We start from the raw sequence: 70,671 nt of genomic DNA, 5'->3' as shown, positions 1-70,671 counted from the left end.
AGATGTTATCATTCTAAACTGTCATATCTCCTAAAATTAGGCTTTAAATATGTTATTTATATCAACTTTATTATTTTTTTTATTGTATTAATTTTCATTATGCTTTCAAATTCTAATTTATTTTTTTTAGTAGAGATAAGTGTCCTAACTTATTTAAAATTCTTGTAAATCTTTTAAACTAACAAACATTATTGGACTTATTTTCTTATAAAATAAAACTATGAATACATATGGTTTACATTTGTAACTCTTTTCACTCATTAAAATTCTATCTTTATATGATTGTTGTTGTCTTTCTAGCTCTTTTCTATATCAAAGACCATATCTCACCCATAATGAATTTAACTTTCAGGTCTACATGCTTACACCTATACTTTACATTCTAGTAACTAGTTAATTCAACTTCTCGGTTGTCATAGAGACACAACTAATTTTCATTTTAGAATTTAGTAATTAAACTTAATTACTTGATAAAGGTACGGTGCACCTATTTAATATCTGTGTTAGAACAAAAACTCTTTGTTGCACAAACCCCATGGATTTTCTTAGGAGTAACTCAACATGTACGAAATCTTATTCAAATTCTCATTACAATTTAAATTCTGAATCCATGGTTATAAAACATGGCATTTTTCTTTTGATGTTCAATCATCTTTCATTACCTATCCTTCAACACATACACATCTTCCTTAATTCATCTTAGACACATTCAACAACACATTTTCCTATCCGAGACCACACACCAATTTGAATTTGGTCTCCCTCCTCCTTTTGATACTCATTTAGCCAAACCTAGGAATACAAAAAGGAGGGTGTCCATTTTGTATCATTTAATTACTTGTCCATCATTATATTTACACAAAAACATATGTTTACTAATTTAACCAATCAAATCTTCTTAAAATCCGTATTGATTATAATTTCCATTTTGATCACAACACCATTTATGTCATGCATGCCTACCAAAATCATAAATCTCATCATCCTTGACAATATTTTGGCCGACACTTGCCTAGGGTAAAATGCTAAAAATTCTTAAATCTCTTTAATTTATTCATTAGTAAATAATTCTACGCACTTCCAAACCTATATAATTTTACATATGTATATTTACATGATTGCTTATTCCATGTTAAAAAATGTAGTAATATTTCTACTTGAAAGACAATATCAGTAATTGTTCTTCCATCATCATTGTAACATTTCCATACCATTTCTTTTCATTCTACAAGAGCTACTTAATCAATCAAGCAAGTTTCCATTGAATTCTTACCATATGGCCGAACCTACCAAGATCAATTCTTCAAGTTCTTTCATTTCAATCACTTCACTTTCCTCACATTAATCCCATGTTTAAAACTTACAAGTTATGTTTTAATCTTTAAGCAAGTTGTATAACATAAACCATGTTCTTTCCTTACACTAATACAAGAGCACATAATACATTAAAATTCTCAGATTTGAACTAGCTAGTTTCTTCTCTTGAAATTGCTTGTTCAAACTCATAATATTATAATTTACAATTCAATTTTTATCCCTCCTTCATGCTCAAATGTGGTCGGCCCTAATGTTTGGGTTTTCTCTTGATGTACTTGAAATTAATTTCCTTGTTAATTCCTTTAAGTTTTTCTTTCTTTCTTTGCTAACTTAACATATTTGTTTCACTAGGCTTCCAAATCAAACATGTACAAGAACCCTAATCCACCACATTTTGGGTTTTCATCTCCTCCAATATATTTACTCATAACATAATGGAAATATGAAGAACTGTACTTAACACACAAATTTGAACAATGTTTCAAGGATGTTATAGATAATTTCTTCCTCCTCCTCCTCCTCTTAACTTGTTTCTCCTTCAATTTGTTCTTCTCTAGTCGTCCCCTCTCTCTTTCAATATTTCCTAATAATAGTTTTTTTTTCACACACACACACTCTTTTAAACCAATATTGTAAGGCATGCAAATGATTTTGATGAAGGAAACACAAGAAAAAAGGAGTGGTTTAGGGCTATCTGGCCGGCACTACTAGGGAGAGGAAGCGTCGTTCTCTTTTGACTCAATGTATTTATAAACCCCCCCTTGTTTTTTCCCTTGACAGCACCAACTATTCTTGAATAGTCGATTAGTTATAGCAGTAGTCGCAGGGCGTATGTATTATACTATTTTTAACAGCAATTATTACTTGGGCATAGTTAGTTTTTTATATAAATAACAAAAAAATAAAAACATCAAATTAATTATATTATATCTTTGTCGAAACACTTTTTTTTTTTGCTTTGGTAGAAGTACATGCAATGCTTACCAAAGTTCTGTACTCTAGAAATCAAGAGGGGATTTGGGTTGACTTCTGCTTCTTATTCATTGGTGGTTGCTGCTTATTTGTACTAAGCTTTTTCAAAACATCTAGCATAATAAAAAAAAAAACCTGGATGAGATTATCTACTAGCTGCTAGTCAAAAGGCAAAGCATTAAATTAATATCGGCATGCATTTCCAATTACTAGCTAGCTTGACAGAGAGACCTCGTGATACACTAGATGAAGAAGTTGTTTACATTAGATTGTTACTTAATCACTATCTACATTATCCTAATTATAGTAATATCAGTTAGCTAGCTAGCCAGTTACATATACAGATTAATCCATTCCATGCCAGGAATGTAATTGTTTTCTGGTGGCATGTAGAAAGCATCTCCATATCCTTCCATTGCAAACTCTCCAAGAAATGGGGGGTCCATAGCCATCGACAAGGATGAACTAGGACTATTGGTGGAAACCCCATCAATACGGTCTGACAGCCTTTGGATCTCCTTTTCTGCTTCAGAGAGTTGTTCCTTGAGCTTTAAAACCTGCAATGAATGAACCCACGATTTAGTAATTATACATGTGGAGAAAACAAGAAGAAAGGTGATATATGTGAGAAATATTGACAGAGGAATATTTGTTTAATCAATCTTTATAGGACAATGGCGTGCCATTTCCAAAGTGCGAGAGTGCCACGTGCTGGTGTTCTAGTGGCTTTGAAGGGCCCGATATAACAGTTAACCTTAAACAATGCTGTACGGACACATGCTGACTAGTGGATTGAAACACATAGTAGTAGAGCAGTGTTTTGTTGTTAAATAGAGTGGCATCATGCTGTTCCTTGTCCAAATTTTGGTTCACTTTGAGGATGATATTTTTCCTTTGTAGCCTTATCGAACAGCTAGCTAGCTGGCATGGCTTTTTTCTTCGAACCTTGAGCTCATGTACGTTCAAGAATATGGTAGGTCACCATGTCTTATTGCAGTTTAAGAGATTAGGCACGATATAATCTTATTTTATTGCTTTTCTTCCAAGAAAGTCAGTAATGGAAGTCATAAATTTCGGAATTGAGCAGCACTATCTTATCGTTAAAGATAAAACAAAGTAGCAGTAGTAGTAGCAGTTACATGTTGAGTAAGGAAGTAAAAGTATGTTTGCAATCACTAGAGAATACTATTCCAAATTGTCATTCTTAACTTTCTGTTTGGTTGCTCGAAATAGGAAAATCTTGCCTTGCTTTTGTCCTAGAATCTAATCAACACAGAAGACAAAAAAGTATGCCAAAGAGAAGACATTCAAGAAACCAATTAATGAGTGGCTAGACTAGTCGAGTCTTGCGTTTGCAGGGAGAGCATGCACATAGAAGTCAAATTGGAGTCCTGAATTTATCATTGTGCATGAAAAAAATCAACCACGTGAGTCTACTTTTATTTTCCAGGGTAATACAACTAAGATAAGTCTACTTTTACCATAAATCAACTCAGCTCCATCATGTAAATAGTTACACTAAGTTGAGTGTTTCTTCATGTAAATTTACGACTTGATCAAGCAATTAGCTAGATATATATATACACACACTCAATTACTTCTTCGGTGCAATAAAAAGAAAACAAATTTCGAGGCCTTTCTAAACTAATAAAGAACTTGAGAGACAATTCTAAAAAACACAGAGAGAAAGAGAGAGAGAGAGAGAGAGAGAGAGAGAGAGAGAGAGAGAGAGAGAGAGAGAGACATGGACCTCGGATTCAAGGTGGCATTTCTCGACAACTATGTTTTCATGGGATGTCTTCAACTTTGTGTACTCCTCCTCTAGCTTCTTGTTCTTCCACCTTGCCCTCCGGTTTTGAAACCAAACGGCAACTTGGCGAGGATCGAGTCCCAACTCTAAAGCAAGCTTGTCTTTCCTCTCAGATTCCAACTTATGTTCATTACCAAAATTCATTTCAAGGAGATTAACTTGCTCCTCATTAAGTTTCCTCTTCCTTGCCCCATTAAGGCCGGCGTCTTTGTTCTTCTTTCGCCTTCGTCGTGGTTTAGATTCACCTAAGCATGATCAAAAACTCATGTTAAGTAAACATCATGAATCACTTATTTACAAAGCTGATGATCAACACAAAAAGAAATCATGATTGTTAGTTTCTTTTCTTTTTAGCTGTACTGTTTTTTCGTATCTCTAACCTTGTTGTGGAACCATTTGAGTGAATACACCTGGGTACAATTGAGAGGTGAGTGCCATGTGATCTTCAACCTTGTAACTCATGGCAGTTGTCTTCCTATTGGTTCTCACGCTCCCTCTCTCTCTCTTTTCTTTTCTTTTCTTTTTTTCTCTTGTCTCACTCAAGATAATTAAGATGGTGTTCTAGGCGTTGAAGGAGTGGACAACCTAGAGAAACATGAGGGTTCATTTTATAAGGGTTGAGTAGGACTTAAGTGGTTGTTTGTCAAAACGGACTTTTTTGAAACTTGGGCAGTGAGGACTTTATTTCTCTCGTAATATCAACAATGCCATTCATGTACCTTGACCAATATGTGGGGGTGAGAAGGAAAGTGTCAACATCCCTCTGAATGCCCTCCCTTTCCTTCACCGGTTTTTGCTTGTTGTAAAAGCAATTGATGAAAGTGAATAAAGATACTAAAAGTGTGCTTCACATCCTTACATGCTGCCCCAATGGCATTCTTTTTTTGTTACAGATTAACTTCCATAATAACATGAAAAGAGAGGGTGCAGGTGGAATCAAAGGAAGTGATCACAACACGACGACGACCACATGTCCCTTCGGTAAGCTTAAGGTGCGCACCGATTGATAGTCGAGACATGCATTTAATTGTGCTTTAAATTGAGGAGAGAGTGATTAATCAGACCAAATTCCATGATTACTCGTTAGGGTAAGAGACAAGTGGAGCTGTAGGTGAGTACTGAGGCACAATACTTCAAAGATATAAATATACATGAGAATACGAAAGCTGATGAGGGTTTTGATGAATATTCAACCATTAATCATTGATTATGCATTATCCACAGTACTTTCTAGGGCATGGAATAGGTTTGGTTTAGGCTTTCCTAATCAGGTAATTAGTGAAGGAAGAAAGGGTGATTATGGTGTGAACAAAGAGCTCACACAATCTTGTAATTTCATATGGGTTGAGATCCCAAACCTGACTACTAGTGACCAACTTGAAGTTAATAAACAATTTGATACGGTTGGCCTCTGGATTTGGAGATGCAAGTCACTTTTGTTGTCTAATTAGGTGGTATTCTCCTCTTTCCATGTCCAGCCTCACTAGCCAAGCCGCCCTCTCTTAGCTTGGCTCTATATCGCTTAATTTTTTAAGACTACTGAGCCATGAGTGGCTCGAGATGAGTGAAAATGTAAGAATTTCACCATTACTCTACAAGTTCATACTGTGACGGTGTTTGGGAGTAAGAAACGCACAAGAAAAGGGCGCCTCGTAACCTTTATCTTGGATTAGTTTTGATTGAGAGAGACAGGAATACAATTAAAATAAATATAAATTAAACAGAGAGACAAATAAAATACTAGGCTGATTGGAGCAATCTGAGGCCACCAGAGATGTCGTCACTGTTGACGTCCTGTTAATTAATCCTAGCTATCTCGACACAAAGTAATTATAGCCTTCTCATACATGATGCCCTCCATTTTTTACTACTAATATCCAAGATAATTCTGCATTGATGGAAGGGATCTTTGCCGAGGACCACATGAACTTACTGCAACAGATTTAGAAAGGAAAAAAAAAATAGAATAGCAAATCATTCTCCAAACAAAACCAGGGAGATATTGGGTTGTTCTCCTTGTATTTTCATTTGTCTTAACCACGTTTTATCCTCTAATGATCTCTATAAATTGCTCTTTATTCTTCTAGCTACTCATCGAGATCCTTGATAGAGAAATGAACAGCAAATTAATCAAGAATCTTACAACATTTCCTTTAATTTCTGCCTAATCAAGAAACATAGGTCGCCTTCACATACAAATCATGATTCTTTTTACCCTCTTGTTTTTGTAGCTAATATATTATAATAGGTGACAAGATGGTCTAAAAATGTGAGTGGACAAAATGGAAATGAAATAAGTGGCACTAACTTGACCAAGTTTTAGAAATTTTTCAAGCCTGTGAGCGGACATGAAATGCATCGTGGCCACTTTGTCTGTGCTTTGAAACATACGTTCAAGCTTCTGGCCAGCCAAAGTATCTAAAACAGGCTACAGTTCATAAAGGAAAACAAAAGGGATCAAATCAAATTCTCCATGTGTTTCCTTGCCTGCCAATCCCTGGAACCATCGTTTTCTTCTTTTTCTCTTCTCTACATGGATGGTCAGGGATAGCCATGGGCTAGCTATTCAAGGGCACGGACCCAATCAACCGGTTAGTCTAAAGACTCTGCGGAAGGTTCAACTCATTCGACAACCAACAGACACAGCCTGCCACGAGGAACATGATAATGCAGATATTTATGGCTCTATCATTTTGCCCCGTCCAGGACACTGGAAAGCTAAACCTATAACAAGATAGTACACTCACTTTCTAGTGCTTAATGATTCTTTTTGGATAATTGATCACAAGTGGAGTTGTTCTTTCATGAAACTTGGTTCGCTCGTGTCATATACTTCTATTGCCTTTCTAATCACTTGTAGCTTGTTCCCTGTAACTCATTATATAACAGTAATTAATTAATCCCTATATATTGTTTCAAAGATTATTAGAATTATTTTTTTTTACCATTTCTGATCTATGCATTTTCAATTTCGTAGTTTTTTTTTCTTTTTAATGTGCTTCCTTCTTCTTCAGATTTTTTTACAAAACATTAAGATTTTAAAACATTGCATTAAGAACTCGATAAAATAGCTTGTGTAAACCTAAACCAAGAAAAAATAAGCACTAGATTAATCGAATTCCTACATCAAAAATATCAAGATTGGCCCATCGTCATCCCAAAACAATATGTAGCATACAAAATATGGAACATTCCAAAGCATCCATGCAAAAATAGGGACTGGGAGACCTCCATCCACGACTAATTCATTGAAAATGAATATGAAACTAGTGAAAGGACCAAGTTATAAGGAGATTTAAAAATATAGGGATTATATATATATATATATATAGCTTTTAAAATTGTGAGTAATTATTAATTTTTTAACTATCAATTCTTTCTTTCTTTTTTCAATAACAATTTGCTACAATCTATTACTCAAACAACTTTATTAAAATTTTATGAATGTAATAGGTTAACATGATGAGGGGTACTACGCTTTTAAAATTATTCAGAAATGAAATTGATTTTATTAAAAAATCACTTTTCCAAGTTTTATTGTTATTTAGGTGATAAGTTTATATAATAACTTGAATATTACTCTACTATACTAAAAAAAAATTGAAAAAGTTAATGGAGCTTGTGAATAATAAAGCTCGTTTTCTTTTTAATTTAGACTTTTTTTATCTATTCCCCTTCTCTCTCTTTTTTTCTTTTAATTTTCTACTTTTTTATTCTTAATTCCATCATCAAACTGTTTTTTAACAATCATTATTTGGACTTGCAATTTTCACACAGTTTAATTTTAAACCTTGTCTAGATAAAAAGTTGGGTTGAGAGGTTCACTTTTGTCAATCTCATTCTTTTTTTTTTTTTTCAATTATGTCATTAGACTTTTTTTATTGCCAGGTCGAGTTACTTTTGAACTAGCCAGGTCAACTCTGTCATGCTGGGGTAATTCTCACACAGTTTAATTTTAAATTTGGGTTAGGCAAGAAGTTGGGTGTAAGGTTTTCTTTTTCTGTCAGTTTTTTTTTTTAAATTTCATCATCATATTTTTTTTACAAGTTGATCCAGTTGTTTTTTTATTGGCTAAGCCAATTGAATCATATCAGCTCAACTCCCATACAATTTAATTTTAAACAAGATTTAAGTATGGAATAAAATGAAGAATTTTTATGGTTAACATAAGAGATAAAATTTAATAACAATATCAAATAGTAATTTATCGGTGTAATTATTTAATTTGTTCTAAAATAATAAAGGTGCACCCTAATATGAGATGAGTTAATTATAACCTTGATGAAAAAAAGTAAATGGATAATTATTCTATTAGCCGAGTTGGCGGTGACTTTAAATTAACTCCGGTGATTTTATTACACCATTTTTAGTTTCCAAAGCTTAAATTAAAATGAACTTGATACATATATTATAATTGAAAACACTAATCACATATACATGACACAATGAGAGAGAATTTCCATAAATTTCCTTAAATTACTCATATACCTTTTTGGATAGTTCATGCCATTGGATTAGGCAACAAAACCCACGATGGTTGGGCATACATCCTTTATCAAGAAATCCGTGTATGAAACGTTACATGTATGGGACTCCATTTGAGTCTAATCAAATTACAGTGAGTTGCATGTATTATCTCTCTAAATTTTTTTAAAAAAGAAGAAACTTCTCAATAAGATTAATTTGGCTAATTAATTAACGTAAGAGAGAAATATATCTTTTTATATTTAACCCGTGAAAGATAATATTGTCTAAAAATTCTAATTTATACACCCTTAAACACATACTAAGTCTGAAACATGCATGGAATTTCAGTATATTATATATGATTCTCGTGGAAAATATTGAGATTTAAACCAACCCATTAACCAATAAGCTTGTAAAATCAATGATTGTAAAAGAAAGAAGCACTGCTTGCACACATGATCTAAAAATATAAACCAAGATTAGTGATCATAGGCTATACATCCCTTAATATTGTCAAATTCAAACTTGCATAGGTTCATTTTACTTTATGCTTAATTTTTATCAAACAAATAAGGATGATAAGATTTGAACTCGTGATTACTTGATCATTAAAATTTTAATATCATATCAAAAAATCAATTTAACCTGAAAGCTTAATTTATTAAATAAGATCTAAAAATATAATTTATATTATTTTCTACCAAATATATAATATTCCTGCGGCATAAAGGGGACAAATGCATTAAGGAATTAATTTGGATATTGATGAGATTAGAAAAATGGAATTGACTGAAAAATTGACTTGATCAACATATATTTTTATACAATGTTGTGGGCAAGTGTGGACCTTGGAAAAATGTTTTTTTAAAAAAAGCTTGTTAAGTAAAGAGCAGGTAGAGTAATTAAGGGGATGGCTGAGTCTCGAGCGCGAGTAATAAGGGGATGGCTGAGTCTGGAGCGCGAGCCAAGTGTGGAGAGAGACGAGGATGGTGGGCTAGACAAGCTGAGTCAAAAACCAAAAAGCAGACAGACTCCTTGTTGCTGCTAGTTCGTAGAATAGAAAAGGACTGTGAGCGAGAAAGACAAGTTGGCCAAGGAAAGGGCACATGGGTCGCAACCAATAGCTTTTACGTGTCTCAACCCCCAAGAACTTACAGGGGGGGACCACATACTCTATCCATCCACGTGTACCTTTTCCATAGATGTAGACATTTTACTCCAACACGCAAGCTCACCAACAGGACTCCTCTCCTTTTCACATTTACCACAGCTGTCTACAGCCGCCATTGTTTAACAACCCCCCCCCCCCTATTTAATTAATTAATTACTCTTAATTAATTTTCCGATCAAACTTTATTTCACTGAAGTAAGGCTAGCCTGAGGTTAATCACGGGTTCAGAGGCCTGAGTTTCACTAAATTTTGATTTTTTAAAAAAATTTATAGTTTTATATTGTTTTGATTGTTGATATTAACAATAATTTTAAAAAAATAAAAAAATATTATTTTTATATTTTTTCAAGAAAAAACACTATTTTTTTGTATCTTAGTAAGTGCAGATTTAGTAAGAGAAAATCAGAAGAAGGCATATTTAAGGAGATTTTGCTTCATATATATATATATATATATAGCCATTTTGAGTCTTTGTTTTTCCATATTTAAATAAAAATGTTAAAAGAGATTAAAAAAAAAAGATGTCAATTTGACTCGTCTCCCAATTATTGTACCAAGAGAAAAAAAAGTTATAAATTATACTCTAGCTTTTCTATTATTCGAAGAACACACACGATTGTACTAGATGAATTTTAAGAAGACGGACCAATGAAAAGTTTCCACCATGAGAGCTAAGGCAACACGAAACAGAGAAACACAAAGCTTTTTATTTTTCCATTCTTTGTTATATATGTGCACATGCTTATACCTTATCCTAAGAAATAATCTAGTACATACACATGCACGCGTAAAATCTCTACTATCATTCGACTAGTCTTCATCAAGTATGTATAAACAAAAGTTATAATATATACAAAGACGTCTCCCTTCCTTTTGGGCAACATCGTATAGCATGTTCTTGAACGGGCAAAGGCATGCCATGGAAGCAGGAGGAGGGCTTCATGGATCACTTCTTTGGTAATATAAGGTAATACAAACTAACTAGTTCAATGGTGGAGTGCATTTTGATTGGGTTTGATAGATGTGAAGCATAATTCAAGCCTTGATTTTATCAACCTAGCCACGACCAGGAAGGGTAATATCTTTATGGAAGCCAATGAAGTTGTGCCATATCTAAAGCTAATATACAAAGCTTCATTTTTTTTTTAATTTTATTATTCACGTGGGTGTTTGGGTCAACTTGTATGCATCTCGACTAATCTTCATGAGCCTTGAAGTTAGAGCGTGTTTGGCAGTGTGGCAGCAATTGTTTTTCAAATAACTTTTCATGCCGAAATGCATGCCTATGATGTTTTTTATTTTTTAAAAATTATTTTTGACATCAGCACATCAAAACGATTCAAAAAGTACAAACCGTATTAAATTTTAGCCAATAAAGTTGTGCCATATTTAAAGTTAATATACAAAGCTTCATTTTTTTTAATTTTATTATTCACGTGGGGTGTTCGGGTCAGCTTATATGTATCTCGACTAATTCTCACGAGCCTTAAAGTTAATAACCAGATAAATCTTCAATGACTATCAATATTAGTAATCACCAGGCTCGAACCTGAGACCATATGAGAAGTAAATCTCTTGATTTCAAATTCTTACAACTAGATAACCTACTACATAGTTAATATACGAAGCTTCATTCATTTGCTAAGAGGATGGACTCTCCAGAGGGTTCGGTTAATGATATGTATTTAAGTAATAAATTTAGATAAGCTTGTGAGGCTTATTCTTTGTTTACTAGGGTTAAGTTGGATTAGAGCAATGACAAATCTGGTAAGAAAGGATAAGGATGAAGCTTGCTAGAGAGTTGAAAGATTTACAGAGAGGCAGAGATAAGAGATTAGATTCTCATAAGCTGGCAGCTTGAGTTAACTGCGTGCTATACCACTTGAATTATTTGTTTATAAGAAGATGCGCATGGTGTGGTAGGGATTCCCTTTGTAGCTTTTGAGTTGTTTATGAATTTCAATAAACTTTTTCTTTGACTAATTAAATCAAACTACTAGGAGGCTTAAGATTAAAGTAACCGGTGTCATGTTTATCCCGACACTTGCAGCTCCTGCTTCCCATCCTCCAACTTTCATTTAATTTGAGGCTAAGTAGGCATTGGTAAATTAATTAGATCTCCACTTTTGATTTGGCTAATCAAAACCTTCCCCTTAATTATGGAAATTTAACAAATCCCAAAACATCTAAAGCTCTAATCTCACTCGAAACCAACTTATATATATTTATTTATTAAGAATGTGTTAACAAAATCTTTAGAAAACTTTCACTTTCATTCCTTTTTAGCGAGAATATACAGTGGTCCCGTGTTTTTCTTCTTTGATTGGAGATGAATTGCAGCTCTTCTTAAGTATAGTTGGTAAACATGCAGCTCTAATGTCCAATGGGTGCTTAGTTTTATGAGTTCTAGCTAGTAATTATGATCTTCCTTGTAGTGGTTGGAGAAGATATGACTCTCAATTTACGAGTTCCCGCATCTATATAGTTTTATGAGTTTTATTCTCATTGCAACCGTGGATTTATCAAAAAGTATTTGGAAGAATTCAAATGACTTGGTGTTCTAGGGAATAATATGGATTATATATTTATCTTCCTTTTATTTTTCTTTAGGAGGAAAAAAACCCGTAGAGAGCAGGGCGGGCATATTTAATTTCCTTTTTTTAGGGAAAATAATTTGAAAAGGGGTGAGAAATGAAGAATCTATACGTGTTTAAGAAATCATATATATATTAGTAGGAACAGATAGGTAACTAGTATACAGTTATCATATGCATGAGAACCAGTAAAGGCAAAGATTAAGAAAAATAAAATACATTCGTTTTTTTTCTCCCTATATATCCTCTCTTTTTTCCCAACAAAGTATCTCATTTTAAACCCTAATTTAGGTTGCGATTGGGTGTTTTTAGTTGGCTGCAATCCCTTTTATTAATTTTTTCTTATTTTTATTTCTATGGATGATTTTTTTTTTTCATTTTTTTGTTATCAAAGTTTGATTTTTTATAGATTTTGTAGATATTATTTGAACGAGAGTTACATGTCTTGTTCTATGGATGAGGTTTTATCATTCTTTTATTTATTATCTACTATTCTATGAGTGATTAGAAAGAAAAGTAGTTTTTGCTATATTATTTATAACAAATATTAAAAAAGTAATTTAATATTAATAAAATTATTGTGTTTTTTTAAAAAAAAAAATCAAAAAAAAATCTACAAGCTAGCTAAAGAGGCTGCCCACTCAATCATGCACATAGAGTACATCATCCCCGGACACGATGTGTAGTAGGTCCCAAGCTCTCTAATGTCTACACCATAAAATTGCAAGATAGGGATGTGTGTGCCCTCTGGATTGTGAGTGCTCATTAATGTCCTCCCATCTATATCTCTTCTTCTTCTAATAAATTTTGTCTGTGCTCTTCATGCCACACACACACACTATTCTTCTTCCTTGTTTCCCACCTCCCACTCTTGTTTCGTGATGATGATGTATATGTTTTTTATTAAAAAAAAATTATGTTTAATTTTTATTAAATAAACTAGAATGATAAAATTCTCTAATACTATATCAAAAAATAAATCTAAATTCAATAACTTAAAATATCAAATAAATTTAAAATATAATTTATAAAATTATTTAATAACAAAATTTTATTTTAAAATATAACATCTACCCCACTTTTAAAAACTCTCAAAATGATTCACGCTTTCTCCTCTAACTCCGTGCCCATTACATTACACATCAAGTTTACAAAAGGATGAAAAAAGGGTACGGCATTATTTTAGATATAATAGCTTAGGTCTTCAACCCCCATGAATTCCGCCTTGATTTAGGCCATTATATGGGTGGGTTATTGCTTAATTGTATTATATTTAGCTCTACATTCAAGGCTAATTATCTGCATGGCCAATCAACGCACAAGGGCAGAGGCAAAGGCAAACCTCCATGGATGGGGCAAGGCAAGAGCACGAGTGGTCCGTGGAATTGGTGAGAGGAGAGAAAAATGTCTCAACCTAACCCACATATTGCCCGATGGTGAAAAGGATGGTATGGTCAAATACTTGGAAAGAAATCCACGAGGTGGATAGAGAGTCTTTTTTTTTTTCTTTTTTTCTTTTTTTTTATTGGAGAGCAAACCACCCTAGCTAGCTAGCTTGTCACTTTCACTAAAGCTACTGTCCACATTTATAATCACAGAGGCACCAAATAAAGTACTTGCAAAAACACAAACACACTGACATAAAGTTGGATTATTCCCCGCGCCCTAAAGCAAGAAATCTCGCCAACAGCTAAGTTTGTATCTTCTTTAGGGTTTAAATTATAATCAAAGATTCTAAACCTCATGAACGCCATATTTAATGTTTAATTATCATAAAACGTACGAAACTTGGATGGTGGACAAGTGAGCATGTGTCATTCCATGGTCCGTGCCTTTGTATCGTTTTTCTCTCTTTTTTGGGAGACCATTTTCTCCTAATTAACACTCTTTTTACAGATTCCAAGCTGTCTTAGGTGAATTGGCTTGGCTAGCTTTAGCACATGGCGACCACGCTAATTAATTTGTTTTGTTCCTAATGACTTTAATCAGTGCACATCTCCTCTCGCCGATCTTTAGTTCTGTAGATGAGTGTATTATTTAACACGTGTTGGCTTCAGATGTTGGCTTTGTGTAGCGGTGGCATGGATTCTCGCAGCCCTAAAAGGGGTTCTCTAGAGTGCTCTCTCAGGTGTCCTGGATCCAAAGACAACGGTGTGGCACCTTTTAGTGCTTTAGTGTTCACGAGTGGTGTACTTTTTCCATGGTGGTCCATGCTCTCGAGCGCAAGGAAAATGGCGTTGCAAAGACGAACAAGCTTAAAGGAAGCATTCCATGTATTCTCAAAGAATGAATTTAATTTAAAAATTTAAATTATTACGTTAGATTTTAATATATAATTTATATTATTTTTTATATAAAAATTTTTGGACTTCAAATTTATACAAATTCATATTACCTTTTATTTAATTTTCATCAAATAAATAGAAATAGTGAAATTCAAACTCGTGACCGCTTGGTTATCAAAATTCTGATATCATATTAAAGAATCATCTCAACCCAATAACTTAAAAATATATAATGTATATTATTTCTAAACCATTCTCTCAAGTAAAAACTCTTTAGACTTGAAACATGTACAAACTTACACTATTATATACTTAACTTTTATCAAATAAATGGAGACAGGTAAAATTCGAACTCGTAACCACTTGGTTATCAAAGACTCTGATATCATATTAAAAAATTATTTTAATCCAATAATTTAAACTGATAGGTTAAGTTTCAAAATATGATGATTTATATTATTCTCTAAGATGATATTTATATCTTGTTCTATCTATATCCCTACATATGTTAGAGGCCATATAATTCTGAGAAAAAATTATACAAGTTATATTTTTTTATTTATTTTTTTTAATATAATATTTTTATATTATTCAAGCTAGCTAAATATTTTAAATATTTCCTATTGCAGAGTATTATTGGTTTATCTACTTGGTTAAAAACTCAAAAAGTCTATGTTATTATTAAAATCCAAAGTAAAAAATAATCATGATAAATTAAATTAACAGAATTAAGAAAAAAAAAAAAAAGGAGGTTAGGGTGGGGGGGGCAATGCCAATAATATATTGCTGGGCTTACACTCACAGAGAATAAATAAATATAAAATAGATAGAATCTTTATTCTGTTCATCTAAGAGATATAACTGTATAATATAATTAAAAGGCATGAGTTCTTCACTATATCATCCTCCCATTGCACACCACTGCTCGTAACTGTTTTAGTTCCTTAAATTTATTTTACATTTTGATTTGATGGTATTTATTTTGTGTTTAGGATCTATTTTGATTCGTATGTCCTCACGTATCCTGAATGTCATGAAATATTTTGATATTAAATTAAAAATTGATTTTACTAGATAGAATTTTAAATTATTTTTAAAAAAACACTTGAAAGACCAGGAACAAGATTAATATAAGAAAAAAAAAGGGGAGCCTTTTCCACTTACACAACTGAAAAGATATAAAAAGGTTTATTTTGATCCTTTAAATTTTATCTTTTGCATATTTAATCTTTACTCTTTTTAATTTTTACATTTCAATTGTTAAACTTCATTTGTTTTATAGGCTTTTTCACTTAGACCATTGAAAAGACATAGAAAGGTTTAATTTTATCCCTTAAATTTTATCCTTTTTATATTTAGTTCTTACTCTTTTTAACTTTTACATGTCAAATGTTAAACTTCTTTTGTTTTATATATTGGTTCCTAGTTGTTGTTAAAAAGAGAGAAAATTATCAGAAAAATAGAATATAATTATTTGTGTCTAAAATATTAGTGTTAATTAAATTTTGTTATTTATCTATGTTAGTTTCTTGTTTTTGTAAAACCATCTCATACTCGACTGGAGCATATTTCTTTATCACTTTTGATTTTATGAACTATGTATATTAATGTGGTTGCATTGATATTGACAATATCATGATAAGAATAAATATTAAAAATGACTTAACTAGCCATCTCATGTACTAGGGGCTTAATGACACCATTGAATTTATGTTGGTGTTGGCAAAAACTATTACTTGATTAGTTGTCTCAGGTCAAAAAAAAAAAAAAAAAAAAAAAAAAAGCTAATAATTTCAATGCGATAGTATTGACATCAACATCCACTTAATTTTGATTAGTTGTTCAAAGTCATGGCAATTAATGATATCTAGAGAAATTATATTGGCACTATCCTGGTTAGTCATCTAAGTGTTGATGGCTAATGATATTAGTATTAAAATTGATATCGGCAATGATTGGACGACCAAGGTCAGGGGTGACCAACAATTATCAGGCATCTGATATCGACAATTATGGTATAAAAATAAAAAAAAATGATAATGACATAGCTTTATAAAGAATTCAATGAAAATAAAAATAAAAGATGATGCTATAATACGTTGAAAACATATTAATTGTAGTTGCGTGTTATTTGAATTTTGGATATAATAAATTGAATTGAGAAAGAACATAAAATATAAATAGTTTATATATTGATAGCTATGTTTTCTTTCAAGGTCTTCATCTTCCCAACCAAAGTAGATCTATTATTATATATTTATGTCTTTATGGACTAGATGTGTTTTGCTCTTTTGCATTTGTAATAAGTTTTAAATAAAAATATGTAAACCTTAGTACTTAAACTTAATTTATGTAAAAATATGAATAATCATTCACCATCACTTAAATATTTTAGATTGATATTAGTTATCTAAAAGAGTTTAATGTATTATAAATTGCTTTATCTTATTGTTATGGTATTTGATGTAATTATAATATGGTATAAATTGTCTTATCATATTGTTGAGAAAATTATGCTTGTGGAATCATTGTTGTGATGGTTGATTAATCCCAGATAATTAATTAGATCAAAGATTGAAAACTATATAATATTAAATAGGATATTATTGATAATTTGAGATGTTCCAAGTATAAAAACATTCTACTGAAATTTTAATAGAAATTTCTTAATAAAAAAATTAATATATCATTTGATATTGAGGGCAAACTTTCTTAACATGTCCCTTTCCTATAACTTATCCATGTCAGAAAAAACACATGGAAGCGAAGAAATGCATAACACCACCACCCATGCACGCAACTCTACAAAAAGACTTCTAACATCTAGAGACTTGCCTGAGCAACCAAAAACAAGCCATTCCTTTTATCTCATGCACCGCACCTATACAATTAAAAAAAAAAATGTTGATCCGCACTAGGTCTTGACCCAGCGATTAAAGAGACTTGTTCTCTTCTTCTACATTCCTAGGTTCAAATCTTACCGTGCACGCCTGTCACCCCCGCGGTCCTTTTACATGCCCACTGGGTTTGCAGGATGTTCACTGAGCCGTTGAATTAGTAGTGGTGCGCGCAAGCTGGCCCGGACACCCAAGTAAATAAATAAATAAAAAATGTTAATCTTGACGGAACGGTTAAGTTTTGGATATACTTTTTAATAATTATAAATTTGAGTTTTTTAAGGATTATTACAGACATGTATAGTTTTTAATTTTAGAATTTACGGGATTAATCGAGATACGCGCAAACTGGTTCGGACATCAGTATTAATAAAAAAAATCCATTAATGTTTAAATTAATTATGCATTAATCTATATAAACCTATGATCACAACAAAGATTAATAGGATATATATCCCATGAAATTTTCCTCCCCTGAATAATTATAAATTTTAGCTCTAAAATTAGCAAGTTTTAACTTTTAGCCTCTGGGAAAGTTTTTTATTATTATTATTATTTGAAGCATGGATGAAAGATGCATAATTTTTGTATAACTAGATTTTGACGTTTTTGTTTTTAGCTGAAATACACTTTTAAATGCAGCTCAAAAGCATTGCCAAGACGTAATTACTGACTGTGACAGAAGAGGTCATTTGTAGGGGAAGGCAACTATCTCTATTGGTTGGGATTGCAGGCCTTGTCTCCAGAGGCCCACATGCCCAGCACATTTCCCATTTATCCGGTGCCAGGCCCACCAACTACAACCTTTCACCTTTGTAAGGGTGAGGACCAGGCCCGTCCATGTTCATTATGATATTAATATGATTTTTTTTTAAAATAGGTTAATCCATTTTTTATTGTATAAATCAAGCTTCTTAAACCACTCTTTAAACTTTATTTTGGCCATCGAAACTCTAAAAAGACTTTAAAATGTATCAACAAAATCCAATAATTAAAATCTAGAAAATAATATGAATATGAATATATTTTAGTGCTTATATTAATATTTTAGGGATGGATCTATTCTCAATCCTAAAAAATCCACTTCTTTGTGAATAAAATCTGCAACCTCTCGAGTCTTCATCTAATTTAAAGCCCCATGGTGGAGATATATGAGAGTCATCGGCTACAAGTAATTCTTTCGATAAAATTCCGGTGTATATTTTGAAAAAACAAAGAAATTACAATTCACGGGATAACTTGTAAAGTAATTTATATATTATTTGTTTCTATGTTTTAAAAATGTTTTTTAAAAAAAATTAATTTTTTTTTATTTTTTTTTTAATTTTAAATTAGTATATTTTTTTTAGTGTTTTTAGATGATTTTGACATGTAATATCAAAAATAATTTTTTAAAAATAATAAAAAGAAAACATCATTTTGATACATTTCTGAAGTAAAAAAACACTTTAAAAAAAAATCACAACCACACTTCCAAACAAACTCTAAAATAATAAAGTTATTAAGCCAATTGGATCAAGGCTTCAGTTATAAATTATATAGGTTAATCTAAATCAATTTTTTTTATTTAAAAAAAAAATTAACAGTTTTAAGGAGATTTTTTTTAGAATTAAATTGGGTTTTGATATATTCAATTAGATCACGTTTACGTTAACTTTTTTAAAACTTGTCTAAGATAGGAGCTAGATCGGTAAGGTCTGAATCAACCCACCAGTCAAGTTAAGTTTAATAATTATAGGATGTAGAGTTAAAAAATATCAAAACAACATCTAGTATTATTAAACCCAATTAAGAATCGAGTCAGGGCTTGGACTAAGAAGATTGACCTTGGTGAATCTATTTTTTTTAATTAAAGTATCAAAATATTGTTAATTTAATAAAAAAATGTCAAGAGTTTTTTACTAAATAAAACCATGTCAATGGTGACCAAGTTTTTTTAATTAAATTAAACTAGATTAATTTTTTTATTATTATTTTTCTTCCATCCAAACCAATTTAGATTTTATATTGATGCGTCCGACCAGTCTAGGTTTTACATGTTATTGTTAATGTTGTATTTTATCTGTTGGTAATTTTGTGATTAAAGCGGTTAATGGTAGTTAGCAAAGGTTTTCCACTTGGCAAGGTAAATGAATTTATTAACATTATCCATAAGAGAGAATGTATCTGTCAATGATGAGTCATACATAGCCAATTCCATGCATCATAAATAAAAACACCTAATCCAGAAAAACCTGGACAGCTGGATTGCTTTTTCTCGCACGTGCCCCTTAAAACCCTAACCTCCCTCACCCTTCACGCTCTCTCCTATTGGTCACCGCCCCCAACCACATCATCCGGTAAATGATACATTTTGGTCCCTCAACTCTTTATCATGTACCACTCCGGTTCTCTTACTAAATTTAGCTACATAAATACATCCTATACCATTAGATTTTGCTTCCCTTCACAAAAAATAATAAAAAATTGACAAAAGGATCAGTAATTATAGAAATAGAAATCTAAAAAGGAATGATGTCTCTAACTGTTAAAACTTAGGATTTAGCTATTTTATATCACACTTTGAGAGAAGCGGGATCAAAAATTACAATTTAGAGAAGATTTAGTCAACTATATCATGTAAGTTGAGCCGTGTTTTGTCTTTTTGGACCAATATTTAAGTCAAAGAAATAGAAATTAGAGGAATGGTTTGGGATAAAAGACAGTCAAGGATCAAATCAAAAACTGAAATATAGTTGAGGGATCAAAGGTAACATTAAACCCCACATCATCACCCGAATTTCTATCGCCGTTTAAGACAGGAAATCCTAGAAACTTACTTGTAAAGATTCTAGCATCAAACCTCTGCCCCTGTTTTTGGGAGAGACACAAGGCAAGTGAAACTGGGAAACAACAGCCCGGGAGGGTCTTTGCATATTCTTCTATTTGTCTCTTTGTCTGTTTAAATCTCTCTCTCTCTCGCTCTCAGCCGTTGATCTTGAAAACAAAGAAGAAGAAAATAAAAGGGGGAGTTCTTTTACTAGAACAGAGGCTTTTGTTATCCAACTCGGACTTCCACCTCACTCTTTTTCCTCCCTCTCTCTTCAAGCCACGAAACCAGGTGCCTCTCTCTCTCCCTCTACAAATTTCACTACTTCCATGTGCATGTACTAGCTTCTATTTTGTGTTGTTTAACTCATCATGTTTATGGGATCTACATATAGTTCTGTTTTACGAGATGTATTAGTGGGGCTTGGTTTGTTTTTTCTGTTCGTGATAAAGTTTTGTTCTTTGAATTTGTTTTGTGTTTTGTGCAGTTTGGTTTTATTTTCATGAATTGGGTCTCTCTCTTTTTTATCAGTTTTAAGGTTGCTATTATTAGAAACTAGCTAGTTCTGTTATGTTTTCTTTTATTGTACTTATTTAAGCTTTCTTGTAGTTTGTGCTTTGAGTATTTATGCTTTGAGCTTGAAATTTTAGGCCATGCGTGTAGATAAGTGTATATTCTAGTCATGTAGTTTGGGATGCTTGCTTTTAGTCTATTTAAAGAAACTTATCTCTGGTAGCTTTATTTTACTCATATCAGAGAGTAAGATCTAATACTAACTAGGTTTGACAGAAAGAGAGAATACTGGAAGCTGTCGAAAAAGGGCCGAAATGGATTTATGGATTTTGTTTTAGTATATTTAGGGGACAGATGCCAGCTTTGGATTTTAGTCTGGTCAAGATAACAGTCGGGTCATATGAAAGAGCGGGGATCATTCTAAATAGAACAGTGCTATTTTCTCCTAAAGCCATCATAAAAGAATCACCTACAAAAACAAATGACACATGAAAAAATAAATTATAAATCACTGGCTATTTGTTCATGTGTTTGTAGGAGGTTCTACTAGCAGAACTGTTAATTTTCTTTTAGATATGTAGTGAGAGCACCATGATCTACAATGCTGAGGAGGAGGATGTTCTTGAGAACACTGATGATTTATGCAGATTTTATGCAGAACTATTTGTTCATTTTGGTGCTTGGTGCATTCTTGAAATTCATGAAGGTTCAAATATTTCCCTAACTCCTTCAAATATCATTTAGCATGTCATTTTTTCAGCTCTGGGAGAGTCTATAATCTCCAGATTTGGGGTGGATCTTTTCTCAATCTTGTAAATTGCAGATTGAGAGCATGCAAGCTCCTGCTCCCAACTGGCATAGTATAGGGAGCAACCTTTATCACCTGTCATAGAGTATTGCAATTCAGAAAAAATATAGACGTGGAGGTTAATGTAGTGCAATTTCCTTGGGAAGATTTGGTTGCATTTTGGATTAGTTTGATTGATATTGTAATTACTGATGGCCATTTGATAAGCAAATATGGCATCTGCGTTGATGTTTGTGAAGCTTAGAATAGCAGGGACACACCTGCAAGTTTTTAAGTGAATGATTGTTGTTTTTGGACACTTCAAGTGCTTGCTAATATATTGGGAAAATGGGCATAATATAAACTTGTATTTCCAGTAATGATGTTTAGTTTGCCTGTGGCTGAATCTTTAAATGATTATCCACTGTTTTTTCAATATTTTTTTAAAGCATTGGATTTAAGCAAAGTGATTTGCATATAGATGGATGGAGAGATAAATCATAGTTGGTAATATAAATTGATAATTTATTGTCCACAAGGAGAGTAAAAATATTCACAGCCAATAGGGATGGAGCAGGGTTACTTTTGAAAGTATATTGTAGTTCAGCCCTGGTCAAGATTGTTAGGAAATTTATGAGATAACTATGAGGCTGTATTATTTCATACTAGGTGGTGAAGGTTATTTACAAATGTTGACATGGATTAGATGGTCAGTACAGTGACAAAGAGACATAATTGATCTGAAAGGGAACTTCGCCTACAAAGACTTGTGACCATGGCCATATATATGTGGTTGGGATTTATGGCTTTGTTGAGTTGTTTTGTAATTCAATATATTAAAGTTTTCTTTGTAATCATAGATTTTTTTATTTTCACCATAATGTCACGGGAAACACATTATATGTGGGGAAGCCATTGATAGCATGATCTTTTAATTGCACAGCTAACCCTGATTTTTTTAAAAAATAATTTAGCCCAAGAGAGGTAGCAAGCTAGTAACGAGAATTTTAGCTTAGGACCCTTGGCTATTTCCAAGTCATTACGGACTATTGCTATATATTTTGCTTGTGATGTAAGAACTTGATGTCCGATCCATGTGGAAGATTATGTTCATCGGTTCAGTGCATTGGTGGCTTTGGCTGTACACTTTCTTTTAATGTTTAACACTAAGATCATTGCTTCCATGCATGACAATGACAGTTAATTTCACAATAATTGCATATAATTCCTGATATGGGTTGTAATCTGGTATGATATTGGCAGGTGCTTTGTAGATATTGTTCAGGATACGCTAGATCTAAATATAAATTGTTGAAGTTGGTCGTATTTACTGAATTTCATCTATGGGGACAGGGGAAGAAAGCACTCCTGCTAAGCCTTCCAAGCCCACATCTTCAAATCAGGTTCCCTTTCTTTCTCGCGCGCGCGCACACACACACACACACACACACGATTGTACAAACACACATGCACAAAGATTCACATGCAGGCAAGTGTACTAACCCCTCTTCATTGTGTATACAGGAAATACCCACAACACCTTCATATCCTGATTGGTCAAGTTCTATGCAGGTTTATGTTTATAAAATTCATATTGATATTAATATCTGCAGAAATAACATTTAATGCTCATAACTCGGCTTCTGTTTTAGGCTTATTATGGTGCCGGAGCTACCCCGCCTCCCTTTTTTGCCTCAACCGTAGCCTCGCCAGCCTCTCACCCCTATCTATGGGGAAGCCAGGTGGATATCTCCTATTGTTTGAGAAAAGCATGTCGGTTACCCTTATCTGACGGAGAGGCCACTTAATTTTATTTTATTTTCTGTTGACAATTTTCAGCATCCTTTAATCCCACCTTACGGAACTCCAGTTCCATACCCGGCTTTATATCCTGCAGGAGGAGTGTATGCTCATCCAAACATGGCCCCGGTAATATTGAGTGTTTCTTATACAAGATTTTTTTTCTTTTGTGTGTGTGTGTGTGTGTGTGGTGAATACCCTTCTAGAACCATAGCCAAATATTACTATCTCCCACTCTTAGGATTCTATAATTCCTGCCTGTTATTTGGTCATCTGATATTTCTTATTCATCATCTCTCTTGCAGACACCAAATTCAGCCCAGGCAAATATAGAGATGGAAGTAAAGGTCCCCAATGGAAAGGACCGTGCTTCAGCTAAAAAAGCCAAGGGAACTTCTGGAGGCAAAGCAGGGGAGAGTGGAAAGGCAGCTTCTGGTTCTGGGAATGATGGTGTCTCCCAAAGGTTAATTAAGTTTAAGTTTATTGGTGATTTTTCCCTTTGAAATGCTTATACATTCAATTCTTGTGATATTGACCTATATGCTAACTGAACAGTGCTGAAAGTGGTAGTGATGGCTCATCTGATGCCAGTGACGAGAATACTAACCAGCAGGTATTTTCTGTGCGCCCTCATTATTTGCTTTCTGTGTGCTCTTATTGCTTAGTGTGAAAGACGAATATCATGTAGAAGCATAGGTGACCTATCCCAGAAACTGGTTTTATTTAGTTTGTTCATGCTGTAGAAATCCAGATGCCCTGAATATTTTTGGAATTGCAATTTTCTATGCTAACCTAGCAAATTGAAAGTGTGTTTACTTGATGATTTTCCTTTTATTTAATGAATACCTGCCTAAATATTCCAGGAATATGGTGCAAGCAAGAAGGGAAGCTTCAACCAGATGCTTGCAGATGGTACATTTCTCTTTTTTTTTCTCTACCTGTTTTTGTTTGTTTGATGTGATAGCTTGCTAACATTTTGACTTTCTTCACAGCCAATGCACAAAGTACCTCAGCTGGAGCAAATATACAAGCTTCTGTGCCTGGGAAACCTGTGGTGTCTATGCCTGCAACTAATTTAAACATTGGGATGGACTTATGGAACGCATCTTCTGCTGCTGGAGCTACAAAAATGAGACCAAATCCATCTTGTGCCACATCTGGAGTTGTTTCTGCTGGAATGCCTGAACAATGGATTCAAGTATGAGTGCTGCGTTTACTTCTTGTATCAGTCTTGAGCCTTTTTTTTAATCATGTAGTAAAATTCAGTTTCTGAAAGTCAAATTTTGCTGTATGGTCTAATCAATAGGTTTGTATTTCATTTTTTTCATGTTCATATTCTGCTGTGTTCTGTTTTTTATTATTATTTTTAACTTCTAATATCTCAAATTTTGTGAAAAACTCGTACACTCAGTGGCCTTCTCGTGTCTCACAAGGTACTGGTCAATTTGTTTTTGAGAATGATAAAGAAGGGGTGTTATTTACAGGAAGTTTTTTTCTGTTTGTCTGCACAGTTGTTAGGCTATCTGGATTCCTTTTTCTTCCACTGAATTGTAGATTTGGGTTCTGACAGGATGAACGTGAATTGAAAAGACAGAAGAGGAAACAATCTAATAGAGAGTCAGCCAGAAGGTCCAGATTACGCAAACAGGTATTGTTGTAGTTTATACCTTTTCTTGTCACTGAGTGTTTGCTTATTTCTTCATCATTGTAAGTGCCAGTACAGATGCCATATCTCCCACTTCTTTTATTTTAGATCTGGAGTATAGCTCGGTGGTAAAACAGGCTACTTAAACTTTCTTTATCAAACTCAGTAGTGAAGGATGATTCTCTAAATCAAATAGAAATTTATGAATAGAAGTCCACCTTCACGGAAACAGTCTTAACTCTTAAGTAGTACACTTAACATGTCCTGAAATAATTTCACTACCTTTTCACTGGCCTCAAAAAAGAGTTCAACAGCTTAAGAACTTTTTTACAGTGCAAAAGCCCCATGATCCTTAAGAGCCCTTTCAAAGTTCAAGGTCCAAATTAGAACTCGCTTGTTATAACTTTTAATATAAAAGGAAAGCTTCTTTGCGTTGTTGTTCGACATATTGTAAATTTTGGGAAACGTCTGCTGTTGTTAATCTCCTGCTAAAATGCTTATATCTATTGCTTTGATTTTTCATCTTTACCAGGCAGAGTGCGAGGAGCTACAAGCCAGGGTACAGAGTTTGAGCAGTGACAATAGCAATCTCAGAAATGAATTGCAGAGTCTCTCTGAAGAATGCAATAAGCTTAAATCCGAAAATGATTCCATTAAGGTTCATTTTTGTCACAGGACTTTTTTTGAAGCCCGTTCTTATTTATTTAGTGATGGGCACGTGCAACATTAGCATCTTTGCCATTGTTACCTAATATTTATTTTTGTTTTCCTAATCATAAAACAGGGTAATGAAATCCTTGCTAAAAGTTAATCAGTACATGACACCACTCATTTAACAAATGTGGGTTTACTGTCATAACAGGAGGAGTTGACTCGGTTGTATGGACCAGAAGTTGTAGCTAAACTTGAACAGAGCAACCCTGCTTCGGTTCCAGAGTCTCATGGTGGCGAGGGAGACAGTTGACAGTAAAGACTGAGACATGACTTGGCATCCGGAACTGGAAGAATATTTTCGTGAATTCCTCCCGTATATTATGACTACCATTAGTTGAGCATAGAACATTGGCTTTCCATACTGATCCATACCTTTAACCCTTTAGTTTGTAATAGCAAAATTTATTTACAAAATTTTAACTGGAGCTAGAAACCTTAATGAATCCATGAGCATTGTTGGATTATTAAGTTCAATCAACTTCTCTGGTTAGAAAGGAACCTCTTAGTCTTGATGTTAGCTTATAATTCGGGTAATATAACCTGAAAAGTGTGGAAATGGCTTCTGCTTTTATTCCAAATCATCAAGATTCGGTGTTGGCTTAATCAGTTTGTTTAGGAAATCCGGAATTTGTGCATTATTAGACCGCAGCTTGCTGTGCAAGCAAAGTTCAACAGCCCAATGCGAGATGTGATCACACCGTTCAGATCACATATTTTCATTAAACGAAAAAACAGCGAGATGATAAAGCGCTGTCCAGTTACAGATTTGCCTTGCCATCATTGCAAATTCAAGACGAGCACGGCTGGTAGATTCCAGCACAAAGTTAGGAGTCTAATCTCAGATGATGACTCTTGTTAAAACAACAAACACAAGCAGCAATCGTCTGTGTTGTTTTTGAATTGTTGTTTAATATATTTACATGTTTTTTTATCGAAAACCTGACATAGTACAGAATGAAGAACAAAAATCAAACCATATCTTTGTTTCTTTGCTTTTTGGTAGGCTAGGTGCTAATCTAGTTTTCTTATTCTTACATACAAGTGTAAACACTATTTCTGTGATCCTGTTGAAAAATCTAAGCTCATAAGCAACATATTGACTGGAGTTTAAGGTAGGTTTTCCTCAGCTGATTGGTTAGAGAAGCAAACTTTGATAAAAGGCATAAAGAATTTGAATGATAACGCCTCAATGATGGATGGGAGAGCTCTTAATCCTTTGTCAGGGATTTGAAATTGGGCACATGAATGGTGAAGGATAGAGGGTTTCAATCAGCATGATCAGATTCAGTATCCAAGATTGTTCTTGTCTGCTCTTCTTCGATGGCAGGGACTTCAGGGTGCCCTTCTGGGTGATTAGGGGCATCCTTTAACATTTGGTCAGCTGGTTCAGAGAAAGATAGCAAAGTTTCAGGATTGGCCAGAATGGAGATCGGTAGCATTAACAAACAAACTAAAACATGTGTCAACATCATCCGAACCTGATCCCATAACCTTCAAAAGCATTCTCTTAGCATATTGAAGTTCTGCTTGGTGATTGCTGATGAGTTTGACCTGCAAAATTGAAGAAATCAGATCACTTTAAATTTGCATTTTCACGTGTAAGATGAAACTCAGAACAAAAAGGATGCAGTCTACATGCAATATTTTGATCAATTACAGGGAACAGAATAGGAAAAAGTCATTGGTCTTGAACCATCTTAAAGTAAATTGGAAAATGGACATGAATGCACTTCAGAGTTTAGAATTCATATAAATTACAATGTCCTAAACTTGATAGCAATAAAGAGGACATACCATTTTACCATATGCTAAGCCCATAATCAGATCAACTCTAGCTTGATGCCTCAATAAGAATGGACGCAGGTGGTTCATATACAATTGCTTAGCCCCCTGTTTGAAAGTAAGATATTCAATTTCAATTTCAGTATAGGTTCATCCCATGTCTTGATCAAATATACTTCATCATGCTGTGTATAATAGAGCTGTGGCACCACAAAATGCCAGTGTGATAAATATATCACTAGCTCCTAACAAATGATAACCAATACACAAGCTAGATTTATTTTGTCGACATTTATAAAATGACATAAGATTGAAGGCATTCAATCAGAGGAAACAACTCAATTCTATCCAAGGAGAATTAAGGAGTTTAGGATCAAAATTTACTTCAGCAGATGGAAGTTGAAGCCACACCAGAAAAGCAAACTTCATGTGATAATACATCGGAAACCTGGATAAAGATAAACAATGATCAAGGACTAATCAAAGTAATAAATAAATAGATATACAAGTTATGCATGCTACGTATCCCTTAACTCCTAGATGGAATATTTTTAAGTTCTATGCTGCATTTACAAGATTAGAAAGAACTAGTCCTATGGAACCAAATCGGATGATTTAGACTTCAGAACTAAAAGCTCAGGGTTCAGAACTTACCAAGAGATCAACTTGTCTGTAAAAACCTCCGCAAGGGTGAAAGATCCATATGCTGCAATTATAGCAAGATACTCAGGAAGCATGAATAACAATGCCAAGAGATAAGCAGGTCCCCAACTACAACCATCTCTCAAAACAAAACAAAATATAATAAAAGGACATAATTATCAAACATCGAGCACCACACAAATATGGATCATAAGCTCTAGGTAGATATGCATTGCTTTGATTGACTGCTCAATAAATGTCAGACATAAAGTAGAGGGTGCGGCGCACCAAGATTCCATGTCCACTTTGCAACACAGTAAAAGGCATGAAACACAATATAAAAATAAGGTCTTACTTATTTGTTTCTTCCTACTCAATACTCATGTAAACATTCAAAAGAAAGGGAACAGACATACTGAAAACTGGAAATTAGAATTGAATAGCTATTGTAGGACACAAGCAGGGAAAAATTTAGTCATGAAGAATAAAATGAAGATAGTCATTGCCTTAAAAGTAGGTTGAAAGAATTAAAAAAATAAAAGGCACCGATTACTTATTTGTTTCTAAGAACCTAAAACAAATTTTGCATGGGAAAAAGGATGAGAAAGAAAACCTGAGCAGAAACTCTCTAACCTGCCCAGTACATTAGCCACTTCTGTTCCTCATTTTCATCTTTTCTCTCAATTGCTTTGAATGTATGGTACACAGGTAAAACAATCCCCACAGAACAGCTGCATGAGTGGGGGAAAAATCAAGTTAATTGCTACCATCTTTTAGCATCAAATGATGAAAAACAGGGTGAAACAATACATAGAAGCTATCCAAAACCCAAAACTGGAATTCTAGATAAAAATCTGGAACAAAAAATTATTTATACATCAACATGGATGCCAAAATGAAAACTGTACTTATCAAACTCACCATGCTGTTCTTACTACAATGTTCGATCCAAGTGGGCAAAGAAGTAACCGCAACCCGACCTGCTTCACATAATAAAAAATCATAAACACAAAATTATTTAAAAACACGAAAGGATTTATGCAAAATCCACAACCTCAACCCGTAACTAGGTGGTGTTGGCTACATGAACCTCCCCTTATCCAACAGCAGGCAGTTATGCTCACAAAACAGCCATCCAAAAAATGGGACTAGCCCATTCAACTACCCTTCAGTTTAACACCCATATAGACCCTTCCCCTTTCTTTTAGCCTCTTTTCAAACTACCCCTAGCTTCACCACCGGTCGCCTGCATTCAATTCTATCATGGGCTAAACATTCCATAACCCTTTGAAACACTAGATCCCTCTAGAAGACAACATGCCTCCTACATAAGGTTCAATTGCAATTCATTCACCAAATTTAATCCATTCACACCATTTTTAATACTGAAATGGTAATGGCCCAAGACAGCTAGCATAATTTTAAGGCACCTAAATCATGAAATCAGCTTCTTCAATTCAATCACACAGTTAATTTTTTCTGTTCTCTTAATCATCGAATGAAATAGATCCGTACATCCATAAAAACTTCAAAATTGGATAATTAATGGGATTTACTGACTGGTAAATTAATTGCGTAAAACAATATTAAAATCGAAACCTTAAGAAATGCTAGTTTTTTGTGTAAAACATACGAACATCAGGATGCTACTGCAATTGCTAACCTCGTTTACCACGTTGGATCCCAGAAGAGCCATAGGAATCGAAGCAGAGAGTTTCTTGAGATGTGAAACTGAGTGTTTGACAAGAAAATACGGTTTATGACACTTTTTGTCCATGCACTCTTGGTTTATTTTCGATTTTGCCCTTCGGTAGATTTTTTTGTTTTATTTTAATGATTTATCTATAGTTTTAAAATTCAATAATTTGTTACTAGTAAGTCCTATTTATTTTTATATTTTAAAAATAATTTTTTATTTTTTATTTTAAATTAATATTTTTCTTAGTATTTTTAAATTATTTTGAATGTGCTGGTATCAAAAATAATTTTTTTAAAAAATATTATTTTAATACATTTATAATAAAAACACTTTTAAAAATAATTACAACCACATTTCCAAACAAATTTTTAAATTTTTTCCAGTTTCAACAAAAAAAAAATTGATACAGTAAAATTTCATTAAAAACCTGAATTATCCCATCACTCTTTTAGTTTAGAAAAAACTTAATAAAATACAATTGATTTTTTTTAACTTTTTTAAATAATATTATTTTTATTTTTTTATTAAAAAAATAATTAAGCTAAATTAATCGGGCAAACCCACATAACCGAGAATTTATCTTAGATTGACATCCAATTAGAGTTAAAAACTATGATTCTATACTTTTTATTTATTAAAGATTCAGTTGAGGTTGTTTGTTAATCTATCAAGTGTCTATTTATTGGGCATAAAAGAATTAATATGTGACAATTTTAAAATTAAAAACAAAATCTAAAATTTAATACTATAGAAGTTAATTAAGAATTATATTCAAAAAATATGTATACTGTATATTATAGTTTTAAATTTTTAATTCATGTTCTGATTTTAATTAACACTATAAGTATTTTTAAAATATTAATTCAAAATAATCTTGAATTTTGCGAGAAATAGTGAGAAAAAAGACTTCCAGCTATCATGTTTGATAAAGATAGCGGCTGAATAGTTTATATTTTGAAATTAATTAATTAGTCTCTATAAGATAAAATACAATTAAATAGTATAAAAATCGTTATTTATTGACGGGAATTGGTGCTAATTACTGATAAAATAGTTTTTCAGAAAAGAATTCAATTTATGTTTTAATTTTTATTATTATTTTTTGAAGAAATTACTAATGGAAATTTAATTCTATCAATAACTTCATAAAATTTTTTAAAAAATAATTAATGTTTTTTGCAATAATAATAATTTTCATAGGTAAATAACAATCCCTCCAATTTCTTTCCTGAAATTTGAGTTTCTCTTTAAAAAAAACCTTCAAAAAAGTTTATTGAAAAAAATTCTAACCAAAAATTTTTTTTTTAGATTAATATAAATATTCAGACTAGTTTATATTTTAATATTAATATTAATAACTATAAAACTTAAACATCAAACTATATAAAAAAAAATTTTTTTAATTTAAAGTTATTACTAGTAAAACACATGATTTCAAAAGTTTGGTTTCTCTCCTCCAATTTCTATCTCTCTTTTTCCACAAAACCATCGTCCCGACAATCTTTCACTCTTTCTTCCTTCTCTCTTACCCCATCTCTCTCTTTATTATCTCTTCTTTCTCTCTTAAAATCTCTATACTCTCACATCAACATTATGTTTCTTCTTTTCCACTCTTTTACAATTTCTTGATTGTGTTGTTGGAATTTCTTTTTTATTTCTCGTCTTTCTCTCTTCTTGACGATTAATTAATAATTATGATAATTAAATTCATCTACCATATAATTTTGTGATATGATTGGTGATTCGATATTATTAGGATAGACTTTATGAGTATGTTTGATTTTTTTTTTGTTTAATTGACATGATGTATTTTAGGTTTTATTATACTAGAAAACTATTTTTTTAATGTTGTTTCACATTTTTTTTTATGAGGATTGGATTGTAAAAAGAAAAACAAAATGTTTGTTAATATTTTTAATATATTTTAAAAACATTCTATATTATTTTTTTAGTTTTTTAATTTCTTCTTAGGAGGAAATATTTTAATAATTTCCAACAAAAATTTCCAACATGAATTAATTAATAATATACTTTTTTACTTGGTTATTTGTTTTAAAATAAATGATAGAAAAATAAACTTTGGAGGAAAACAAATGATGGGATATTTTCCACGAACAATTCCCATAAAAATTAATTTTTGATGAAATTCCTTTGTATTTTCAGATATAACTAGATAATTGCCTAACAAATCAGATCAAAATTCTTTTAAACAAAAAAAAAATATTTCCAAGCAATGGAAAAAAAAATTATAATGTTATTAAACTCGGCTCAACAAGGTAATCTTAAAACCTTCCGACTCAGCTCCTTACTTAGCATGGACTTGAAATCAAATTATTTTAGAGTTGTCTCGATGTGGCCCAAACAATTTAACAGGTTCAAGGGCAAGATAGAGAGCTAATAAAAATATGATTTGGCTTTTAAAAAAAAAAATTAAGATGATATTATTTAAAAAAATATTAAAAACAATGACATGTTGGTTTGATCAAGGTTAACCCGTCAAACTTGCAATCCAAGTTATGGACTTTACTGAATTTAATAACTTTTTTTGCATAATTTTTTTTTTTAATTATATGATAAAAATAAACACTCAAAAAATTAAACACCAACTCAATTTGATGACGTTTGTTTAAAACCATGATAACCTTATAAAAAAAAATGTAATAAATTATGATTATCATTTTTTAACATATTTTTTTAATTAAAAAACAAAAGAATGCTTTTATTCCTTATAAAATAAATTAAAAAAACATATAAACTAATAAACCAAAACGAGTTATTAGCACTAGTTAAATATTAATGTAGGAAAGCAATCTCTATACTAAAAATAAAAGATAAATGCACATGAAATGTTTTAAATCAACTGTTCTTTTTACTTTAAATATTTTTTCATTCATTATATCTTAACAGTTAATTGTTGTTAATAACAGATTATTATTTTTTTTATAAAAAAATTATACAAATACAACTAATTCATATAAAAATATAAGAGGAAAAGGATTAAAGACAAATCAAACTAAATTCCTTGAAATATCATGCAACTAAAAAAAATAATATAAACAAATCTATCATCATTTTAAAAACAAAGCTAATTCAATATAAACAATTAATGGAAATTCATTATATATATATATATATATATATATATATATAATATATATAGGCAGGCACTGTGAACAAGGCCCACCTGGCTAGCCTTAATTAAAAAACTCAAGCATGCATATGTTTGGAAGCTTAGGTTCATTATCTATTTTTCAACCTAGTTTTTATCTAAAATTATTATAAAAACTTTTATAAATTACTTGTTCAACTCTAAAATACTCTAAAATAACTCAAAAAAAAAAATCAATCGAATCAACAAATCTAAGCAAAATTTAATCTATTTTTCCAAACATGTTTATAAAAAAAAAAAAAAAAAAAAACCATCATTATTAAACTCTTCTCCTTCAACAAAACATGTTAATACCAATAACGACAAGTTTCATTACTGAAAAAATGATCATTTATGAACTCTTTCTTCTTTATCATTTTCTTATGATTTTTTCTCTCTTTTTCTTAAACTCATGAACTACAATGTTAAGAAACTGAATTTATGAACAAAAATTAAAAATTTCAAAACCTAAAAGGACTTCAATGCAAGAAAAAAGAAAATAGATAAACTAATCATAAATGTTTTCAGTAATTTTGAGATTAACCTTGAGGTTTCACCTTATTTTACATTTATGGTTCTTTTTTTGTTTTTTTCTTACCATAATTTTTTTTTTTTAAATAAATTCATCATTAATATTGAGAATGCTCAAAGAATGCAATTAAAAAAAAAAGTTTAAGAATAAAATGAAAAAATATATATTTACCTACCGAGAGTTGTTATAGTGTTTTATTTAGACATTTTAGTATATTTTGTAATTATAATTATAATATGACATTGGAAATTATTAATTTTCCGCTAATGTTTTTTTTTTTTTTTTATGATTTCCTTATTTTCTAGTCAAACTTTTCCATATTATCTACTCTTTTATTCTTTTTTTTTTTTTTTTTTTTAAATAAAACAGAAACAAATTAGAAATGAACATGGAATTGATGAAATGACTAATTTATAAATGGCTCAACGAGTACACACATAGTTTCTGAAATTACAAGATCTAATTAATTGGTTTTGTTTTACTCGAAGTACACAAGTACTAAATTACAATAAAAAATAGCTAAAAATAGAAGGCGAATTCCTTATAGCCCTATTCATAATTTTTTTTACTCACCGCTTTAGTAAAATGATACTTTACCATTCCAAAAAAAAAAATTGATTGGCTTTGATGGGTATTTTTATTTTTTGACATGGCAAAATTAATTATTATAAATTTTTTCGAGAATATTATTGATTTTTCATATTTTAATGAATAGTAAAATAAATAAATAAACCAAAAAAAAAAAATATTGCCTGACATGGGTTTTTTTTTTTTTTTGCACACATAAAAACCACATGTATGCTCTTGGGCCAAGAAAAATTAACATATGAGATTAGGGGCAATAAAATCTTTTTACCTAGAGTTTTTTTAATTTTCAGTTTGAAAAAGGATAGTATATCATTTAATATTAAATTTTTATTATTTTATATGAAAAAACAGATGTTACGTGTTGTTCACGCACCAGCATATAATAGACGTTGCACACTTTTAGTGGCACGTACAACGCCTCTCGATGATGAAAAATACTCTAACATTGTCTCATTTGATTTTTTATTGTGTTCTCTTCCTTTTTAGTTGGTTCGTGTCAGCTTAAAGTAATTAGTTTGTCACTTATGGGCCAATATATTCTTTTTTTCCCATTTTATTTATCTCTTCCACCTGGAAAAATAAACTCTGGTGTTCATTGTTAGTTGAATTGTCATTCAAATTCAATCTTTTTTGTTTTGATTTTTGTCATTTACTTTTTTTTACAATTCTATTTGTTTTCAATTTAAATTTTAATTCTAATTTGTCATATATAATATTTTTACTTTGATCTTTTTTCTTTTAATCTTTTAGTTTTTTTTAAAAAAAATTTTTATAGTTTTTAATTTTATCTTTCAAATCAAGTTTATGATTTTTTTTTTAATGATAATAACAACAATAATAGTAATGATGATGATAATAGTAATGACACTATTACTAGTAGTAATTATTATTATTCATGATTAAACTAATTTTTTAGTAATGATTTTTTTATCATTCTTATTTTTTTTTTCCACTTGTGTTTTCTTTTGGAGTGAGGCCTAAGCTAATTTTTGTGCATGGAATTTAATTTACTTTTTCATATTTGTTCAAATACATGCCACTCGCATAGTGTTGAAAAGCAAAGAAATGTTTATGATAGATTTATAAAATTGGGAGCAAACGTCATAGAAAAGTAAACCCGACTGAATCAAATTATTTGAATCCAGTTTTGAAGGTTTGTCTAAGTTGATAGTCTTGTTCTGAAAGCCATATGAAAATATATTTTTTTTTAAAAAAAATAGATTTTTTATAGAAATTAGATTTTATAAAAAATAAATTTATGAAAAGTAAATTATTTAACGATGTTTATTAGTTTTATTTAAAATAAATTAAAAAATAACTTTTAGTATTTAATTATGTCATAAAAAATAACTTGAAAAATAACTTATTAATATTTTTTAAAAAATTTATTAAAAAAATGAGGATTAGATCTGACAAATGAAAAGGATAGAAGGTGAAATTAAATAAAAAATTAAATTTTATAAATTATTTTAAATAAAATAAATAGTAATAAAAAACAAGCTAAAAAATTACTTATTAATGTTTTTTAAAAAAAATTTATTAAAAAAATAAGGATCATATCTAACAAATAAAAAAGTTTGAGGTGAAATAAAATAAATATCAATTAAAATAATGATGACTAAATATGAAAAATAAAAAATTTAGAGGATAAGACTAAATTTTTTTTCTAATTTTATAAATTATTTCAAATAAAATAAATAATAATTAAAAAAATTAAATTAAATTAAAAAAAATTAAAATGATGCTTTAATATTTTAAAGGCCCGAGCACAAAATTCAAGAGAGAAAAAAAAAAAAAAAAAAAGGCCCGTTATATCAAACTAGAAATCGATAAGCTACATGTTGCCGAGATAACTTTAATCATATCAAAAAAAATTTGTCTTCAGACACTATACATGATCTCACACTCTGTTTTAATGCGACAACACATACAACATTCACATGCTGGTGTATTAGATGCATCAGTAACTACCTTTTATTTTTAAATTATATTTTATATTTATTAAAATATTAAAGTGTCTCAAAATTAACTTGATTATTACTCTAAGCACAGATAAAAATACAAAAAATCCCATAAATACTGGTTTAACACATTTTGATTTCAAGTGTAATGTAGGTATTTAATTTCACTTACTATTTCAGTCTCTTTTCTCCAGTTAATATCCTCTGTTTATAAATAATAATAATAAAAAAAAGCATAATAAAACTTGCTCTTTTTTTTTTTTTATTTTTTTAACAGGAGAAAGAGAAAAATGTTGACAGTTACGCAGCTGCTAATTCTGAGAAGGCTGTGGAAGGGGCTATTATGCAAGCCTTGGAAGCAGCTCGTTTTGCGAAGGTTGAGAAGGATATTAAAGGAGCTGGTTACGGCGGAGGTGATGGAAAGAAGGAATAATGGTATGTTTGTGTTAATGCTCGTGTTCTTACTGTTGAAGGAGGTAGATGAAATGATCTGTTAATACTCGTTTTTTTTTTTTTTTTCTCCAAAATATGAAGTTTCCAAACATAATAAAACTAATTTCCCAGTATTAATTTTTGGCTTAAATATGTTTGATTTTTTTTTTGTTTAATTGATATCATTACTATTTCATTAGAATACCACCCTATCATTTATTTATTTTTCATGTGGATTGGTTATAAACAATCAAATTTACTTTTCATGTCCTCTCTCTCGTTTTTTTTTTTGTTTTTTATGGGTAAGAGTTCTATCTTTTTGACAATTATTAGTTTTTTCATGTTTTAAGATTCCTTTCTGCACTGAGAAATTATTCTTGCGTAATTTTCTACATTTTTTTATTTATTTAATTTAAAAGGGTATTACCATGCTGATGTGACCAGGGCTTACATTTATCTCTTAAATCTGGCTGTTCTCTTTCGAATAAATGGATTCTATTTTTTTGTTGCTGACAGACTTGGCATGGCTGTTTTCATGCCCTGTTCATTCAGTTGCCAACCTTCTTTTTTTTTTTTTTTTTTTTTTGTTATCATTTTTTAAATTTCTAAATGTATTTTTTGATGTACATGCATAGATTATTGACACCCAATGTAAGGAATGGGGAAGGACACAAAAATGTTATGCAAACATATAGTAGGAGAATAAAACAGAATTCATAAAATAAAATGAAGTTATAAAAGGGTAAAATCTGTAGAAAATCAAGTTTTGTTCTTTCTACGCTGCTGTTTCCCTCCCTGCTCTCTGGTTTTCCGTCAAATCTGCTGAGGGTTTTTGCCGGCTGGAAGCCTTGAGCTTTGGATTTTCTAAATTGGTAGCTGCAGTAAATGATGATCAAGCTCGGATTGAGGCCTTCTGGTTTCGTTTGCTACTGTTCTGTCCCGCTTGATTTTAGCGGGTGGCTTTTCTTGGTTTAGTCAGCTATGGAGGTCTGGAGATTTTCTGCTGTAAATTGGTGAAACTCTTGGAGGTTTGGATTGCACATTTCATATGGTTTCTTGGACCATTTAGGACTCGTTTTTCAGTCAGAAACACTTCATGCAAAAAAAATAATCATGGGAACAGAGAACTGGAAGATTATGATTCCCTAATTGGGATTATCCCTTTCAAATTATATTTCTACAGATCTTTTGATAACAGGCAAAAGTTCTGTGCAAGTTATACAAAAGAGAGACCTAGAGAGTGACTGGAGAAACTCAGCCCCGTTCTTTCTTTCTAGCAAGACACCAACAGAAAAGAGAGAACTACCAAAAGTAAGAAACTATGTAGTTTTGGGATACATTCATCATTACATCATAAAAAAACAACCTAATCAACTTCTAATATACCAAGATAACCATTTGTTTCTAACACTTCCAAGCTGATGTAGCAGTAAAGGGCCTATCTTTCCAGCAAAGAACCAACTCAGCCAGCCGTTTTGCCACATAGAAACCTCTCACTTGCACCTTCCCCAGCAATGACTCAGCTTGGAAATCAGCGAACTGACTCAGTTGCACTGGCCTCATTCCTGCCCCTACAAATACCTCCCTCCATCGCAACGCCACTCGCCTTCCGCACCCTTCAACTGCCGCCAAAATCTTGGGTTTCAGAAGGAATATCTCAATTTTCCTAGCCCAATCGCCACCAGTAATAGCTGCTGCATCCAAGGAATCAAACATCATTGAATAAAATTCAAGACAATCAACGAAGTTCCTCCTAAAAGATGATCCAGTTCCAGATTCTGTCCACACTTCACTGTCCACAACTATGACTACACTTGGTGAAACTCGGCGGACATCATTAACAAACGCAGTAACATTATTTGTTGAACCTAGACGGCGAAATATTGTTGGAGATAAGATAACAGCAGTTTTCTCTCCATCAACAAACTCGATTGCTTTGAAAGATAGCATTTCAAAAGTACGGAAAGGCACAAACTCTATATGGAGTCTGATCTTGAGCTCATGAGCGAATTGAGAGAGTCTTTCTTTGATCAATTTGGTTTCAATCACAGTGTCTTCTGTTACAACAGCAGTGATTCGAAGAAGCGGAGATGTGAGGTTATTGCACGAGTCTGCTTTGTCTACAAGTTCCCTCATTAAAGAAGCATAGTGGCAGCCAAATCCAATATCAAAGTCTATGACATGAAGAAACACTGAATTTCCATCAAGGGAATCAAGAATAGCTTGGTTGGTGGTGAAGTCAGCGAACATGGGGATTGGAGAGATCCTAAAGAAGGCCTCGTAGGCCTTAATGGTTTGGACAATATTGGACCACGAAGGGATTACAGGATTTGTTTGCGGCCGAGTTGATCCGGTAGCAAGGAGAGACTGGAGAGCGTCTTTGAAGAAAAAAGCTGCTCTTTGGAGTGGTTTACCAATTGGTGATTGAAGTCGATGACTGAGCCGTTCCAACATCGCTTGTGCAAGTTGTAGCTCGTTCGTGTCGAAACAATCTGCTGCTTTGATAAGCTCTTGAATGAAATCAAAACCAGCATTCCAATTTCCAATATTGTTATGAAAACTATGGGACAAATCAAGAGAACTCAAGTTGTGAGTTGGGATAGAATTAATGTACATATCGTTAAAATCAGAGTGAAGAAACTGGGTAGCATCCATCTGATGAGATGCAGTGAACTCAGGAAGGTTATGGCTTTGGATTTGAGACTCACTGCAGGTACCGAACTGTGGAAAATTCTTGATGATGACAGGAGCAGAATCATCATGGAAGTCCAAATCTCTCATGATAGAATCCCAATCCAAAGTTTGCAAGACATGATCATCCCACTCAATAGGATCGTTTGCAGAGGCCGGTTTGCCAGCTCGTGCAGGACTCGGACTTCGACGCAGGTCAAGAACCGAAGTGGGTTCGTAGCACAGGTTTTGATTGTTGGGGTTAAAGCTGATGTTTCTGCTGTTACTGTTGGTGTTGTTGCAAGACACTGGTTTTGGGTTTTGAGACTGGTTGTTGCAGCTGCTGTTTTGTGGTGAGGGAACTGGAACTTTCATAGCTAAGAACACAAAGGTAAGTAGCCCCTCTGTGTTTGAAACTCCTTCAATTTTCTTTCTCTACTTGTTTTGAGTGCTTTAGAAAGTGGCAAGGGAGAGGGGGCTTTTGGTGGTTATGATCGCTGGCTTTTTATCTTTGCTTGTGTGCATGAGGGGTATCAAGGCATGGTGATCCATGAGAGACATGTGTGGCCATGGCATGCTAGACACGAGTCAGACCAGTCCTTTTTATCTCTTCGAAGCTTGTAACTCAAGTCTCTACTTTGCCTTTAGCCTTTTTAGGATTCGTCGTTTATTTTCCCACCTCACCTGTTCTGATATTGTTCTGGCAGTAGTTTTCTTTCATGGTGGTGGCACTAAGTTACGGCCACTGCTGCCAGTTTGCAGACCTCAATTATTTTGCTTCTGTTAAAGATGCGGGGATGGAAATTAACTATGTTTCTAGCCTAATAAATTATATGTATAAATATATTAATTCAGTTGCAAACACTAATTGTGAATTGACTTCTTTTTTGTTTTTTGCAGAACTCAAGAATTGTAGAACAAAATGTGAAGTTGCCACATTCAAACATATTGCCTGTCCCAATTGTTCTTTCTCTTCAATGATTTTACATTAGTTTCCTTCTTGTGATCTGCCTACCCAGAGAGTGAAAGCAAAGAAGTGATAAATATGGAGTGGTTGGAAACACGGGCTAACTCATATTTTTTAAAAAATAATTTTTTAAAAATAAAAAAAATATTTTTTTTATTTTGATACATTTCAATATAAAAAATATTTTAAAAAACAACTACAACTACCCTTTCAAATAAAATCATTTGCCATTTTGATTACACTCACTTTATCCAACCCTAGGATACAAGACTTCAAAGCTGGAGCTTCATGCTAGACCAGGAAAGGAATAGAAATGAGAGTTGATACCCCTTCACATCATATGGACTTATGGAGTTAGCAGATAGAGCTTCTTGCAAGTTAGAATCTCAAAAGGGTGCCATCAAAGTTTTGACAATTTGTAGACTCAACGGGTGTTTGTGATAGTGATAATTATTATTTTAAAAAATATTTTTTGTTTAAAAAAATATATTAAAATAATATTTTTTAATTAATTTTTATGTTAAAATAATAAAAAAATATATTTTAAAATAAAAAAAATTCAAAATTTTTTAACACTCCTATTGAAATGTGGGGTCAAACTCCCCTTTAAAATTTAAATACATCAACAGTTAAGAGTGAAACAGGTTTACATCCTTTTCATTCAAAAAAATTTAAAATCCATCTCTAGTAAAATAGTACTTCCTGTCTTCCTGAATAAATTTAGGAGAAAGGATAAAATATGGAAAAAAATAGTAGTTTTTTTTACCCTGGTGTCTCTATCAATTGTTTGATTTGTTTTATTTAGAGGGGTTTGTTTTTACAGTATTTTAAAAAAATTAAATTTTATTTTATTTTATTTATTTTAAATTAATTTTTTCTTGATGTTTTCAGATCATATGATATATTGATGTCAAAATATTTTTTTTAAAACAAAATATTATTTTAATATATTTTTTAATAAAAAACATTTTGAAAAATAACTGGCACAACACTCTCTTATTCAATTATACATTGTGTTCTATAATACAATTCAATTAAAAAAAAATAAAGGCCTCAGTATGCCTCAGTGTTTTACTATGACCTATATGAGTGAAATATTGTGCATTAACATGGTATTTTTTTTTCTTAAATTTTTTTATTTGGTTATTAAATTATTTTTATTTTATCATTTCATATTAATTAATGATTGAATTTAACAGTTTGTTTTGTGCAGTCTCAAAAAGAAGTCTATGCCTTAAATTGGTTTTTAGTTTTGCGAAGAAGAATTAATTCGGTTTTGTTGTGGGGGGTAATAAAAAAATAAAGGGTTCAAAATAAAAAATTTGGTAAGGCATTTAAAAAAAAAAATTGTGTCAACGCTATTTTCAAAAATTTAGGGTTTGGATTTTGTCCAAATTTGTTATGTCCTTTAGAGATGGATTGAGATTGAAAGAGGTTTTTTTTTTTGTTTGATTTTGTATTTTTAACTTATTTAAGTTTTTTTTTTTCTGAGTTAGAGAATTAATTTCTTGAGTGTTTTTTAAATGAAAATATGTTGAAGTCAGGGTTTTAGGTAAAAGATTGCAGTGCTTGATATTTTAACCATCTTTACAGTGTTCAAAATCTAATATGTAAATGATTCATCATGTGTTTTGTCTGCTGCAATAGATAAGGTATTATCTACTTAAAAAAATTAGAAAAATAAAAAATAAAAATCTAAGCACATGGCATAGTTATAGGCTCAAGTGCTTGGGCTTATTTTTAAGGTTTTGGGTGCTCAAAGTTACAAAAAAAAAAAAAATGAAATTTCTTGAAATTTTTATAAGTAAAGACAATTTACTCATCCTTCAATTCTTGATAATTAACATTCCAAGGGAAAAATCTACTAAAGCTATTTATTGAATAACATAGGGATATAATTGAATAATCAAATAAGAAAGAGTAGTTTTCAAATAGTATAGGCTATTTGTTTTTGTGTTTTTAAAAAAATTATTTTTTTTACTTTAAATTAATATTTTTTTAGTGTTTTTAGATTATTTTAATAATCTAATATCAAAAATAATTTTTTAAAAAATATTATTTTAATATATTTTTAAATAAAACATACTTTAAGAAATAACTACAACTATCTTCCCTACCCGCACTCTTTACTGATTTCAAGTGCAAAACGAGGAATAGGTCAATTGTGAGCGTCAATGTTCCATTAACTTATTTGTCCCCACAAAAGTCCCAAGAACAAACACTACCATGCACCCTCTCATTGTCACATCTTCTTGGAAATAGAAAGCATAGGTTCTATTTCATTTGACTGAACAGGTTAATATATAAAATTCAATTACTTTCTCGACGGATTGGGGTGAAATTATGATAGTTTTAGACGGGATTCGATTCATTAATTGTAGACACACATAAAAAAATTGCATTGTAATTTCACAATCAATTTTTATTTTTATTTTTCCAAAAAATGTGTCACTACTTACGTTTGTTAATTAGCCATCTGGTGTTTAATTTTACAATAGAGTATTCAACCAAGACTTCCCATTTATTATTGTAAATGAGTTATTTCAACCCTCCTTCTTCTTTTTTTCCAATCAAGTTGAGTTTTTTTTATTTAGTTTCTATTCTTACACATAGTTAATATGCATACCATGTTAATCAAAATGTTTTTTTTTTTTTGAACTTCTTATCATTAACTTTAGCAGCCATTCGAATAATAATCTTATTATTAACAAATATTTCAGTTTATTAACTCCTCCCTATGCTATGGGTGCATGATTATGTGATTAATTCTACTACACAATATAGGAGTTGGAAAGTAAAGTTACCAAATTCTATTTTTAATTATTAATATGAATATCCAGACCAACTTATATATATCTCAACTAATTTTATTAATTTTAAAATTAATAATTATATAAATCTTTAATAATTATTATATTAATAATTACTTTACTCAAATCTAAAATTAAAAAAGTAAACCTCTTTATTTTAATTTTTTACCATTAACCGATAACCGCTTGCTAGATAGTGAAAAACAATTTATAGAGTTCTTGTTGACGAAAGATATGACCCAGGAGTGGGGTCCAATATTTGACATCCTATCCGATCTGATTGGCTACGGCTGACTTTGTAGGGCCCCACTTGGAGGCTTTTTGTCGGATATGCATGTACATAGATGCATCAAAGGTTTGAGGTTCATCGATCTTTCTTCGCACACAGCTGCGTTTAGCAGTAGAATCCAAGCCCACGTAAGATCTGTATAGCTTTGGCGGCCAAGAGAAAGGAAGAATGGAAAGAGAAAAGGAAACTAAAAAGAAGAAGAGAATATGTTCTCGTTTAGGTTAGTGGTTTTATCTTTGATTTATTGATTGATTGATTGATGGATGATGAAAACAGTACCACAGGCACTGGAAAGGAAGAAGGCACCATTCAAGGACAAAGAGAAAGGGTTTTTGGCTACCTTTGCCTTTGCATGCCCACCTCTGCGAAAAAGATATTTCAAATTTTAGCTAGCTTTGTGTGTGATGCATGCAGTCATGCCGTAATCAAAGCTCATCATGCGTCTCCTTCTTTACAATTCTTCTTAGTTTTTATTGTTCTTTAATGGAAACATCTTGAGGGATCCAATGCTAGCTGCTCCCTCTTGCACTGCGCGCGTTTATTTTGCCAGTTCTTTTCCATGTATTAAATAAACTAATATATTGTAAGATTTCTTCTTTTTCTTTCGATTTTTTCCCTTGAAATCCATTAATAAAAAGCGGTGGTCGAGTTTCAAAGCTCTTCAGATGTTGTAATAAGAGGAGCAATTCACTCGAATTATATGGTTTCAAAAATTTTAGTCGTTCAAAAGATGAAATGATTAAAGTGCAGATTACTGCATGAAACCTCAAAAGTTAGCGGGTCGTTTTGCTTTCTTCCTTGTTTTTTGAGTTCAATTTTTGAAATAAATATTCGAAGAAGTTTAGTCAAGTAAATGATGTGTTTTTAAGATTCTTTAATTTGAAAGAAAATATAATTTTGACAAATTATTTAGCTTAAACTTAAAAAATCAATTCAATTTAAAATTTAAGTTGTTTGGTGAAATTTTAAAATATAATTTATATTTTTTTATTATTAAATTCCCCAATAAAGAATTGTTATCTTATTACTTATATAGAACTCTCCAATACTAAATTCCCCGACAGATTAATTAATTAACCTTTCGCTCATAGCAAATCATGCGAAATTGAATTGGTTTCATTTTTGTGAAGTTCGAGACATATTCTTCGTACGTACTATGAAAGTGACAATATTATTCTAGAAAATGCAATACAACAAAACCAAAGGATTCCATGAGAAATTTAAAAACAAGTGCTAAGTAGTCAATTATTAGCAGAGAATATTTCTGATTTGAATAGTATCATTTACATCTCTTGATTTATATAGAAATCAATGTTTGATTAGAGATCTCGGGTTGATGAATTTTTCTAAATAATTTGGTTCTTGTGTTTCCATGATATATATATATATATATATATATATATATATATATATATATATATATATATATATAAACAATTAACCAATACAAGGCAGCATTCTTTAGCATCCTTGGAAGAAAACTAATATTCTGCATGAACTCGTGATTAACATTGATTCATGCTTGGGAGTATTTTATTTTGGGAGAAGGTTCAAGTCAAATACTTAGGTATTAAGGCTCTGAAGTACACGGAACACACGCGACGGATAGAAGAAAGAGATCGAGGGAATTAATTAGGGCAGCTTGTAGAACACAAAAGTTAGGGTTTGAGATTCCAATTTATAATCATTCACGTAAAAAGATAGTCTGGACACACATCACTAAAAAAGAAAAAGGCAAAGAAAGGTGGGAGTGGAGGGTCATTCAAATCGGGCATGCAAGATAGTGGCGGATCTTCTATCTTGTATTTTACAAGCAACAGCTAGCCCTTAACAAGTCCTTTTACAACAAGGGGAGGATCCTCAGGATATGTTGGTTTTGCTTTGAAAAAATACCATATGATTCAATTTTTTTTCTTTACGACCACAATTATTCAAGTTTTCATGTGATTCCTTTACCATTTTGTACGTGGCCCATGCTAGTTTCTTTCTTTAATCTCACTGCCATCATCATGGGCGCCGGGGACCATGAAGAATCCCACAGTCTGGTTAAAATCACAGTGTTATGTGGTCTGCAGGGAAAGTTGTTTTTTGGTAGCTCTGTTTCTTTTGCCACTTGAGTTCATCGTGAAATGACCAACTCGTGAGATTTATCATCCACTTGGAAAAGAATTCTCAAGCGTCACAGTCAGCTAGGGTTAGAGAACATCACAGAACTCTCCCAGCAGGAAGTCAACTTGTTCAATCTTTCTCAAGAAGGAAGATTGCCGACGTTCACCTTCCATGTAAAATCTTCTGTTGCCTGGTTTTGAAGTTCTTGATCAGATATATAATTAATTGGAGGGTTGGTGAGGAGATATATATATAGCTTGAGTGTCGTTAATTTACTAGCTTTTCAAACCAGGTTTCTTGTTTTTTTATATATTAATTTAATATAATTTTATAAGAATAAAATAAATTATATTGGGTCTGCATTAGTAAGAAGACTAGCTTTTATTGTTATTACATTATACATCTCACATGATCATGGTATTTAATTAATTAGGAAAGCTTTTGAAATGAACAAAGGCAATGGATTTGTTTTACTTAGGGCCCATTTTCCCAAAAGCTTGAGGGCCCAATTCTTAGCCCGTGTGGCCATGTTTCGTCCAAAGAATGAGAGTTCTAAGCCAGCAATTGTAAGCCTATATTGTTCAAGCTAGAATGGAGCTTAAGACAATGGCCCTGTCAAGAAAGAAACGTGCCCGTCTATGTCCATCCCTCACCTTGGTCCAAAAACAAGAAGAAATAAAACTTTGAGTGTTCTCGAACCAGTCCACCACTTGTTGTCGAAAACTGTGCCTTATCTTTTCAAGAAATGAAACTATTCTCGAAGCAAGACCAGGACCTCGTCCCTGAAAAAAGGATCAAATTAGATCTTTACCACTTTGTATTTAATCTAGCGGGAAGAGTTCGTCTAAGCAACAGCCACGTGATGCCATGAACATCTACGTGTCCACATGGATGGCACGTAGCTCCTCGTCATCTCTTTATATAGATCATCATCATGGCTATAATTCAATCACTAGCTTGAGCTCGTTAATTTCTCCTTTCCTTTGGTAAAAATGCTGCAAAAGGTGCCGCTTTTATCACTCTTGTTTTTGGGTTTACTACTCTGTTTCTCTCTTCATGTAGAGGCCTTCAGTGAGGATGTTTCAGCTGGGGAGAGACCTTATCTGGTGAGGAGAGGACACAGGAGGTCTCTGGTGGTGACAGAATATGGAGAGATTTCAGCTGCTGAAATTAGTAGTGGAACAAAAGGGCCATACCATATTCAGTTCATCACATTGGAGCCTAACTCCTTGTTGCTCCCTGTACTTCTCCATGCTGACATGGTCTTTTATGTACACACAGGTAAGTGCTTAAGCTTAGCCAATGTTGCTTACACCAGAAGATCCATATTCAACAGTATGCTTTATGTTCTTACATTTGCATGCAGGGAATGGGAAGTTGAGTTGGACCGATGGAAGAGAAATGAAGAGGATGAATCTACGGAGAGGAGATGTATATAGACTGCAGGCAGGCTCAGTTTTCTTTGTTCGAAGTAACCTAGACTCGGAAAGACAGAAGATGAGGATCCATGCTATCTTTTCCAATACAGATGAGGACATTTATGTATAGGATTCTTGAGACCCTTTTCTCCTTTCCTCTTATTATTTTGTAATTACCTGGTAGTACTTGAGAAAAAATTTTAAGAGAAGCTGTTTAGAGCTGTAACAAGTAGTAAGTCTACTGTTTTTGTTTCTGACATTGCAAATATTAATGTAGGAGCCATCAATTGGAGCATACTCTAGCGTCAGCGATCTGGTCCTTGGATTTGATAGAAAAGTCCTTCAAGAAGCTTTTAAGGTATAATGATTGATAACTTATTTCTTATAGCTTGTCAACTTAATTAGCATTCTTATATCATCAACATTTATGTGTGTTATATTTACTATTATTGTTTTGCCCTAATAACAATGCTATGGTAGGTGCTATAAATTAATCTGAAGTGGAATATACATTTGATTGAACTAGTCACTGCTTGATCCACAAACAAAAACATTATCTAATTGAGACTGATTTCGCAACAAGTTTCAAGGCCTTTTATGTGCAGAGCTTTGTGCCTCAAAATTTTGAACTTCTTGAAAGATGTACTAAAACATGTACTGCAAATTGGTTTCTCAAGGTCTCTGAAGAAGTTTTAGAGGAATTAACCAGTGCAACGAAGCCACCAGCAGTGGTGCACGCAGTAACAAAGGATCAGAAATCAGTATATTGGGAATTGGAAGACCGAATGCTACATTTCCTTATCGGAAACAAACATAAGAAAACCAAGGAACCCAAGACATTCAACATTCTAGATGCTGAGCCAGATTTTGAGAATTGTAATGGGTGGAGTCTGACTGTGGACAAACATAGCTTGAAATCACTAAGTGATTCCAACATTGGAATATTCATGGTGAACTTGACAAAGGTAATGCCTTGGAATGTAAATTAATCTTAAGTTTTGCTCTCACAGCATGGCTTAGAACGAAGCTGGCAGTTACTAGCTAGTGTTTTCATTAGCATTTCCATTGATGGTTTTCGTTTCAGGGATCCATGATGGGGCCACATTGGAATCCAATGGCTACTGAGATAGCAATAGTGTTGCACGGGCGAGGGATGGTTCGGGTGATTTGTCATAGCACAGCAAATGAATCAGAGTGCAAAAACATGAGGTTTAAGGTTAAGGAAGGGGATGTTTTTGCAGTGCCTAGGTTCCATCCTATGGCTCAAATTTCCTTCAACAATGATTCATTTGTTTTCATGGGGTTCAGCACATCAACAAAGAGAAATCATCCTCAATTTCTGACTGGGAAGAGCTCAATCCTCCAAATATTGGATAGAGGCATCTTGGCTGTGTCATTCAATGTTACAAACACCACAATGGATCAGCTTTTAAATGCTCAGGAAGAAGCGCTCATATTGGATTGCACTTCTTGTGCTGAGATAGAGGAGAATAAAATGAAGGAAGAAAATGAAAAGGAAAAGCAGGAAGAGGAGGCTAGGAAGAGAGAGGAAGAGGAGGCTAGAAGGAAAGAAGAAGAGAGAAAGAGGGAGGAGGCAAGAAAGAAAGAGGAAGAAGAGAGGGAAAGGGAGGAAGAGGAGGCTAGGAAGAGAGAAGAAGAGGAGAGGAGAGAACAGGAAGAAGCGGAGAGGGAACGACAAGAAGAGGAAGAAAAACAGAGGAAGGAGGAGGAGGAAGAGGAGGCTAGGAAAAGAGAAGAAGAGGGGAGGGAAAGGGAGGAAGAGGAGGCTAGGAAGAGAGAAGAAGAGACCCCCAGGAGGGAGTATGAAGAGGCAAGGAGACAAGAAGAAGAAAGGCAACAGCGACGCTGGAAAGAAGAAGAAACGGCTAAGGAAAGGGAAAGACGTGAAGGAGGGGGGGAACAACCAGAGGAACAAGAAGTGGAAGCTAGAAAAGAAGATCAAGAGCGTAAAGGTGGTGAAGGGAAAGGAAGAAGAGCTTTAAGGAATCCTTGGAAGCTCTAAATTTGACTGCTTTCCAAGCATTTATATGCAGTCTCTTGTTTTTATGCTTTTCAACCACCCTTGTAATAAGCTGTGAGATCCACGTTTTGTATCTCTGTTTTTGGCATTAGTGTTTCATGTAACGAGATGAGTTTTTTCACGAGTTTGCATGCATAACTTCATGCGATGAGAATTGCAATTCATGGTTCTTGCTACTGGCTTAAAGGTTCAGAGACTTTGATTTCTTTGCTTAATTGATCGAGACTTTTCCGTCAAAAGTTAAGGGAACTCCGATCATTTTTATACAAATTAATCCTTAAACAGGGGCACCAAACAGCAGGCTTGCTCATAGCACGAGTTCAGAAAATCAAATATTTGAATGTGCAGAACGAAAATAAAGCAATCATCGAGACTGCTGTCAACTGCTAAAATAGTAAAAGAATGAATGAAATGTAAAACAGCACTGAGAATGTAGTTACATGCTTGGAAAGTACAGAGTAGCACTCCTCGAACCGCATTTTGGTGGGCACTCCTCGAACCAGATACTAGGTTGGAGCCAGGAAGTTATGAACTTAATTTTATTAGTGGTTGATAATCCGAAAAATGCTTATAGAAGATTTTTTGGTTTTTATCCATTTAACACTTTAATAAAAGTTTTAGAAAAATAACACTAATTAAAAAATATTACAATAATAGCATAGTTTTAATACAAAAGGATAGTTTTAATCATAATTTTGAAACCCGGCCTGGCCCGGCTGGTTGACCCATGGCTGGAACCGGGCCGGGTTGAATAAAAAACAAAGAAAGAAAAAACTCAGCGTGACCCTGCAGGTTGACCCGGTCAAGACTCGGCCTCAAATCTGTTGACTTTTATTTATTTTTTGTTTTTTTACTAAAACAACTTTGTTTTGATTTTTTTATTAAAAAAATTGACCCAGTCAAGACCCGGTGACTCGGTCAAAACTCGAAATCTGAGCCTTGGACCGCGTCGGCCATCGAGCCGGGTCTTAAAACTATAGTTTTAATGTTGTTTTAAATTTCTTCTCTTCATGTTAACTAATAAGTAAGAAAACTTAAAAATTTAATAAAATTTAATAAAAAAATATAAAATTTAATGGCTTAAGGGAGAATTAAGGACACATTCAGAATCTGTTTTTAACACACTGGATATTGTTAAAATAATTTCAACAAGATGATCTAATTATATTTTAAATAACCACCCAACGAGATCGTAATTAATTAAGAGTTTTATGCGGAATTAATTTAAAATTAATCACAACTTCATTTGGTGGTGTTTTAAAATGTAGTCAAAATTATTTTATTAAGATATTTTTAATAGTATTGAATATGTTAAATATTGTTATTAAAATCAAAATTTATCTTATAAAATTATATAATTTTATAAATCAATATATATTTAAGATGAAAATTCAAACTAAAATATTAAAAATCAATAAAATCAGACTTGCTAATGTAATATGAAGAAACTCGGTCAAAACCGTATAAAATCACGAATTTGCACCCGAGTTTATGATTTTGCAAAATCCACTTTGGACTTTCTACAATCACGTTTCCACCTTCTACACCATCTTCTCCGTTGCCTCTCAATCCCATAGCAAGGCCTTGTAACACTAACCCCTTTTCACAATCTTCTCCAAGAGTCACAAAGAAAAAACCGCCTCCAAACCCTTGGCATGTTCATGGGTTGCCAAATAATAGTAACAGTAACACTTCAATTAGCCCAAAATCCAGTCTTTTTTTGTCCAATGATAATCTACGTTCTGGGTCTGTTTTAGTGCCACCATTCTCGAGGAATGGTGGTAATGGCGATGGTGATTGCAGTAATAATAGTGTTGATCTCCCTTATGAGTATCAATTAGATGATTATCTTTCGTTTCTTGATGACCCCTCTATAAAAAATGAGGGCTTTATGGACCAAAGGGGTTCGACCAAAGGGGTCTTGGGTATCAGCCTTGTCTGTGTTTTGCTAGAGAGTTCTGCAACAATGGAGAAAGTTGCAAGTTTGTTCATGGTGGTGGTGTTCTCGTGGGTTCACCAAGGGAAACGGAGGAGCTTTATTTGCAACAGCAAGAGGAGATGATGAGAATGAAGGTTGCAGCAACAGAATAAAACCGAGCGGTAGAGGTATATTCAAGATTACTAATTTTGCTTTTAGCATGCCTTATCCTCATATAACGTGGAATTTTGGTCTGAATTTGGTGTACCTGTTTATTTCAGGACATTATTGTTCATCTGAGCAATCCCTTATTTATATACAAGACGAGACCAAGGGTACATCGGAGGTTTACTTACTTCAAAGTTTCTTAGGAATAACGATTATTTGTTTTAGATTTGTATTTTTTATTTAATAAAATTCTATAAATATATTGTATTTAATTTTTAAGATATAAATTTTTATTTTAACTATATATTTAAAATGCTTGAACTTTTATATTGTTTATTTTATTTTTGTTTTAATTATATTATATTATTATTTATTATTTAAATTGAATTGTCAATGTATAATTTATCAAAAAAATTACTTATAATTTTTACATTCTAAATTTACATTCATATATGTCAAAAAAAATATTTTTAACAACCTTGATGTCAATCAAATTTTTAGTGTTTCTAGGAACCATTTTTTTATTATTATTATTATATGATCTTATCTCCTTTTATTATTATTATTATTATTGGTTCTTGACTTTTGTTAAAGTTAATTAATTTGTAAGAGATAGACCTTTTAAAACAACTGCTATTCTCAATAATTTTAATAAATCATATTATTTTTTAAATATTTTTTCAATTCATATCATTTTCCCAGTAATCTTACGAAACTATCATTCTTAAAAAAAAAAATCCAAGTTTTTCAATTCTGTTTCTATAATTTCCATGTTGATTGGTAATAATACACCTTCACTAGTAGGCTTGGTAGTTGCACCAAAATGGAGACAGTTGACCTAATTCCTAGCCAAATTGAGAAAGTTAACCTTATTCCTAGTTCAGCCATTATTGTTCTCACCAAATTGAATTTAAATTGTCAAGTACCATCATAGTAAAAACTTTTAAGTTTAAAAAAAAAAAAACAAAAACAACTTATAACTGTATAATTTTAAAATTCGATCCGGTCTGAAAGGTCAACTTGGAACTCAGATGACCGGGAGCTAAAATCAGACCGAGATAAAGAAAAAATAGGAAAAGAAAAAACCCGGTATAACTCGGCTAACCCGGCAGATTGACTTGACAATCCAATCACAAACCTGGTTGCAACCCGTTAACTTTATTTTTTATATATATCAAAACGTCATTTTAATTTAAAAAAAAAAAAAAACTAACACGAACAACTTAGTAACCCGAAACCTAGGCCGGGTCTAAAAACTAGGCATAAATGTTTAACTATTAAAATTAATTATTAGATGATATTCAAAAATATAATTTATATTATACATAACTTGTTTCTTAAAAATCCTAAAATATGAGCATGGCTGGGTTGATCAGCTATACAGGCAAGTATATTTGTCCTGCTCCTTAAATTCTTTTTTGCCAATTTTTTCGTCTGGATGCAACAGCAATCTTTCAGCTGTTTCTAAAAGCCCAAAACTGGAGTATTCAAAGGAATAGGTGGCCTTTATAAAGAACTTCCTTAACGTGGTTTCTCGTGAAAAATACAAAACTTAGTGGCAAATCTAGCGAAGTCAAAGAACATAAGAAAATGTAAATAAACAATGTAGCCATGTGGGGGAAAGCAGAATCAATTATTGGCAGAGCTCGTTACATATGACACGACGACGGTGACATCATCGAGTTTGCCTCCATAATAGCGGTACCCAGCATCTTGAGCTGCAGTTGAAAATGGTGTCTGCCGGTTCGTATCCAGTGCTCGTTGACGAGCCAAAGCTGCAATCTTCTGAGCAGTTGCTTCGGGCCCTAAGCCAGTTCTTGTAGCATGTACCACAACCGCAGTAACCTCGTTGTTATATAAGTTGTCAAATAATCCATCTGTCCCAGCTATAATGACATCACCAGGAGCCACAGGAATTGTGAAAACCTGAGGCCATCAATCCCAGAAGGATGCTCAAGTGAGGAGTCGTTTTGTTTTTCAAATTTCACAACAGTTACTCATTGAAGTAAAGTCAAATCAGTTTCTAATAATTTTGAGAAAGAAGAAGAAAAAAAGACATCTATTGACTGGTGCCATAGCTAGTTAGCTACATCACATGTCAATCAGACATTAGGAACACGTACTTTAGCACTAAGAAATTGCAATCCCCGAACTCAAAACAAGACTAATCTTAACTGACAAAATTGCATTCTTAATGAGACCTAGACTTCAAAGGTGCGAGAGAGAAAAGAGAGGATGTGATGACATATTAGAGAGATTCAAGCAAGCAACGTGTTAGATTCAAATCATCGATTTAGCTATTATTGGAGGTTGTAGTGTGGCAGCATATGAACAAACAATATATAAGATCAATTTAGATAAAAAGACAATAGCAAAACCAAGGCAAGAATTCTTGTATTGCAAACATGTAGACATACGTTATGCATATGAAACGATGCTACAATATTGTAAAAAGCTTATGCAAACATGCACACACAAAAAGAGGGGAAACAAAAGAGGGGGGGGGGCGTGCATTAACTGACCTGGCCAGAGCTAGGTAGATCACCTCCATTGCCAGTTTCCAGTTGATATGTAAAATTGAAGCCATGCTGCTGCACTGGGGACTCGAAGATAGTACATCCATCTCTAACCACCATGAATCCACTGTCTCCCAGATTAATGGCATGTAATCCCTGTGGCAAGAAGAAGTCCATATAAGACCAGATATTCTTAAACAGTCACTTTCACTCGGTGCATACTTAATAAAGCAACCTTTGTAGAAGCACTTAATAAACAACCACATTTAAATACAGGCATTGAAAAATAAAAGGCAAGTCTAGTAATCTTCATATAAATTGACCATTCAAAGAAGGATGTACTAACAGTAAAATATTGCTTGTGCATTCCAATCCACAAAAAAGGACCAGTAACTCTAAGCTAGATTTTTGCCAAGTCTCAAAAGCCAAGTATCTTCAATCTAGGGGACAATCAACATCCCGCCTAAAACAAAGACATTGGAAGGTTGACACACTTTGTTCATGATGGTTTCATGAAACAAGGAAGGCCATTGTTTTTTATCTACTAGATATAGAATTGAGTGATTATATTGTGTTACAAGGATTTAGTTTTCAGAAACGTTCTGAAATTTGCAATACCATAGCAGAAATTAAAAACCTCGAACTTCAAAAATGCTACCCACTTTTTGAAAACTTCACATTATCTGGACTAACCATCTTCGTTACACTAGCTTGACTAATGGAATTTTCATTCTTCAACAAAAAAAGAAGGAAGAAATACATGTGCATTGAAGATTGAACCATTGATTCTGACTCAAAACAATAACACTATAGACATCCAGTGGAGCTCATTAAATTGTGTTAACAATATTCAGTAAGCTGTTCCTGCCAGAACACCTCATCAATAGCAATATTAAAAAAAAAACAGCTGGGTGTAAATAGACCTGAGGACAACGCACCTCACTTTTAAGGGCAATGATGCAGGCTGTTGAAGAACCCTTAGCTTTCATGTTTGCGTGAGCCTTCTCCAACACCCTGGCTGGGTCAATGGAACCATTGGGTTCCTCTTGAATTGCATTTACTGAATGAGACATAAGTTCACGAGAAAATTCCCCTGCATTGACTCCTACATCTGCCCAGCCACCTACACCATCTGCTATACCTATGACTTGTTCATCTTTGCATATGAAGTGAGCATCTTCCCCACCAGTCTCTTCCTTATCAGGATGTGGCAGGTAACATGATCCTGAGAGTAACTTCAAGTTTCTGTCATCAACAATATTTCTGAAGTCAATACTATGCAAATAGGTGACTATAAGACAGCTTCCTTTTAAATGCCAATTAATTTGCAAGATTCTGTACAGTGTTGCCAAACCCTTGCTTCACCACTGCTAAATCCATAGCAGAATTCAGGGAAACCAATAATGTTTGTACCACAATTTTGTAATTGATTATAATGAAATTTGAACTGTAAAATGAGTCACCAAAAAAGAAGAATTGAAACAGAGGCAAGGTGAGAGCACATACAAGCCAGATACCACAGTGGAGTCTACCGACTGTTCCTCGGAGGAATTCCCATCAAATGACACATCTTGAGCAGCCCGGCCAACGACACACACAGAAGACGAAGAATACAAGTTCTTCAACAATGGTCCAAGAACTAAATTATTTGCTTTACCATTCCTTCTTATTGCATCAAGCATAAGGTTCCCCCACACCAAACGACTTTTCGGCAACTCCCCATTTCTCATTTTAACACTCGCTTTTAGACAACTAGAACGACTTCTGTCCGAGAAAAAAACACCACTGGGTTTTGGAAACTCCAATCCATTCACACAAGTGGCAATCAGGTCATCGATATGCACATCACCGAATACAGCTTTAGAACTAGAAGCAGCCATTGAAGTTCGAACAAGAGACCTCCTTGATGAAAATTGACTAGTATTTGACACCAAAGAAACCGAGTTTCTGCCAAGTATAGCTCTATCCAATCCAAAACTCAGTTTCACAAGAACCCCGGATGGCATCTTATCCTCTTAACCAAATAAAATCACCGTCTTAGCCAAAAAACGAGTTTCATTACTTCCAATAAAAAAACCTGAACAGTTCCTGCTACAACAATGAATATCTATCAAGAACCTGAAACGGGTTTTCAATTCGGAGTGCTTAACATTAGAATGATAGAATCTAAAGATAGAACTGAATTAAAAAAAGAAACTTTAATGTGAAGAAAACATACCTTTTTTGGATTTATAGAGAGATTGATGGAGAAAAAAACTGAAAGATTGAAGCTTTTGTTTTGGGGCTCGTTATTGGAAGCTCCAAAGATGGTATCTGGGTGGGTTTTTCTTAGAGCTTCTCTCTCCAAATCTCTCCTGGGCTTAACTCTCTCTCCGTCTCCCCTGTGCGTGTTTTCCTAGGCTTTGCTTGTGTCCAAATAGTGAAAAGAGTGGAGGAAAATAAAGCCAAAAGGGTTATTCTTTGATTCTTTCCAAGCTTCAGGGTCCCGGCTAAATATGGGTTGCTTAGGTTTAGTTTTTGACCAAATTGACCCTGTGATTTATTCCTTTTTTGTTTCCTTAATTTCATTCTTTCTGGATTTCAAATCTGGCTTCTCCGTTGATGAAGAGACGAGTTTTTGACCAAGTTTGGTTTTTAACCAAATTGACCCCGTGAACTAGACATGACTAACTAAGATAAATTAAAATAAGAACACATAAAAATAAAAAAAGCTTAGTGTGGACCACGACATGGTTAATTGTGGATTAAAATAATAAAATAATTGATTTGTCTTTCTCAAACAAAATTAATTACCTTCTAGCTAAGGATTATACTTTTTTTTCACATAGTTCATTGGAGATTGATTAGGAGAAATCGATATTTTTATTTTTTTAATATTGTAAAGTAATTTAATTACTTTTAAATATAAGAAATATTAAACTGGTATTTAGTGACTTTTTATCAATTTATTTTTTAAATATAATATAATAACTGAATTATTCTTATAAAAAACCTTCATGCTAGTTTTCATGGGCTTTTTCTTCTGTTGCACTTGACTCTTTTTTGTTATAATTAAATAAATTAAAAGGCGATTTAATATTTTACAATTGATATATTTGGCATCGATCAGCAATCATGCAATGGCATTTAAAGTAGTGTTTAAATCATCTTGGTAGCCTCTTCACCTCTAGATGGCCGTATTGTCAACATACCTCGGATTTAGAGTAAGTGATCTTTTTTGTTTCTTTTTATTCTTTCTCTTCCTTAATTTAAGTGTCTAACCTTTAATTTTTTAAATCAATTTTTAAATTCATTTTTCCTTCAAATTTATTCCCTGTTTTTTATTACTATTTATTTTTTTAAAAAAAATTTATAAAATTAGAATTTATTTTCAATTTCATCGTCGTTTTATTTTTTTATATATCATATTTGACCCTCATTATTTTGATCTTTACTTATTTTATTTAATATCATTTTTTAAATTTAATATTTTTCTTATGGTTTCATCCTCCTTCATGGTTTTTTTTTTCCTATTAGATTTTATCCTTATTTATTATTATTATTTTTCATACCTTGAAAAAAAATTAAACTAATATTTTTATTATTTCATTATTTGATGTTAAATTGGTTGAGAATTAAGCTATTTGATTAATCTCATGTTTAGAATTTCATGCGTTACTAGTTTAGGAGATTTGCTCAGGTTTGCTTTTTATTTTTTTTCTTTGTTTTAACTTATGTATTTTTTAATTTTACAATTCAACATTTATTTAATTAAAAATTGAGCTCTATTAGTTTTTATTGCTTTCTATAGAATTTTTTTTACTAATTTTGAAAATAAAATGAGTTATCTTTAATCTTTTATTTGTTATTCTTTGTTAAAAATTAGTTTTTTAAAAAGAAATTTTGTTTTTGAATTAGATTTAGTTAATTAATTAAAAATAAGCATGAGATACTCACTTTATTATATTTTGTTTGGTTTGTTTTTAATGTCATTGCTTTGATGGCACATGCGGTTTCTTTTAATGTCATCCTAAATATGATATTAACAACTTATTTTTTTATAGTTAATTAATGTTAATTTTTTTCTGCTTTATTTATTTTTTCTTTATTTTTAATTATTTTATTGAATCAAGCAAGTTTATTGAATCAAGTTAAGTATATATCATATTTTTCTTGGTTTTTTAAAAAACATTTGTGTGACGTAAACATCTTTTTTCAAAGGGTTGGGCTGTAGCCTGTTAGAAGATGGTTATGCTGACAAATTAGGCCTTCACTTCTTGATGTATCAAAGGGTTGGGCGGAAGCCTATATAACGGCATATTAGGATTGGGCTTGTTTCAGCTCCAAAGCCCATGGAAAATTCCACGATGTCCATTTTGCTAGCGAGGCTTCGGACAAGGACTAGCTTTTGTTGTCTTCGATCTCCATTTCTAGTTGTCAACTAGGGTTTCTTTCGTGCACGTTCAAGAAGAAAAGTTGCGCAAGTTTACAGAGGTAAAACTCTTTTTTCTAGTAGTGTTTGGTTGCAATCTCATGGAAAAAAAGAAAGACTATGGTTAGGATAAAAAAAACATGTTCCTTTGTTCTTTAATAAAATTCATTTAAAATTTGTACAATAAATGAATTTATTTGAAATCTTTAACTCTATTCTTCAAAAAAAAAAATAGCTTTTTTTTTTTGTAATTGTTATCTTTATCTTTTCTATGTTAGAACTCAAATCAAATACAATTTGAAAGAAAAAAGAAGCGACGCTAGCTGTCGTATCTAGCAAATGTAAAAGCAAGAAGCCTTATTGCCAACTTAACTTGTGAAAACCTACCACTACACTTGTCAATGTTAACATTTAACAAAAATATACTGGGAGAAATATACTTAGCTATAGACACAAAACACGGTGAATATAATAGTAATTTGATAGTTTTCATCTCCATCAAGTCAATTTAAAAGGCTAAACTTAGTGGTAAAATGAAATTTTCTGTGTGAACTATTTGTCATTAACATTTTCATTGGGGGCATAAGGGTCTTCTTTTTTATTTTTTAAATAGTAAAATACTTTCACTGTCTTAAAAGCAAGAATTATATAACTAGTTACTAGAATTTTTTTGAGATTTCAATTTTTTATACAGTTCAATCACTATTTTACAATTGGAACAAGAAAGCAGGCTTGCTTTGGGGGTCTTTTTAGATTTTCAAATTATTTTTTGGTTATAGGGAGATAGTAGAGGAATAAATTGATATTTTATTATTAAAAAAAATTATTAAATTTTAAATAAGTCAGGACATGTGTCAGTGACGCAGATAGCTTATGGAAGGATTCCCCCATACAAACATTGTGCAACAATGTAAAAAAAATTATCTTTCCATAGTGTCATTAGATTCCTCACGGCATCCTTTTTCTTTAATGGCGGTGTTTTTGGTTCATTTTAGATATTGTTGTTGAAGCTATTCTTTTTTTTTTGTTTTTTTTCTCTCTTCTCCAAAAATTCACATCAAACAATTAAAATTCAGTAATCTTCTAAATTGAGGATATTTTAATATCATTTTTTATTTTTTTGATTGTTATTTTTATTTATTTTTTATTTTATTTTTTAATTCTCCGATCTAATTTTTAATTTTTTTTGTTTTTTCATATTTGATCATCGTTCTTTATTTTTTCTTATTTTTTTATAAACATTAAATTTTTAATTTCATTCTAATTAAAATATCTAATTTACTATTTTTTATAATTTGATCCTCATTTTTGGTGATTTTTTCTTTTATTTATTTTATAAAATTAATTTTTCTTTTTAATTTATCCATTCACTTCAAAATTATCCTCTCATTTGGGAGAAAAAAAAACGCAGGAACGATATCCCAGTTCTTAACTTTTGTGCTTATTCGTGTCCAGATAAACATGAGATGTAGGGCATTCTGTAAGTAGCATGTGATGTTTCATGCATTCAGTCTCTTCTTGTCAGGCATCTCTATCTGTTGACCTGTGTATTGGCTTCTAGTGCTCGAGATCCCAGGATTCATCATCCAGGACAGTGAACTTACTTCAATAATTAGCAAAGAGTTGAAAGAAGAAAAAAACAAAAGAAAACATTGCGCCATCAAATTTAGAAGATCTTCTTCTAATTGTGATTACGATCCAGTAGACTTTGCTGGTCTTTAAAGCTTCCATTAATTAAAAATGATTCACTAATGGCGGATCCCCGTCTTGTTCCCCGATGAAAAACACTACTTTTATGGAGAATCTTTTTTCCCCAGAATCATTTATGTAGAAATCTTATCCATTAGCTAACCTATTCAATCAATGAGTGATTTTTTCGAGATCCTTGAACATGCAGTGAGTCACTGACACCTTAACTAGAAGCCCTCGGGCTATACAAAATATTAGAACAGTGCGTGAGTTTTTCTTTTTTATAGTTTAACGTAGGTGTTCGGGCCAGCTTGCGCGCACCTCGACTAATCTCACAGGCCCTAAAGTTAACGACCATGTAAGCCTTCAGTAGGCCATCATATGAACAACCGAGGGCTCGAAACCTGAAACCACAGAGAGAATAAACTCTTAATTTCAAGCTCTTATCACTAGGTCACCACCTAGATGGTTAATGCGTGAGTTTTTCTTTGTATTGCTTAGACATGTTTTATTTTTTTATTATTGCAATGAAATTGTTGGTTCGCTTTTTGATGAAAGAATGGGAGACTTTATAGCGAGGATAGTTTGGTTTTTTTAATTAACTCATTGGTCATTAAAAAATTATTCAGAGGTATGTTATTATTTTTTTTCAGATTTTTTACACGATAAAATGATGTATTTACCTTTCAGGTCAACGAATTCTACAATGTTGTGGCCAAAAGTTATCTCGTCTTTTCAAAAACTTTAAAAACAATAAAATTATTTATTTATATCATTGGGGTCAAAAAATTAAAAAATTCACCAAGAGTTTTTTTTGGTTTTTCGCTTCCTGGAATATAGTTACCTTTAGAAAAGTCAAACATTAAGACTTACATCTACGTGTATTTTTTCCTTTTTATACAAATATATTTTTGTATTTTTCAAGTTTACAGGAGAGTTATAGTATTTTTAAGTTAAAAAAATAATTTTTTATTAAAAAAAGCTACTAGCATATGCTTATTATAAGTTAGTACGTATGTGGCATCCGAATCCTTTAGGAGGTGTATTCAACGCCATATAATGGCCAAACTTGTCATTTTATCGTGTCTGTGGGCAAACCTTCTTGTTGGTGTGGGGTGTAACAATATATGATAAGTTGGTTGTTGCTGGTGTTCATTTCTTTTTTTTTTTTTTTTTTCTCTTTTTCAAAAAAAAGTACATTCTTATCATTTTTTTTCTTATGATTTTTTAATTTCAGGCCTTGTATTTTCATAGCTTATTTTCATGTTTGACTATTTTATAAAAGTTTTTTATGTTTTCAATTTAGTTTTTAAATAATATGTTATTATTTTTTCAATTTGATTCTTATTATTTTGTTTTTATTTTTTTTCTTGATTATTTTATTAAAGTTTTACTGGTTTTTCAATTTCATCATAGTATGTTATTATATTTTTTTATTTTTTTCCAATCTAGCCCTCATTTTTTTATTTCTTTTTTTGTTGTTAAAGTTTTTTCTTTTCAATTTAACCCTTCAATTTAAATTCTTTTATGCCCTTTTTGGTTAATTTTTTTATTTTGATTTTCATCCCATTCTTTTAATTGTAATTTTTTTTTTTTGTGATTGGTTTTTTTATGGTTTTATTCTTCCATGTTCGATTTATTAGAGATTAGGCTTTGTGTTTTTTTTCAATTGTGGTACTTTCAATTTAATGACATGAGTTCCAATGTTTAAAAGTTAATGCGGTTCAATTTTTTTTTTTATAATTTTTTTATTCTACATTATATTTTCTTTAAAAAAGACTGATTTTGTGATTATCATCAATTTTTTTTTATCAATTTATTTTTGTCTCATGATTCAGGTCATGGGTTTTATAGCTTTTTTCAATAGAGGTTTTTTTTTTTAAAAAAAATATGTTGTTTGTATTTAATTTTTTAAAATTATAAATATATATATAAATGAGCTTTATTTTATTAAAATAATATTTTTTTAATATGGTTTATATAAATAACTATTAATTTATTTAATTAGATATGTGGATAAAAAATTTCAAACTTATAAATCGATGACAGGCCTGATTTTAAAATTATGCTCGAAAATAAAACAATTGCTAGACTAGCTACTAATCAGCCGCATAAAATCTGGGTCGTGATTAAAAAAATCTTGGATCACTTGTATTTCACGTACGAGCTGTCAGCATCTATTAAGAGTCACAAACCTATAAATAATGTATCAAATTCCATAAAAACAAGCAAGCAAAGGTGGACTAATGGATTAATGACAGCAAATTCGGATGATGCAAGAAAAAAGAAAACCTCGAAGATATCAGCAAACTGGAAAACGACAACAAGCAAAGACAGACATAGATTTGACTTTGATTTATATATATATCTGTGTATAAATATTATATTCAACTGGGTAGATCGAATGTATTCACTGTTCTTATTGTTCCACTGTTTTTTTTAACAGCATCAACACTGTCAGACCAACTTGATAGCATTCAAGATCTAGCTAGCTTCCAACGATCCCTTAAATGACAATTTTAATTAGCTGGGATTTGATCCCAATGAATCTCTCTCTAGATTCAACCATGGCCACACAGATGTTCGAGGCTGTCCCATGCTCGAGCCCACAGCTGCATTTCAAGGACCTGAGATCGGGTGTTTGATGGCACAGTTGACCCATCTTCGAGATTGAAATTGTTGGTAAATCTTCTTGAATTTGAATTTCTGTTTTTTTCAAATACGAAAATACAAGAAAATGAAAATGGCATTTGCTTAAGATGTTTAAAACCTGCAAGCTGCAAGGTAAAAGAAAAGAAGATAAGAAAATGTGACATGTCAAGATGACATTGGTCAGAATAATGGAATGTTAAAAAAAAATTAAGTTAGTTTTCCCAAATTATTATAAGACAAAAAGATAAAAAACAAAAAAATTTCTTGTAGGCACGCTAAAACTTCAATTATAACACTATTTATATTAATAAAAAAATCCAATAATATGAATTTAACAATTTCAAGAAAGGTCATTAATGATGACATGAGATTGTTATATTTTTTGTCCAAAAATAAATAAGCAATTACAGTAATAAGTGGGGAGAGAGAAAAAAAAAAACTATATAGATACAATGAAACTCTGACTTTGATATCATTATTATTAATAAAAAGATTTTAACAAAATAAATTTAATAAAAACAAAAAAAATTATCCAATAATAATTGGAGTGAAACATACACAATATCATAATATCATGTGACTTACTTGTCCTTCTTAAATGGAGAGTGGCTCACTATATCACCTTTATTGACTTTTCTAGGTATTATTAAATTCTAATTGTTGAGATTTTTAATAATATTTTTAATATTATAATTGGAATTTTAGTATGACTCTAAATTTATTTTTTCAATCTCCAGCTACAACGTCAATTTTTTTTTATTTTAAATATGCTAGTTTGCCGATTAAAAAAAACAAAAGCAGTGCTAATAATAATAATAAAAAAACCCAAAACTTTTCTTGTGGTACGGTACAACTCTGCAACCCAATTATGATCCGACCTCTGTTATTGCTGATTGCATTAACTTCTATCTTATCGCAAAGGGCTAGTACGTACTGTAGAAATGCAAGAAAATACAATCAGAGAAGTCGTTCTCCGCTCAAATAAAGGATGCAGAAAAGGAAAAGATAAAAATACAGTGCTGGTGCATGTGAATTTGAGTGCTCCAGCAGCGAAATCATTTTTATATGCAAACATAGAAATTTGAAACTCAAAAGTGAACAGTTATATACCGTGGCTTCCATGCAATTCCCGGAAACCGAGAAGCAAGAAATAATCAGTTCAGGGAACAGTTAACTTGACAAAGGTTCTTTGTTGAATTCCATGGCTACTTGCATTGTAGAGGTCACCTTGGCTCGTGGATTCCTTGCTTGGGGGTGACTTTGTCCTATATAAACCTCAGCAAACGAATCATATCCTTGAAGTATTTGAATAATGCACAGCTTGGATCTGAATTGTTCTCTTGCAGGATTCACAACGCCTCGAGGACTGTCATGAGTGTCTGGAACGGTTGGTGTCATCAAATGAAAGATGAGACTTGGTCACTTTCTCTTGTTCTTCAAGTAAAAAACTCATCGATTATTTTGTAAGTTTTACCATCTCATTTATTTCCTGTTTCATGCAATTATGACGAGCAGTACACATTTCTGCATGCAGTTTTGTCCATCATTGCCATTGAAGACCGAGCTTCATTGTCTTGTTATGGAAAAAGCTAAGTAGCATGTGAGATTTCACAAATTCACCAGACAGGACAGGACCCCAGTCAAGCCTGCAATCTTTCAGCATGTTTTTCTCATTAACAATCTCACCAACCCTGATGACATAAAAATAAAACTTAACGGTAGTTCAAAATTTAAAATCATTCGAAAGAGTAGATTCGTATACAGAAACAAAATTTGTGTAGGGCCCTGACAGGGTTAGGAAAGCAAGATCTTAATACAACAAAAACCATAAGATACATCCAAGCTATGCTAATATCATTCCTTGGCAGCAAGATGCGTTGGTCCATGTCTAAATTCCTCGTCGCAGATACAAATCTGTTTCACGAAGCTCATCCTTCCTGGTCCGCAGCTGCTAATCAAATTTTGAAAGTGCATCTGTTTTAATTGTGTTATCAGGCAATAAATGTAAAATAGTGATTGGAAAATGTACGCAAGACCAAGTTTTACTTCAAAGAGAGAAACTACGGTTCAAATTTTCAGCTTTAGCGAACCTTAAACATTAAGTGCATATCATATACTGAATAACTTAAGCCCCCATTACATAAATCAGGAAGCAAAGTGTCCCTGAATTCTTGGCCACATATCTACATCATGGCAGCACAACAAATAAAAAGAACCAACCATCATTGATGGGCTGATCCTCACCTCCATTAGAAGAGTAATGCCTCGTGTAAGATTATATCTTGTCATCATTGCCTCGGGAGAATCACTTGCCCCGAGCCTCAACACCTTAATTCCCCGAGTAAAATGGAGAAGCATAGTTCCTTACATGTCTTTGCCGTCAGCTCCTTCGCATGTCTTTGCCAGAAAATTCTCCACCTCCAAAAGAAGCCGCTGCTGCAGCCACATCAAGACCACTACCAATAGATGTAATGAGAGCCGATAGACCACCACTAGGGCTCCCACCAGCTGCCATCCCCAGTCCAAGAAAATCAAGAGTGGCATGCTTCGGACCAAATACAGAAGGAGTTCCCATCATCAATTCCTTCAATCCAGAACCTCCATCACAAGGCAGGCCCAGTCCAAGCCCGGCAGTAACTGAGGCATTCTCAGGCTCCATTTGCCTATGACCCCATTGCATATTGTCTGGCTGGGCAGACGATGAAGAAGATGACACGATTCCAAGCCCACGAAGCAACGATGCATTTGTAGCAGCAGCCCCCATTTGAGCAGCTTTCTGTAACAGTGCAGTTGCAGACATAGCTGGTTGTGGCGGTGGTGCGTATTGCCTACGTTCCTGCCCTGCAGTGCCGAATATCGATGACCCGTGATTGGTGGAGAGACACAAAGAAATTGGTTCGGTTGAGGATGGGGTAAGGTCTGTTGGGCGATCAGGATGGGCCATGGCATGAATTAGATCAGTAAATGCAGTAGTCTGAGGAGCCTGCAAGCTTCCTGAAGCAGTTGAGGAAGCAAATAAACTAGCAAACACACTACTGGTGCTGCTGCCGTTGCTGCTTGAGCTAGTGCTACTGCTGAAGCTTCCATTGAACCCTGCAGTTACCGTGGCTGGAGCCGGAGCCGGAGCCGGAGCTGGTGCTTCTTCTATAATTTGTGAGGGATCATCTGATAACTCTACATAATGCAACATTGAAAAGATTAAAAGGAAAAAAAGGAGACACGAAAAGAGGGCACTTACCAAACAGACATGGAAAGTTGAGCTTTTCTTTACGAAGAACTTTAAAAGAAAAGGCATAGAGTCAATAATAGTAACCTTTATCTAAACTAAACCCAAATCTCTTTCCCTTTTAGCTTTTGAATCACTTGAGTCCCTTGCCAAAGATTGCACAAATTGAATCTCAAAATATTTTTCAAGACGTTATTTTTCTAGCTTTCATAGCTCTACAATTGTATTCAATGCATTTAACTTACAATAACAACAAACATCAGTAACAGACAAAACTACTAAAATCCAAGATCTAAAGAGAGACAGGGAGGTAACAACAAACAACAAACAACAAAGATTTTTTCTTGTTTGATTAAGACAAAAATCACAACCGACAAAATTGAAGAAGAATGTTTGAAAGTTTCCAAATTTAGTTCCAAAATGTTTTTACCTGGACTCTGAATTGCCAGAACTGGAGATGATATCATCCCAGTTGACTGAGCTAGTCCTGGTGGCGCCTGGCCCTGATCCGAACCAAAATCAGGAGCCACTGGTGGGGGTAATGGTGCTGGCGGTGGAGATGAATCAACTTGCACTTTCGGGTCAGATTCCTGATTTGGTTTTGGATTTGGGTTCGGAGTCTGAGTTTGAGCTCTAGCACTCTCCTCCGCCAAGGCATCACAAAATGCTCTGTGTGTAATAAAGCTATCCCTCCTTCAAAAAACAACCAAAACAACACAACTTCAAAATCCAAACAAACCCACCAAAAGTCACAAAAATATATAAAAAATTGGATGCTAATATTACCTTGAAAACAGAGTACCACAATCACATTTATACTCTCTAGTACCACAAATCTTTGAGTGAGCCTTCCAATCAGACTGAACAGCATACTTCTTCGAACATTTATCGCATTTCCACTTCTTTTCCCCATGTTTTCTGCAAAAATGCTTCTTTATTCCTGTAAGATCGCCAAGAGCTCTTGATGGATCATGGTGTACACAAGTTGGTTCTGGACATACATAAACTCTCTTCTTCACATCTTTACTTGATCTTTGCCTTAATTTCCATGGTAGATTATGTCCTCGTCGATGAAGTTGCAAGTTTTGGTCTCTTTGAAACCCTTTGTTGCATATTTCACATACAAATCGATTTGTAGCTAAAAGGGTCTTTGGCGATAAGGCTATCACCTCTGCTTCGGGATCTGCAAGAAATTAAAAAAAAAAAACAATTAACTTCAACTAACCAAAAACTAATTAAGTTTCAAATTTTATTAATATTCACTAATTATTTACCTGGCATTCCAGGGAGGTTACGTTTTTTCTTAGCGGTGGCGGCAGACTTAGAAGGTGGTTGTTGTTGTGGTGGTGGTGGTGGTGGTGGTGGTTGGTTACCAGATGAAGAGACGCTAGCTTCACCAGAAGCTGTAGATGAATTATCTAAATCAACAGGCATGATTCCTACTTGAAACCCCCCAAAAAATAAATGAAACCAGAATCTATATCATTTATAACTTCTAAGAATGTGAAAGAGAGGCAAACGTTTCTCTTTTACTCCCTATTTTCTAGGGTTTGGCTTTTCTTTCTCTCTCTCTCTCTCGGCAACCAGTCAATGGAACTCTTTTTTCTTGTTTGGTGTTTTTAAAACCTACCTAACAGCTCTAATGACTAATGACACTCACTTCTCTGACCAAAACCTCACATTAACCAAAGAACTCAATGATTAAAACCAGAGAGACGACCCTGTAAAAAAGCTTACTACAACTTTCACATCAGAACTTGATTTTAAAAAGGAAAAACCACAAAAAACCAAAGCAGCCGATCACCGGCCGGGTTGATGATCTATGATCTAATGATCAAAATTGAATCTTGAACGCTGAAAACTAATGAAAATCAGAAGTGAAGGGTGTTTTAAGGCTGCTATAACGAGGAAGGGAAAGAAACAGAGAGAGACTTCGTGTGAAAGCTTGAGAGAGAGAGAGACAGAGAGAGAGAGAGAGTTTGGAGATGACAAAGTCTTCGGTCTTCGCTTCTTTACATTTCAGAGATGAGAAAAAGATTTTCATAAAAAGAAACCAATAAAAAAACATGGGTTAAGTGAGTTTAGTTAGTGTTTACTAATCACAAGGTTAAATTAGTTATTTAATTAACTCTTTTCTTTTTCTATCCATCCTTGCATTAATTTTCACATGTATTCAACTTTAACCTATGTTAGTTTTTATTTTTTATTTTTAAATAGAATTGATCTAGACAATAAAGATAAAATAAATATGTTTTTTATATATAATTTTAGTTTTTTAAAAATCAAAATTAACTTCAAAAACTATTAAAAAATTATTTTATATTTTCATCTTTATAATCAAACTCGCTTTTATCTATTTTATATTCTTTTTATTACAAGATATTAACCAAATATTATATAAATAATAATCACAAAACATCTATATCATTGATTGAAATTAGATAAAGTTTTACTTAAATCTTCTAGTTTCCATAATTTTTTATAATAAATAATAGATTTGACCAGAAAGTTATTAATAATAATTGAGCCCCAGTGATAATTACAATATTAATATTAATAAGCTGTAACGAATAAATTTGAAAGCTAGATTTGTATGCATTCAAAATTATTAAAACAAATTTAAGATGAAAATATTTTTAAAAAAAAAAAAAACAAATATAATACTTAACTAGTAAGGCTTCTATTGATGCCGCCTCATTGTCCAAGTTTACTATAGCAGGAGGAGGATTTACCGCGGATTTGTCGTTTTGCGAAGTGTTCGAATTCTTTTTGTGATTGTTCTAGGACACAGTGTGGAAGGGGCCGAGAGTTGTCAAGTGTTGCCAGAAATCGTTTGTTTTTTAAGATTTTTATTTTTTTTTTATTTTTTAATTATTTTTTGATATATCAATGTTAAAAATAAATTTTAAAAATAAAAAAAATATTTTTAAATATTTTTAAATAAAAAAACTTTTTAAAAGACAACTGAAAAAAACTTTCTAAAAAACATCTATTACAAGATACTGACCATACTTTAAGATTTTATTAAAAGTCAAATGATCCCTTTTCTTGATTTTAAATTTTTGTATTCTGGCCAGCTAATATTGGACACGTGGTTTGATAACGATACTGGGCATGTTTTATTGGTAACTCCTTTTTGCACTCTGATTTTTCTAGTTTTTTTACTGTTGTTTTATAACCTCGGTTATAGAGAACAGTGCCCCCGGAAAGGGGCATGCGGTGGATTACATGTTACAGGTTTAACAAGACACGTGGCCTTTTTTTGGCTTATTTTTTTAATTGTTGGCCATTAAGTTATCTTTTCTTTTCGCGTTTTTTTAAGGAAAGCTAATTATGTACTTGATATTGGGATTTATAGTATTTTTTTAATTAAAAATATATTAAAATAATATTATTATTTTTACTATTACATTAAAATAATTAAAAATATGAAAAAATAATTTAATATTTTTTAAAATAAAAAATAAAAGCTATTTTATAAACAAACACTTTGTTCTAGTGAGTGTGAAGAAACAAAGGCAAGATGAGAAATCATAAACTAATAGGCTAGAGTGAGGGTACAGTACACGCATGGAAAAACTCAGATGATGAAATAGAAAGTCCCGCAATTTTCTTTAATACCAGAACAGCAATTTCACACTTGCTAAACGTTATCTTACTAAAGCAGGTGACAAATAACATCAACTTATATTGAAAAACAACATAAGATATCACCCATTAATTTTTTTTAAAATAAAATTATATGATAACATCAGCCTGTCTCGCCAATAATTATCAACCCTTTCCACAAATAATACAAGAAGCTAATATAATAGTAACCGAAAGCAATTATCTATTAAGTGGTTCAATAATAAAAATTTAAAATTAAAATGTTTATATTTTTTGTGGTCTCGAGTTCGAATCTCGTGGTTGGTAATATGATGATCACTGGAAGTTTACATAATCGTTAACTTCAGGGCCCGTGGGATTAGTCGAGGTATACACAAGTTGACCCGGACACCTACTTTAATCAAATAATAATAATAATAATAATCATGCAATGAGGCGTAATAATCAATTTATTTTATAAATACTTGTAAGGCAAAACTATTGTTCTTAGTGATTATTTTTTACAACTTCATGTTATATGAAGTAAGCTTATTTAGTAGATAGTTAAGTGATAAGAATTTGAAACTAAGGGGTTTGCTTCTCTTGTGGTTATAGGTTCGAGCCTTAAAGTTGCTAATATTGAATGGACACTTGAGGCGTACTTGTTGTTAACTTCAATCCATTGAGATTAGTCAAGGTATATGCAAGCTAGTCCCAAACATCACACATAAATAATAATAAAAAGCAAGCTCGTGTGACTTGGTTATATAAATAACTCAATTACTAGGTAAACATGCAAAACAACTCAAGGGTATGGAGTATAAGTCCATAATATTTATTTTCGTAAGCTCTAACTCCTTTTATTATACTTTCCCTTTTCTCCTACAATTAAATAACTTAAATATTAGAAGATCTCGTATTCAGATAAAGAACTTCAGATAAACAACTTATTTTTGTAAGAGAGCAAGTAATGACTAGTCTAAACACTTCAACCAAACCGAAGACACAATCATTAAAAAACCCAAATCAATTCAAGGTTTTTATGGCTTCATCACATGCATTTAAGTTTTTTAAACATTAATATTCAAAGATATACCCTAATTCAAGCAAACGTATACAACCATTATGTGATACTCATAAAATACTAGATTGAAAATAGATTGATTGACACAATCCTCATCGATATGCATAAAATCCCTGCATCAAAATTCTTTATACTAACTTGAGAAATTAATTAATAGTAAAAAAGAGGAACGATACTATACCTCATGATGACAGACACCAATTATGCTTAGTTTACAGGGCAAAAGCAAAAGTAAAAATTTATGATAATAGATTAATTGACTTGAGTGTACATGATGGGAACTTTCACGGTTGATCTTCACAAAATAAACAGAAATGTCTGTAACCTGTGCATGAAATGGTACTTTAATTAGATTTCCAATAGTGTTGCCATGATTAAAACACAAATACATGTAATAACAAGTGTACATAATGATTAATTTGTCTGATAAGCTTGGAACACATCATCATTTATACCAAAGTATAGATATGTTTGTGTGTTTTTTGCTTTTGTGTTTTAAAAAAGCTTGTTTGAAAATACAAGCGGGCCAACTATATTTTTTTAAAAAATT

General features: G+C 32.3%; 7 protein-coding genes and 1 long non-coding RNA gene across 13 annotated transcripts; 3 read left to right on the top strand and 5 right to left on the bottom strand.

Moving 5' to 3' along the window:
* Nucleotides 1-2,467: 2,467 nt before the first annotated feature.
* Nucleotides 2,468-4,694, bottom strand: LOC118063259 (homeobox-leucine zipper protein ATHB-40). Its single transcript, XM_035077253.2, has 3 exons — nt 4,480-4,694; nt 4,040-4,344; nt 2,468-2,846 (listed from the first exon to the last, which is right to left on the bottom strand). The coding sequence occupies exons 1-3, from the start codon at nt 4,559-4,561 to the stop codon at nt 2,622-2,624; spliced, it is 612 nt and encodes a 203-aa protein (XP_034933144.1). The 5' UTR covers nt 4,562-4,694; the 3' UTR covers nt 2,468-2,621.
* Nucleotides 4,695-20,344: 15,650 nt separating this feature from the next.
* Nucleotides 20,345-26,279, top strand: LOC118063261 (G-box-binding factor 1). 2 transcript variants are annotated; one of them, XM_035077254.2, is made up of 12 exons: nt 20,345-20,613; nt 22,886-23,025; nt 23,147-23,194; nt 23,275-23,364; nt 23,462-23,551; nt 23,728-23,885; nt 23,978-24,035; nt 24,286-24,334; nt 24,415-24,620; nt 24,993-25,070; nt 25,600-25,725; nt 25,930-26,279. In XM_035077254.2, exons 2-12 carry the CDS (start codon nt 22,966-22,968, stop codon nt 26,029-26,031), a joined length of 1,065 nt encoding a protein of 354 aa, XP_034933145.1. In that variant the 5' UTR covers nt 20,345-20,613; nt 22,886-22,965; the 3' UTR covers nt 26,032-26,279. The 2 variants fall into 2 exon arrangements, with proteins under 2 accessions (XP_034933145.1, XP_034933147.1); XM_035077256.2 differs by having other exon boundaries at nt 20,346-20,613; nt 22,976-23,025.
* Nucleotides 26,280-26,653: 374 nt separating this feature from the next.
* On the bottom strand, nt 26,654-29,988 carry LOC118063262 (HVA22-like protein k). The gene is made up of 8 exons (XM_035077257.2): nt 29,869-29,988; nt 29,127-29,185; nt 28,839-28,936; nt 28,218-28,269; nt 27,948-28,011; nt 27,576-27,671; nt 27,260-27,332; nt 26,654-27,162 (listed from the first exon to the last, which is right to left on the bottom strand). The coding sequence occupies exons 1-8, from the start codon at nt 29,980-29,982 to the stop codon at nt 27,047-27,049; spliced, it is 672 nt and encodes a 223-aa protein (XP_034933148.1). The 5' UTR covers nt 29,983-29,988; the 3' UTR covers nt 26,654-27,046.
* Nucleotides 29,989-37,700: 7,712 nt separating this feature from the next.
* On the bottom strand, nt 37,701-39,754 carry LOC118063263 (scarecrow-like protein 15). Its single transcript, XM_035077259.2, has one exon. It carries the CDS (start codon nt 39,608-39,610, stop codon nt 37,970-37,972), a length of 1,641 nt encoding a protein of 546 aa, XP_034933150.1. The 5' UTR covers nt 39,611-39,754; the 3' UTR covers nt 37,701-37,969.
* Nucleotides 39,755-45,830: 6,076 nt separating this feature from the next.
* On the top strand, nt 45,831-49,045 carry LOC118063264 (vicilin-like seed storage protein At4g36700). Its single transcript, XM_035077260.2, has 5 exons — nt 45,831-46,691; nt 46,777-46,952; nt 47,106-47,186; nt 47,506-47,793; nt 47,913-49,045. Exons 1-5 carry the CDS (start codon nt 46,403-46,405, stop codon nt 48,849-48,851), a joined length of 1,773 nt encoding a protein of 590 aa, XP_034933151.1. The 5' UTR covers nt 45,831-46,402; the 3' UTR covers nt 48,852-49,045.
* A 1,218-nt stretch (nt 49,046-50,263) lies between these two features.
* LOC118063265 (uncharacterized) lies at nt 50,264-51,259 on the top strand. The gene is made up of 2 exons (XR_004689883.2): nt 50,264-50,975; nt 51,069-51,259. It is a non-coding gene; the product is annotated as an uncharacterized lncRNA (long non-coding RNA).
* A 1,182-nt stretch (nt 51,260-52,441) lies between these two features.
* Nucleotides 52,442-55,945, bottom strand: LOC118063266 (probable protein phosphatase 2C 80). Of its 2 annotated transcripts, none has more exons than XM_035077261.2 (5): nt 55,690-55,945; nt 54,978-55,589; nt 54,410-54,716; nt 53,478-53,627; nt 52,442-52,881 (listed from the first exon to the last, which is right to left on the bottom strand). In XM_035077261.2, the coding sequence occupies exons 2-5, from the start codon at nt 55,475-55,477 to the stop codon at nt 52,585-52,587; spliced, it is 1,254 nt and encodes a 417-aa protein (XP_034933152.1). In that variant the 5' UTR covers nt 55,478-55,589; nt 55,690-55,945; the 3' UTR covers nt 52,442-52,584. The 2 variants fall into 2 exon arrangements, with proteins under 2 accessions (XP_034933152.1, XP_034933153.1); XM_035077262.2 differs by having other exon boundaries at nt 54,978-55,559.
* A 7,965-nt stretch (nt 55,946-63,910) lies between these two features.
* On the bottom strand, nt 63,911-67,467 carry LOC118063267 (zinc finger protein GAI-ASSOCIATED FACTOR 1). 4 transcript variants are annotated; one of them, XR_004689885.2, is made up of 5 exons: nt 66,724-67,467; nt 66,236-66,632; nt 65,880-66,142; nt 64,468-65,397; nt 63,911-64,197 (listed from the first exon to the last, which is right to left on the bottom strand). XR_004689885.2 is itself a non-coding variant. In XM_035077264.2 (4 exons), exons 1-4 carry the CDS (start codon nt 66,881-66,883, stop codon nt 64,604-64,606), a joined length of 1,614 nt encoding a protein of 537 aa, XP_034933155.1. In that variant the 5' UTR covers nt 66,884-67,467; the 3' UTR covers nt 64,248-64,603. The 4 variants fall into 4 exon arrangements, 1 of the variants encoding a protein (XP_034933155.1); XR_004689886.2 differs by having other exon boundaries at nt 63,911-64,174; XR_004689884.2 differs by having other exon boundaries at nt 63,911-64,171.
* Between the last annotated feature and the right edge of the window lie 3,204 nt (nt 67,468-70,671).

This window comes from Populus alba, chromosome 7 (genome assembly GCF_005239225.2).
Source record: "Populus alba chromosome 7, ASM523922v2, whole genome shotgun sequence".
NCBI classification, from domain to species: Eukaryota; Viridiplantae; Streptophyta; class Magnoliopsida; order Malpighiales; family Salicaceae; genus Populus; species Populus alba.
Note: the sequence above shows the minus strand (reverse complement) of the source record. Positions and strands in the feature narration are given on the sequence as shown.

Coding starts and splice junctions, on each gene's coding strand:
- LOC118063262 (XM_035077257.2), bottom strand. CDS start 29,982: ATGGACAAAAAGTGTCATAAACCGTATTTTCTTGTCAAACACTCAGTT. Junction 28,012..28,217: donor ACAGACAAGTTGATCTCTTG/GTAAGTTCTGAA, acceptor ATCTTTATCCAG/GTTTCCGATGTATTATCACA. Junction 27,333..27,575: donor GCTTAGCATATGGTAAAATG/GTATGTCCTCTT, acceptor TCAATTTTGCAG/GTCAAACTCATCAGCAATCA.
- LOC118063267 (XM_035077264.2), bottom strand. CDS start 66,883: ATGCCTGTTGATTTAGATAATTCATCTACAGCTTCTGGTGAAGCTAGC. Junction 66,633..66,723: donor TAACCTCCCTGGAATGCCAG/GTAAATAATTAG, acceptor AATTTCTTGCAG/ATCCCGAAGCAGAGGTGATA. Junction 65,398..65,879: donor TCTGGCAATTCAGAGTCCAG/GTAAAAACATTT, acceptor TGCATTATGTAG/AGTTATCAGATGATCCCTCA.
- LOC118063259 (XM_035077253.2), bottom strand. CDS start 4,561: ATGAGTTACAAGGTTGAAGATCACATGGCACTCACCTCTCAATTGTAC. Junction 4,345..4,479: donor TCAAATGGTTCCACAACAAG/GTTAGAGATACG, acceptor GATCATGCTTAG/GTGAATCTAAACCACGACGA. Junction 2,847..4,039: donor AATGCCACCTTGAATCCGAG/GTCCATGTCTCT, acceptor CATTCATTGCAG/GTTTTAAAGCTCAAGGAACA.
- LOC118063266 (XM_035077261.2), bottom strand. CDS start 55,477: ATGCCATCCGGGGTTCTTGTGAAACTGAGTTTTGGATTGGATAGAGCT. Junction 54,717..54,977: donor TCCACTGTGGTATCTGGCTT/GTATGTGCTCTC, acceptor TGTTGATGACAG/AAACTTGAAGTTACTCTCAG. Junction 52,882..53,477: donor ATCTACCTAGCTCTGGCCAG/GTCAGTTAATGC, acceptor TGATGGCCTCAG/GTTTTCACAATTCCTGTGGC.
- LOC118063264 (XM_035077260.2), top strand. CDS start 46,403: ATGCTGCAAAAGGTGCCGCTTTTATCACTCTTGTTTTTGGGTTTACTA. Junction 47,187..47,505: donor TCCTTCAAGAAGCTTTTAAG/GTATAATGATTG, acceptor TGGTTTCTCAAG/GTCTCTGAAGAAGTTTTAGA. Junction 47,794..47,912: donor TCATGGTGAACTTGACAAAG/GTAATGCCTTGG, acceptor TTTTCGTTTCAG/GGATCCATGATGGGGCCACA.
- LOC118063263 (XM_035077259.2), bottom strand. CDS start 39,610: ATGAAAGTTCCAGTTCCCTCACCACAAAACAGCAGCTGCAACAACCAG.
- LOC118063261 (XM_035077254.2), top strand. CDS start 22,966: ATGGGGACAGGGGAAGAAAGCACTCCTGCTAAGCCTTCCAAGCCCACA. Junction 23,886..23,977: donor AATGATGGTGTCTCCCAAAG/GTTAATTAAGTT, acceptor CTAACTGAACAG/TGCTGAAAGTGGTAGTGATG. Junction 24,621..24,992: donor TGCCTGAACAATGGATTCAA/GTATGAGTGCTG, acceptor GGGTTCTGACAG/GATGAACGTGAATTGAAAAG.